The sequence below is a fragment of the Pinus tabuliformis genome, chromosome 6 (assembly GCF_031772625.1).
Source record: "Pinus tabuliformis cultivar Carrire ecotype Pingquan chromosome 6, CPIR1, whole genome shotgun sequence".
Classification (NCBI taxonomy): domain Eukaryota; kingdom Viridiplantae; phylum Streptophyta; class Pinopsida; order Pinales; family Pinaceae; genus Pinus; species Pinus tabuliformis.
Genome location: NC_142292.1, coordinates 542,528,679 through 542,600,767, shown reverse-complemented (window position 1 = coordinate 542,600,767; position 72,089 = coordinate 542,528,679). Strand labels below are relative to the sequence as shown.

The 72,089-nt window shown below is 37.0% G+C and overlaps 2 protein-coding genes and 1 pseudogene across 2 annotated transcripts; 1 reads left to right on the top strand and 2 right to left on the bottom strand.

The window, feature by feature from the left end:
* Window positions 1–10,885: 10,885 nt before the first annotated feature.
* LOC149259666 (uncharacterized) lies at window positions 10,886–12,151 on the bottom strand. The gene is made up of 3 exons (XM_089418890.1): window positions 11,820–12,151; window positions 11,575–11,714; window positions 10,886–11,230 (listed from the first exon to the last, which is right to left on the bottom strand). The coding sequence occupies exons 1-3, from the start codon at window positions 12,056–12,058 to the stop codon at window positions 11,088–11,090; spliced, it is 522 nt and encodes a 173-aa protein (XP_089275016.1). The 5' UTR covers window positions 12,059–12,151; the 3' UTR covers window positions 10,886–11,087.
* Window positions 12,152–21,342: 9,191 nt separating this feature from the next.
* LOC149259665 (putative protein phosphatase 2C 44) lies at window positions 21,343–36,286 on the bottom strand. Its single transcript, XM_089454868.1, has 5 exons — window positions 36,279–36,286; window positions 33,927–34,188; window positions 21,764–22,037; window positions 21,492–21,595; window positions 21,343–21,351 (listed from the first exon to the last, which is right to left on the bottom strand). Exons 1-5 carry the CDS (start codon window positions 36,284–36,286, stop codon window positions 21,343–21,345), a joined length of 657 nt encoding a protein of 218 aa, XP_089310994.1.
* Window positions 36,287–44,084: 7,798 nt separating this feature from the next.
* LOC149259664 (TPR repeat-containing thioredoxin TTL1-like) lies at window positions 44,085–46,582 on the top strand (annotated as a pseudogene).
* The last annotated feature ends 25,507 nt before the right edge of the window (window positions 46,583–72,089 follow it).

Here is a 72,089-nt window from a genome sequence, read left to right as displayed (position 1 = left end):
AAAATAATTTTGATCTGTAAATTGGAAACTAGAATCTCGATTAGAAATTTGCAATAGTCATAATATATTATTCGGTGAATATATCTCGATTAGAAATTTGCAATAGTCATAATATATTAATCGGTGAACCAAATATTCAGTGCACTGTACTGAACTCGAATTTTCGTATTAATTCCCAGATCGAATCGAACCAGCGAATTTTCAATTTTTTTTCGGCACCAAATTTGGTAACTATGAATTAAACTACTGTGATCGCGACACATTAACTCAATTGATCACAACTAATTAACAACGCAGAGCGACCAAGGTGTTTCTTGGACTCCAAGCATCAAAAGAGTATGATGGTAGTTGTTACGTGTGGCGTGCATGTTTGTTGGTTGGGTGTTGTCGGTTTCTGTATACTTTGAGGACATTGTCTTACACTAAGCTTCTGGGTTGTCCGATGTGCGGGGATGTGTGGGTTTGTGGCTATGGTGAGAGTGTTTTGATGTGTTTTTTGATCTTATTGCTATGGAACATCTTGTATCCGAAGATGAATAGATTTTTTTTTATGCTTTTACAAATCATTGTTTTCATCTCTCTAGTTATTATCTTATCCCTTAGGCTGGTTTTTTCTTAGTTAATGCTTCCTTTTTCATCTTTTTGGGGTGTGTCTGTATTTTCTTACTTGGTTTGTTTTCATCTCTCCAGTTATTATCTTATCCCTTAGGCTGGTTTTTTCTTAGTTAATGCTTCCTTTTTCATCTTTTTGGGGTGTGTCTGTATTTTCTTACTTGGTTTCTACTTTGGTGGATGCATATAACATGGTTGATTACCCATGTTTTTTATAGACACATCACCCTCTCGAGTTGTTGTAGTCTTTGATTCACTTTTTGATCACCACTTTACATGTTGCTATGATTTGAGCTCTTGTGGTCTTGGGTGTCCTCGGATCGGTGGTTTTTTTTATGCTCTGGGGTACATTGGGGTTGTTTGTTCTAGTTTTTACATTGTTGTGGAGGCGAAAACTTGAAGTGGTTTTGTGTTTGTTGTTGAATGAGTTGTAGCCTTTGTTGGCTTAGATGTTGTGGCTTGTGTGCTTCATGTTGTTAATCTGAGATACATCTAGTTTGTTGGTTAGACTATTTTTGCATAGACTGGTCAATGACATTGCTCACAATTACTACTAGTTAGTTGTTTGGGAGAGAAGGGAGGATTCGAATGCGGGATCCCTACGATGTCGTGGAAAGCTGGTAAAATTTCTACTCTAATTTTATTTATTTATTTATTTATTTATTTCCGGTGACCTTTGTCCATTTTCTTGTTGTTAGGAACTTTGACACCTGTCCTGAGGCTGCCATTTATGGTGGTTTTGATCTTCTAGGATCTTTCCCATTTGGGGTGACGACGTACTACATTGATTTCTCTCTCGGCTAACTATCCTGCATTTATGTGACGTGGTGGATCTACATCTACTTCCTTGTTGTGTGCCTTGGTCGTGGGCTCTATTGGGGGCAGTTGGTATTTTTCTGACAACATGATTATTCTATTGTGCGTTCCGGTGAATTTTATATTCCTTTTGCAATTTTACACCTTGATGACATTCTCTTCGGGTCTTATCTTCTCTTTTATTATGTTCTTGGCATGTTGAATGGGGTACGTGGTGGTGGCAGACGTTACCTCGTTACCTAATTTTTGGCAGTGGAGGGAAGTGTCCCATGTGGAACGTGGTTTCGATTACCTGGACACCGACATGTCGATCCATGAGGCCTTTATTAAGGCCAAGAAGATAAGTGTCTTTTGAATTTCCACTCTTGACGCCATGTTTCTAAGAAGGACAAAGGTAGGATCATAAAGTCAAATCTTGATACTAATCTATTGATTTTTGGTTATGATGTGCTATGGGATCGTGTTACCAAATTACAAAAGCTGGCACTAGTGGGACACTGGGTATTTGCGGAGATGCCTGAGAAGAATATGCAGAAGTGGGCAAGGCTAAAATGGTCTCCTATTCTGGGGTATTCACTAAAGGTTAGCTTAATATTCAACTCTTGGTACAACTTCCACTTTTTGCACTTGGACGATGCTGAGTGGATCCTCAAATCTCCATGGGTGAAGGGCCGCGGTTTTCTACAAATGCATAAATGGTATATTGGCTTTGACCCCCGATACACCAAAAAAGTATATGGTATGGGTTAAATTGTCAGGTTTGCACCTCAAATTTTGGACGTGTCGTGCTTTGGTGGATATTGGGAATTCCATTCGAAGATTTATATATATAGATCCTAGATGTGTGGGCACTCGGGATAATGAGTGGCATGGATATTGGTTGAACTACAATATTCTCGGGGACTCTCTAAAAATATTGATCTGGCTTGGGGTCTAATTCGGCTTTGACAACGACTGGATTACTGGGGCATCCCTTTCAGGTGCTTCCATTTTCATCATATGGGGCATATTCTTGATCAATTCCCTCGAAGATGGTCGTCCTATGCTGATGTTTCACAAAGTCAGGGGGACGTGGATGTTCGACTCAGAATCCATCTAATCAGTGGTTTTTTCCCATGTCCAAAGCTATGTCTTTTCCTGAAGATCCCCCTTTACATTATGAATCTTCCTTTTCCCCTAAGTTTACTACTCCTTCCACCTCTCTTATTTCTCTGTTGGACGCTCCCGCAGGGGAAGATCCTTCTTCGATCCCGGTGGTGACCCATATATCTCCTTGCCCATCGGACATGAGGCCTGACCCTTTCCCCCTATTGGTTCCTCTTTCCTTTACTGGTCCTCTTCTGGCTACTGTGCCCCCGTCGGAAGGCACCTCACTGCAGACTCTTTCTATGCAGACTCTTTCTATGCCCCCCTCCGGATTCAGATTTTCCTAATCCCCCTCTTTCGATGCCCCCTCTAGAGTCGGCCATTTCCCCTTCCCCTCCTCCCCTTGTTGCTCCGAGCGTTAGTTATTCTCCCCATAATTTTGTCAACAGCGACATTAATTTCCTCATGTTGAATCCTGCGATGGATTTGGTGGCTCTTACCATCCATAAGGGTCGAGATTAACCCATTTCCCCTTTTATCAGTCTCGGATCAGATTTAAACATCATTGTTCGCAAGAGGGGGGGAAAGGGCAGTAGACACTTTAGGGGTCGATCGACGACATTTTCTTCAAATTATGATGTTTCTGCGGGTTTGCATGATGTCCCTATTTTCTCATCTTCATACTCTTGGGCCCTTAGAGTGAATGTGACCATCGATGGGGCCTCATGATGAACATTCTCTCTCTGAACCTTTGTGGCTCGGGAGACTCCATGAAGCAGTTAGGTCTTTGACATCTGATTCAAAGTATCCGACCTTTCATCTTTCTCATACAATAGACCCTCGCAGACTCGGCTCATGTTGTCTCTTACTTTCTCTTTATTTTCCCTGATTGGCACATTGTGGTTGTGAGCTCTGTTGGTATGTCTGGTGGCCTAGTTGCTATGTGGGATCCCAGGTGGACTAAATTACGGGCCTACAAACTCTTTGTTGGAATTCTTCTGTCTGGTCACATTCGTGGGATTCATACTCACATACATTTCCTCAATTTATATGCTCCTTGTAGAGATAGAGTTATTATTTGGAACAGAATGGAGACATGTGACATCCTTAATGTTTGTACTCTTATTATGGATGGAGATTACAACGCCACATTATAGGTGCAAGAATGATGGGGCTCACACTATCGAAGGGATCCTTAGCTGATCGTTTGGATACTATTTTTGCAGATCATCACTTGGTAGATATCTGTCCATTTCCTCTTTCCCTTACCTAGAATAATCACACGGTAGGTAAGGAAAAATAATGGGAAGCGACTAGATCGTTTCCTGGTACATGAGACCCTGGTGGAAGTACTAGGCAAATTGAAATCTTGGGTGCATAGATACAATGGAAGAGTCTAGGACTAATGGACATATCACTGGAGCTATAAATTCTACTTTCCTAGCTCTTATTATGAAATATTCTACTCCTTTGACTTTCTGAGACTTCAAGCTGATCTCACTTTGCAACATTACATACAAGTTGATCTCTAAGGTGATCGTGAGATGTATTACACAATCCGTCTCTTCCCACATCGCCAGGGAACAATTTGGTATTCTGGATAACCATCTTATTCATGATGGAATTGCAACAACACAAGAATGCATACATTCTATACACACCAAAAACATGGATGTTATTGTTATGAAAGTGGACTTGTAGAAGGCCTACGATTGTGTGGATTGGTCCTTCATATGCCTCATATTATTCAAGATCGGATTACATGCGCACAATGTTGAATGGATTATGGCGTGTATATCCACTGTCAATTATGTCATATTGATCAATGAATATCCTTCAAGCTTTTTCAAGGCGGGCATAGGATTGAGACAGGGATGTTCTCTTTCCCCTTTACTCTTCATTCTTGTTATGGATGGTCTTAGCTTGAAGATTAGGGAGGCATAATCTCTCGCGCTTTTCAGGGGTCTTTGTTTATCTCATAGTGTGATCATTACTCATTTATTCTTTGTAGATGATATCCTTACCTTTGGCATGGTTTCTAGATCTCAATGGTGTGATCTTCACTATATCTTCTTACATTATGGGGCAACCTCTAAATTGGTTGCACATGGCAGTGAATCTATTCTTCTCTTTGCTAATGGTGACAGATGCAATATAGAGTTTATTGTAGGAATATTTGGAGTTAGGTTTGCTCCACTAGTTGACGACTTCTCCTATCTGGGATTTAGACTAAAGCCTAATAACTACAAGAATTCAAACTGGAACTAAATACTAGACAAATTTAGAAAGAGATTGAATTCATGGACACACAGGTGGCTTTCTATGGGGGGGAGATACATTCTCATTCAAGTTGTTCTCCAACAGATTTTAGTGTTTTGGGCACATTTATTTTCTCTGTCATCTGCCATCATATCCAAGATTAGAGCTATATTATCTCGTTTCCTCTGGTCTGGAACGGGCGCAAATTCAAAATACCATCTATGTAAATGGGAGATGTTGACCAAGCCGAAGGTTTTTAGAGGATGGGGTCTATTGGATGCAAAGGTTTTCGGACGAGCTTTACTGATCAAATCACTTTGGAGAGCTTTGACTGGGGATCGGATCTGGCAGGACATAATCAAATACAAATATCTTAAATGAAGGGACATCAGTGCATGGTACAAAGATATCAATCTTATCAGGGTAAAGGGGTCACTTATATGGTTGAGCTTCATCAAAGTGATGCACTAGTTCTGGATGAGGTTAAAATGGGCGTTTGGAAATGGAAACAAAATTTTAATTGGGATAGATTGTATGGTGGGAGTCAATCTCGATACCCTTCTTAGGGAGCACGCAGTGGAGATCCTACACTCCAGGGGTTACTTCTATTTGGATCAGGTTATTCTACAGTGGCAAGGGGGATGCCCAATCTGGAAAGAGGCATTCGATATTGGTTTGGTCGGTCAACGTGATGAGGACTAGAATGTATTTATCCAGAACCTTTGAATGGCATGCCTTTGTTTTTCTGAACAGGGTGACCATATTACCTGGAGAAAATGCCCACATAAATATTCTGTGGTGGTGGCAGATTCATATCAATACTACTTGTCCCATATTTATAATTTGACTGCCCCATCTTAGTTCTGGAAGTTATGGAAATGGAGTGTTCCTATTAAGATCGTCTTGTTTGTTTGGTTGGTGTGGAAAGACGAAATCTTGACATGGGACAATCTACACAAGTGAGGGCATATTGGTCCTGAGTGGTGTACTTTTTGCAAGAAATATTTGGCATCTAGTCTACATATTTTCATCCTATGCCCAACTACTAGACTGATATGGTTACGGTTATTACATGCATATAACATTATAGATAGGCATGTCCTTACTATTGAACATTGCCTCATTATTTGGACATCGAGGGGGGGACAATACAAGGAGCTTCCTATATTCTTGTTGTGGGAGGTATGGAAAGCGCGGAACCTCTGCATCTTTGAGGGGGTGCCGATTAACATTAATAGAATCTGCCTCAATATCATCACCTGGATGAGAACATTGTCTGACACTATTGATTCCATCAAAGCTTTACACTCTCGTCACTATTCTCTCTCCATACAATTCCCAACTAGATGTTTTGGTGACGCGGCTCAGCATGGCCTTTGCGAATGTGGCGCCTAGCTCAGATTATGTAATAGGACTCAATTCAAACTCTCCTAGAATGATGACCCAGGTACCAACTCCATAGCAGAGACATTAGCACTTTGGGGTTTGTTATGGTTCACTAAAAGGCATCAGATCTTCATATTTATAGTGACTCGAGATCCCTCATTGAGGGTATATTGGGGAACACTGACTATGCTCCCCCTCTCTTATTTGGTTGGTTTGATCACATTAAACTGCTTATGCACATGCTCTCGAGCATCTCTCTTCAACATATATATCATGAAGCTAATATGGTGGCAGACGCCCTCTCTAAAGATGGATTGAATGGTGATTTTGGGGTTATGAGATAGAGGTTCATTTTAGATAATACCACTGGGGAGGAGGGTATGGTCTCCCTTCCATAGTAGTAGAATTTTTCAGTATTTCTTTTCTCTATCTTCCTATGGTAGTTTTTGGCTTAATGTTTTATGTATTTTTCGTGAGATGAACATATGGTTTTTTTTAGAGCCTTTCTCTCGATAGATTTTTTTGATAAATATATGCTCATGAACATTAGCAAAATGTATTGGCTATATGTACTGAACCTTTTGATTAACATAAATCCATTTTTTTTTTCGTCTGAAAGAAAAACCACCGTGAGAAATCAACATTTAGAACATGTCTCAATTGTAGGGATTAGATAATTCAAATTCCAAAATTTCGAGGCAAACTTATGATATGGAAATTGAAACCATTTGATTCGATGTTAATGAATCGAGTTCTTCCTCCATTGCAATACAAGGAAGGAGAAGAGGGACAACAAGGGAGCTCTGTCAAATCCAAGATTATCCTCAATTGCGGAAACCAAACCAAATTATACTTTCAACCTAAATAATATACTTTCAAATTATACTTTATAACAAAATTCAAAATATTCCTTATAATCATATTAAAAAAATACCAATATTATTGATAAGTCTTTAATAAATTGAACCTAAAGATCATATATGGTTTAATTAAGTTGATAGAGATATATATTTCAAAATAGAAACTGAAATAGAATTTCTAAAATTTTGATTTAATTATAAACAATTATTAAGTGGATGGTAAACATTTAATCTTCATAAAATATTTTAGAATATTTTTAGTAGTTATGTTTTTTTGGACATCAATAAAACATGGTATTGACTCATGGTATTGTAAGAAAGCTATCATAGATTAAAAATATCTATGATAAAGTGGGTTTAAATTTTCATAGCTAAAAATTTGTTATGTATTTTTTAAAATATCTATGTTTAACTTATACATAATTCTTTTTAAAATTATCATTAATTTATGGCATTTATAATGATTGTGTTTGATGTAAGATTGTTAATTCTCCATAAATTTTCATTAACTTAAAATGAAATAATAATAATAATATTTTAAAATATGTCTATTTAGGAATAGAGTTTCCACTTTTTTTAATTTAAAATTATAAATAATTATTAAATCAATAGTAGACATTCAACTTTAATATTCTGAAATATTCATAATAATATACACAAATTAAAAGTTGAAATTTATCTCCAAAGTAATTGTACTTTTTTTTTACTCTTTTACTTAAATTGATTAATTAAAAAAATGTTATATGAAGTGGACATTCAATTTTAATATTCTGAAATATTCATAATAATATACACAAATTAAAAGTTGAAATTTATCTGATTGTACTTTTATTACTTTTTTAATTAAATTGATTAATTAAAAAAATGTTATATGAGCCAATGTTATATGAAGTGAGTTACAATTTATGTGATATTGATAAGTCGTTATATTGTAACAAAGATTATTTACAACTTAAAATTCGTAGTAAAGTGAAGTAAATTAAAATTCGTAGTAAAGTGAAGTGAATTACAATTTATACGATATTGATAAATTATTATATTATAACAAAATTTATTTACAAATTAAAAATCTCTTTTGTAAAATAAATCGGTTAAAAATCTGGTTCTATTTTCAAATATCTATATATATATATATATATTAGAGATACTTGTGTTACCCGGCTACTGTTTAAATCCCATCTTTTTAACTCAACTGCAGTTTAACCTCGTACAGTTTTTTGGAAATGCCCGGCTATGTAAAGTGAAGCGAGCATTCTAGATTAATGCTATTACACAAGATACTGCCCGGTTGCACTCCAAACCTCCTGCAGTTTCTTTTTCCGAACCTGGTTGCAGTTTAAATCTCGTTGTTTCTTGCACTTTAAACCTCTCACAGTTTATTCTTTAAGAGGCCCACCAACGGTGACCGAACAGGACATTAGACTCTCGTAGTCCGAACTTCTTGTCGGGAAGATACATCCTGGTCGATAAGTAGGTAAAAAAATTAGTAAATCTAACTGTCCGAATTATTGTAAATTTAATGGTAAATCCAACTGTCCGAATTATTGTAAATTTAATGGTAAATCCAACTGTCCGAATATAGTCAAGTGGATAAAAACAGTGAACAAAAAAAATCTAACTATTACATCATTCAATATACAAACTGTGTGATTTGAAAAGTGACCAATGAGAGAGCCTTTGTCAATATACAAACTGTGTGATTTGAAAAGTGACCAATGAGAGAGCCTTTGTTAACCCTTTTCTTTTTTAAAAGTAAGGTTAACCCTAAAATTATTTTGGAATATTCTAAAATTATTGAAATATTTTATGCAAAATGCTGAACATTGTTTTTTAGATATTTTTTTTAACTTTTTATTTATTTATTTATTTTATTTTATTTTACTTCTATTTTTTAGATTTTTTAATTTTTTCTTATTTTTACTTTTTTATTTTTATTTCTATTTATTTTCTTTTCTTTTTCTTTTTTAATTTTTTTCTTATTTTTACTTTTTTATTTTTATTTCTATTTATTTTCTTTTTCTTTTTCTTTTTTAATTTTTTTCTTATTTTTACTTTTTTATTTTTATTTCTATTTATTTTCTTTTCTTTTTCTTTTTTAAATTTTTTCTTATTTTTACTTTTTTATTTTTATTTCTATTTATTTTCTTTTTCTTTTTCTTTTTTAAATTTTTTCTTATTTTTACTTTTTTATTTTTATTTCTATTTATTTTCTTTTCTTTTTCTTTTTTCAAAAATATTATTTTCTTTTTTTCCTTATTTTTACTTTTTTATTTTTATTTCTATTTATTTTCTTTTTCTTTTTCTTTTTTAATTTTTTTCTTATTTTTACTCTTTTCTATTTATTTTCTTTTCTTTTTCTTTTTTCAAAAATATTATTTTCTTTTCTTTTTCTTTTTTCAAAAATATGGCTAACCAAAATTTTTTTCAAAAATATTATTTTCTTTTCTTTTTCTTTTTTCAAAAATACTATTTATTTTCTTTTCTTTTTCTTTTTTCAAAAATATTATTTTCTTTTCTTTTTCTTTTTTCAAAAATATGGCTAACCAAAAAATTGAGGCTTTATTTTTACTTTTTTCTATTTATTTTCTTTTCTTTTTCTTTTTTCAAAAATATTATTTTCTTTTCCTTTTCTTTTTTCAAAAATATGGCTAACCAAAAAATTGAAATGTTTTCCTTGTAATTTTTTTAGATTTTTTAACTCTTTTCTTACTCTTTTTACTTCTTTTTTCTATTTTTACCTTCTTTTTAAGACTTTGAAATGTTTTCCTTGTAATTTTTTTAGATTTTTTAACTCTTTTCTTACTCTTTTTACTTCTTTTTTCTATTTTTACCTTCTTTTTAAGACTTTTAAATTCTTTTTTTTAGATTTTTTACTATTTTTTACCTTCTTTTTAAGACTTTTAAATTCTTTTTTTTTAGATTTTTTACTATTTTTAATTTTTTTAAAGGCTTTTAAACTCTTTTCTTTATTTCTATTTTTAAACTCTTTTTTTAAAAGAGTTGGCCATTTGCCCACCGCAAACAAACAAGATACTCCCCGGTGGCATTTTATTCCGTCCATGAAGGGTTCCATTTGGTCACCGCTCACTTAGTGCGGTGTGAACTGGTTGAAGTTTAAACCACTGCTTAGTTGCACTTTAAACTTTAAAGCTTTTTCTTTAAATATATACATGCTGTTGTCTTCTTCTTATTTTTGTATGTTTTTGATGGTGTAGTAAAAAAAAATATCAAATCACATTAAGATAAATAGAATTTGAGTTATATAAAATTGAATTTTCAAAAATACAGTAAAGAGAAACTCGCCGACTAATTATGCAGATAAATACAATTTAGAGGTTGAAAATATAATCACATTAAGATAAATAGAATTTGAGTTGTATAAAATTGAATTTTCAAGAATACAGTAAAGAGAAACTCGCCGACTAATTATGCACATAAATACAATTTAGAGGTTGAAAATATAATAATCTTTTTTTTGGGTGGATCAATTAAAAAAACAGGTCACCTCAAGCTAGGAAGATAAATCGATTTTAAAAATTAAAAATAAAAATAATTACTTTACCAAAAACTCAATCCATGGAGCCTACGGCATACATATATTCATTTAAAAAAACACAACCATATTCCCGGACTAAACTAATGTATACTTCGATTGCAATCGTTGTATCTACTAATTGGCGGTCCGCTGTTAGCATGCAAATCATTACACTTTCTCTTTAAAATCGCCCTTCCAAATGGAATGGAAAAAGTATTTTCCATTATGAAAGTGCGCCAAATTTCTCCGAATATGAAATATACAATACGATAGGAGAGTTATCTTATTTGTCTACACCTACGCCTACACAAACAAAACAGAGAAAAAAATGTTTCCCCTATCTAACTATAGCCAAATTAGACATCGGTTTTCTCCAACCAAACATGAACTGCCCAGACTGAAACTGTAATTAGTGATCTTATTTGTCGGCGCCTACTCAAACAAGACTGAACTGTAATTAGTGATCTTATTTGTCGGCGCCTACTCAAACAAAACAGCGAACAGTATTGCAATTCATTCCTCCCTTCCTCCATCTATGGAACAGTTCCTCCAACTCCACCTGGCGTAGAAAGATTGTGACCAGGGAAAGCATTGTGCTGAGTAGCATGCCTGCCCTTCTCCTTCTCTTTCACCTCGGAGCCCTGTGACTGATCGTATTCTCGCCGAACCTCTACGTCTACATACAGTAAAGCACCCGCGCACGTCGTCAGATAATGCAGATTTCAATTCAAGAACAAGAAAAGAAAAATGCAGATTTCAAATCAAGAACATGAAAATAAAATGCAGATTTCAAATCAAGAACATGAAAATAAAATGCAGATTTCAAATCAAGAACCAGAAAAGAAAATAATGTAGATTTCAAATCAAGAACCAGAAAAGAAAATAATCCAGATTTCAATTCAAGGACAAGAAAAGAAAATAATGCAGATTTAAAATCAAGAACAAGAAAAGAAAATGCAGATTTCAAATCAAGAACAAAATGCAGATTTCAATTCAAGAATAAGTAAAGATCTTCCTTACGGGTGTCGACATGGGGTTCGACCTCATCTCCCTCGGAAAAGGTTTGGCCAAACTTGACATGCTCACTGTATCTTTGCCCGAAACCTTCATCCGAAGACCGTGTCGAATATCCGTCCCCAAAAGAATCCGCCATGTCATCCCTGAAAAAAAAATCGACATTAATCCATAGAAACCCCAAAATCGAAGAAAAAGCGTCGGCCGGAATCTCAAAACCCTAACCAAATCAATCAAAGAAAATCACATACCCGTGACTCTGGCTGGTTTTCGCCCCAGCCTCGACATCCGGTTTCTTCTGAGCATCCATGGCCGAGTCCGCTTCAGACTGCTCCTCCTGTCTTGCGTGGACTGAACGAACTATGCTGTAGGACGCAGGGGCGCGCGTATGAGCACTAATCAAAGCGACTCGTTCTGCTAAGCGGCCGCAGGGTATGGAAGCGTTAATATGCGATTTCACTGCCAAAACTCGCAGCCCTAAAGCTTGCATGACTAACTGAGAATATCCAGTGCGGGTGACATCTATATGTGAATTCTCACAGTGTATTCTTATCAGAAAAGAACAAGGTTGAGATATAAATCGTGCTGCTTGGGCTGTTCTCGCACGCCATCCGTTCAAGTTTCAGAGGCTATGAGCAGATCTGGCAAATCAGATATGATACGTGTCGGCCTATGGACAAATAAGGTGACACGTTTCGACTGGCGTGGGATATCTGGCACTCGAATGCCCTCATTGTCGGCGCCAGCGCCAGGGGAAATCGACCGGAACGGGACCTTTTTAACGTTTCACAGGACTCTTTTTATTTATTTTATCCATTTTAATATTTTATTTTATTGCAGACCTATCGGACAACAACATGTTAATAACATTAATGTTTAATATATATATATATATTTTTTCAGACCTATCGGACAACAACGTGTTAATAATATTTTTTTTTTCAGACCTATCGGACAACAACATGTTAATAACATTAATGTTTAATATTATATTTTATTTTATTTCAGACCTATCGGACAACAACATGTTAATAACATTAATGTTCATTGAATTTAAAAACTTAGTTTTAAATTACACTTTGATTATATTAACATAGATGATTCAATTACACTTTGAGAATTATACGGTGGAGAAATATTACTTTATTTTTGGTTGGGGAAGGTGTAAAAGTAAGTTGTTATAAAATGAAAATATAGAAATTTATGGATTTTAGATAGATAGTGATCGCGTGTTTTGTTAAGGGACTTTTTGATGTGAAGTTATTGGTTTAATTCCTCGTAAGATTGATTGGAGTGATATATTGGAATATGCTCAGCATATGCTTAGTCTTAATGTTTATCAATAGTTGTAGTGTATTAAAGAGTTTGTTAAGTTGCATTGACTTTTAATAAATTTAAAAAATTAGATTCGTGCCATTTGGATTTATCTAGCCCCAATGGGCACCTCAGGAATAAGAGATATTGAACGATGTTTTTATACCAGGGAGACCCCTCATATTTGGCGTAGATTTTATGCTCTGATGTTTTGATCCCACTCTGATGATCCTCTGGTCTACCTTCCTCTATGATCAGGTTTATCCCTAAAGCTTGGCAATTGGATTCGAATAAAACCTTGGCCAACCCCTGACCTTTTATGAGCTTGGTAGGCTTTATTTCTAGCTCATATTCTTGTATCTTAGCTATCCACCTACCCCTTTTTCCTTTGCTATCTCCTTGCACCAAGATGTCCTTCACTGTTGTCGTTGGGACAAACGTTGTGATTTCTGATTGCAGCGCATACATACGAAACTCCTTCAAAGCCTTGACTAGTGCATAGGCTTGTTTCTCCAATATGTTATATTTCAGCTCAGCATCCCTTAGGACTTGGTTGAAGAAAGCGATAGGTTGTTTGTAACCATCTTTATTTTCTGTAGTAGCATTGCGACAATAGTATGTCGAGAGGCGAAACAAAAGATGTAGAAAGACACTGAATAGTCGGGGCTGACCAGTACCAGGGCTTCAGCTAAATCTTCTTTAATTCTAATGAAAGAATTTTTGGGGGCAGGGCACCATCTGACTTCATTTTCCTTCTTGAGCATGTTCGTAATAGCCTTGACAATTTTTGCGTAGTTGGGTATGAACCTCCTCAAGAAATTTATTCTCCCCAGAAAGGCTTGAACCTATTTCTTATTCCCAGGCATAGGAATATGGATGATAGCTTTGACTCACTTAGGATCGATCTTTACTCCTTCCTGTGCTACTATGTGTCCAAGTAGCTCCCCCTCACTCAGGGTGAACTGGGATTTCTTAGGATTTAGAGAGAGACCATACCACCTGCATTTTTCAATGGTGAGCTATTCACTTGGCTACAAATCCAACTTATCACAACAAGACCAAGCACATTGATGTAAGGTGTCATTTTTTGAGACATGTGATCGATGGTGAAAAAGTAGCTCTCAAGAAGGTCCATACATGGGAGAATTGTGCAGACATATTCATGAAGCCAGTTACAGTAGAGAAGCTGCATGGTGTTTAGCTTCTCTTGGCTTGCAGAAGAGATGATGAATGGGCATGGGAAAGGGATTAGGAAAATTTGTTGTCAAGGTGGAGTTTGTTGGAATTTGACAACTAATTGTAAATATGAGTAAAATAGTATTTACTGCCAAGTTGGTTTTATAACGAAAACTGTTATGTAACAGAAGAGCCTCCTATAAAATGATGAATGCCTGAACTGTTGTAATGAGGAGAATTATTATTGGTTTAATAGAAAATCCAATCCCTTGCCCCGTGGATGTTTCCTTGACACCTTGTCAAGGTTTTACCACGTAAAAATGTTGTGTTCACTTGTTTGTATTCATTTTCCATTCAGTTTCATTTCTTTCTTGTTTTATTAACTGCTCAAACCTACAGGTTGGAATAAAAGGGATCATTACTCCTTGATGTTTGATATTGGTAATAATATCATAATTGTTATTTTAAGAATAGCAAGTTGTATTACATCTATGCAAATAAATATAGAGTAATTTAGATGTTCTACATTTTTTTCCTTTTTTGGCATATTTTCTTAAAAGTTTTGATTGAAATCTCACAAAAAAGTGTTGGAATGGTAGAGTTGAGTAGTTAAATGTGTATAGATTGAGTGCCATAGGGTTTCTCGAGGCTTTGAATCCATGTATGCATTCAAAAGTGTATTTCAAGTAACGAAAAATGAAAATCGATTAAGTGCCATAGGGTTTCTCAAGGCTTTGAATCCATGTATGCATTCAAAAGTGTATTTCAAGTAACAAAAAATGAAAATCTCACTTAGAAATAGAAGAAAAAACATAGAACAATTAGACTTCGCCAACAAATATTTCTCCATGTGAGTAACGTAAATTTTGTTGATTTTACTAATTGAATCTAGTGTTATTATAGCTTTCTTTTTTTAGGAGTTACTCAATTTATCATAATGTTAAATCATAAACCTATAATAATTCCAACATAACAAGAAATTAACAAGAAATTAAAGAACATCATTCTGAAATAAAGTATCAAGTTCTATCCATAATCTTGTTTTAAAAGGACTCTAGGTGAAACATGTTACATTACTTAATGATAAAGTAATTTGGGTGGAGAGCAAGGGGCCAAAAGTGATTAGGGTGGAGGGGAAGGGATCAAAAGTGGTTAGTGTGGTTACATTGAATTGTTCCAAGATATGAGAAGTGTTTGTTTTGGATGATTCATGAATAAAAGGATCAATTAACATAATAAGCATACATGTGTGGGGGTCAGGGTGGGTAGCGTAAGAGATATTCATTCATTCTCGGATGAAATCTAGGTTCACAACAACTATGGTGGACATGTTAACTTGAAGTTTAGAAGCTAGTGGTAGCCTCTTCTTTAACTTATGCTTTAAGGTACTCTTATATTTTTCTATTCTATTTTTCTGCAATAACCATCATGTATTGATTGTGGATTAAGGTACATCGGAAGGCTCAACCACAAAATCAATTATTGACTTTGTAATTGGGTTGACCAATGAGCCAAATCTACAACCAAGATGAGATTAAGTTGACTTTGTAGTTTTGTTCTTTGATAGCCCAAATCAATAATTAGAAGAAAAATGAGATTTCCAAAATGAAAAACCTTTAGATTGAAGATTTTGAACATGCATTCAATGTGTATTTCTATACTATTATTTTAGAAGTAGTATCATTTTATATTGATTTGACTAGAAAATGGTACTCATCCATGATGGATATCCATGATATTAAATGATGTAACTCAAAAAAACACCAAAAACCCACCCTTGGCATTTACCCACAACATTGAATAATGTAACTCAAAGAGGCACAAAAAAACCTATAAGTAATGGGATTCACCTTCAAAAAAGACAAATTCTTCTCTATCATGTAGAGGTAAAAATTGTTCTTTTTACAGTTAATAAATAATTGAGTTTTTATCATATTTATTTGTTCTCTTCTTTGTTGTGATATCTAGCCTCCCTCCTCTCACCATCCAGATTAGTGATTAGAGTGGGTTACGACTCGATGGAAATTGGGGTTTGGACGAAATGGAGTCACTAGATGAAACCATTGTGAGGACACAAACTTGGCTGGTCCACTGCGCAACAAAAGAGAGAGATACAGAACACTAACATGAAAAAAAAAATATGGCTGGCTAAAGCCTAAGAGGGCTTCTCTTTTACTTATCGCCCCTCACTTGCATATTCTTCATTTTAAATTTGTCTGCGAGGGCTTGGGATTTGCTCACCGGTCTCGCACTAGTGGCCACGTCTAGTCTTTCAATTGTCTGGTCTTTCAACAACCCAACACCATTGCTATGTATAGAAGACCCCTTAGTGGATAGCTGGACCCTTAGGGTTGAAGATGCTTTGTAATACTTGTGGTGACAGGTTCAAATCTAGCACACTCGTCCGAGAATACGGGCACAATTTATAGAATGGTGATTTATGTTACCACGAAACATATCGTGATATCTTTCTTATATGTCTTGTTATCTCTCTTTTTTTTGTTATCTAACCTCCCTTCTCTCACCATTCAGATCACATATAGAGTTTTGTTATAATATTTTGAATAAACTCTTTGGTGGATGAGTGTTGCTAGTACAAGTTTTGCCATCCTTAGCATTCTAGATGAGTGTTGTTTGTACAATTTTTGTCCTCTTTAGCATTGTTGCATTGTTGTTTGTACAAATTTTGCCATTCTTAGTAGTGTAGATTGTTATGTCAGGGCCACTGTATTAATACTTAAACACATGTAATTTTCACCATTTAGGCATTCAAATGAAAAAATGATGATAAACATTTTAAATGAAAAAATATGACAAATATTCCATTGTGTAAAAGGAATATACTAAAGTCCTAGAATTTTTTTGATAGATGATGTATTTTTCATACCATTTTGATAAACAATACCCATCTTTTTCGTAGTTTTTGATGTGTTACGTTGAGACAACAAAAAATCAATTTATTTATGATAAATTAAGTTATTAATATTGAGATTTATTTTTCAAAATTATTTGGTAAATTCATTTTAATAAGTCAAATAAATTTTAAATTATTTTTATAACATAAATACTTTTTGGTTAATGGAACAAGGTTATAAGTCATATTTACACTGGAAAATGAAGGATCAACTAGTATGGCCACCATGTACAACTTAACAAATGTGTCAATTTATGTGGAGTTTGGAAAGAGTATGTAAAAAAAATTATGCATTCTTTTTAATAACCAATTCAATTATCTCAAAAAGGCATCTACTTACATCAAGATCAACTAATATCCTTGCAATTGATTTGTATCTTTTATAGAAGAAGCTATTATCTATGAGAATAGTTTTTCCTAGCTAGTTGTCAATCATGCACAAAGCCTAAATAGTCCAGAATTCTAGGGGATCCCTAAAAGTTGTATTGACACTAGGGTGCCTAACATGGTCTCATCCCTACATCAAAATGAGGGTGGCATGGTTTTATAAACAAGTAAGTCATATCCATAAACCAAACTTCTTTTAATATAGAAATTGTATCTTCTTCCTTGCGAAAGACAACTGTTGCAACCTCTTACTAATAGGCGATTGCTAATGTATAGACTAAACCCAAACACAAGTTCGACTTTATCTATCTCAAAAGGTAGTCCACCTATACCCTCTTACCAATAAAATTCTTCACCAAAGTGCATCATGAAAGGTCAAGGATTTGGTTGATTGCAATACATTTCCCCACAATTAAGAACATGTCCCTTTCTCAACTTCCAATGACCTTACACCATTTATGATTGCTTTTATTGACACCCTCTCAATGTTGATCTCCTTGCAATTGAATGAAGTCAACCCTTAAATCAATGAACCCAAAACCTTCTTTAAAGGCCAAGAGAATGACCTTTTTCTTCTCCACTTATTCAACGTCACTTGTTGTCATTAGGTCTAGAGGGTTCAAGCATGAAGGAAGGTGTTTAATGTTTTCCTAAATATTCTCACAAACTCACTTCGAGGTAGAATACCCATAGTTGTGGCTTATTTAAGAGGGCCTTTATACTTGTCCAACACTTAGCAAGATCATACATTTGTACCACCAATCTTATCACTACTCATACTATTTAACCAACTCAAAAGACATTTATCTTCCTATTGTTTCAAATATGCAGAAATGTATTGTGATCGTTGCAAAGATCATTTTAATACATTATTTGTGGACAATATTCAAAAATTCTTTTATTACTTATTCACAAACTAATTTAGAAATTTCTTTATCTTTAAATAACATATCATTTACTTTATTTCAACATTTCCTTTTATCACCTGGAAAATAATATATTACTCTACTTTATTTCCACATTTCCTTTTACCACTTAAAAATATGTTAAAAAAATTATATAATATAAACTTATAATTCTAAACCCTTTTTTTTTAAATTTAAAATGTAGTTGACATTTCAAATAAAGTAATTAACCTATCAAATAAAGTAGGTAATTACGCCGTAAGGCGTTCCTCTGGGAAAGACTCCCCTCTGCTACTCTGTACCTTCCTGCGCCATTGATTTCGTTGTTAGACGATGAAATTAATATTCACTGTTTGATTCAAAGTGTTATCCCTGGCCGCGCATGGCATCTGGCATCTGGCCGCGACGCAAGAAAAGAGCGTTTACACGTAATTGGCTGAGGTATGTGGCTCCCTTGAAATGCTTTACGGGGAGACTTGGTCCACTCAACGGCCTTTGCATCACAATTGATCCCATCCCATTTCAGAGTAATCAACCGATCCATATTTCCATTAATTCCTCTAATTTCTCTGCCCATTTCTGGGTTTTATATAAAGAGTCTTTCGATTTACTTTCGTCCATAGGCGGGTTTCATATATGTCATCTTACTTTCATTGAGCTCCTATCAGAAAACTATCAGGTATTTATTGTTTTTTAGAGTGCTAGATTTATGGATCTGCCTGTGTTTTTGAATTTTGTTGATCCATCTATTTTTCTTATATTAATTTCATCACGTCAATTTGAAATGTTTTAAAACTGTTATCATTTCTGCTTACAGTTGCCAAACCTTTTCACTTCCTAAATGGTTAGTTCAGTAGTTCAACGCTTCGTTGATAATAATACAATTCATCTACACAAACTTATATGATTCAATGCATGCACATTGATGTATAAGGGTCAGGGCTCCCATAAATTCCGGCTATCACATTTATAGTTTTGCACCCAACCTGTCTGACTTTATCACTTATTTTTGTTAACGCTATATGAGTGCCCATAATGTCTGAGAAATACATGAATTCTGTGAGATACATATAGCTAAACATCACCTTCGCCCTCGTTTCACTGAAAATCTAAAACATTTTATATCGTTGCTATTTTTTTGGCCGTTGATGCAGCCATTTTAATTTTTAGCATGCCCATTTGAATGATTTTATATGATTACTATCTGCTTTTATATGAGTATTGTCTGCTTTTTTTTGGGTCATTGATGCAACCATTTTAATTTTTAGGGTGCCTAGTTAAAACGTTTTATATGATTACTATCTGCTTTTACAGTTCATGCGCCCATTTTAAATTTTGGATGGTCCCCAGTGACCATAATGTCTGAGAAAGGCATCGAATTTTCTCATTGTAATAATATAGCTATAAGACAGCTAGGAGGGAGGAGTGCAATTGTTTTAGGGTTTTGTGCTATGTCAGAATTTGCTTATACAATTTTTATTTGGCGATGCTGGTTTGAAGTTTAAATGAATAATACTTCGGAATTTCAAAACTCTTATGGTCACCGGTTTCACATGGTAAAACATAGTACCCAATCCTTTAATCCTTTGGCTGATAATTTATTGTAATCATTCGATATGATTTGCATCGAAAATTTAATAGTTAAAGCATTCTCTAAGACTCTATGGCGAAAATTCGATAGTATATATCTAAAAAAACAAAAAAGTGATAGATCATTGGAATGCACGTCGAGTGTGCGTTATCGAAAAAACTTGGGACTCACTTTTTTACAAAAAAACTGTAATTATTACGTCGTAAGGCATTCTTCTGGGAAGGACTCTCCTCGAGTGCCACTCTGTACCTTCCTGCGCCATTGATTTCGTTGTTAGACGATGGAATTAATATTTACCGTTTGATTCGAAGTGTTCGATTCATTATCCCTAGCCGCGCATGGCATCTGGCATCTGGCTGCGGCACAAGAAAAGAGCGTTTACACGTAATTGGCTGAGGTACGTGGCTCCCTTGGAATGCTTTACGGGGAGACTTGGTCCACTCAACGGCCTTCGCATCACAATTGATCCCATCCCATTTCAGAGTAATCAACCGATCCATATTTCCATTAATTCCTCTAATTTCTCTGCCCATTTCTGGGTTTTATATAAAGAGTCTTTCGATTTACTTTCGTCCATAGGCGGGTTTCATATATCTCATCTTACTTTCATTGAGCTCCTCCTCTCATCATCGAATCCATCGGTGGGGTGGAGTTGTTGCTACACTAGTGAATAATATGAAGGCTACAATAACCCAACAATGACCAGAAAACTATCAGGTATTTATTGTTTTTTTAGAGTGCTAGATTTATGGATCTGCCTGTGTTTTTGAATTTTGTTGATCCATCTCTTTTTCTTATATTAATTCATCTATCCATCTCTGTACTGAAAAATACAACGAGAGGCTCATGGAAGCCAACGCTGGAACAAAAAACTGTACTTGAATCTATTCACAAAAGCGGCATTCATTCACCAACGTTGGAAGAGATATGGAGGATTACCAAACATGTGCAGCAGTATGGCAAAGTTGAAAATAAAAGTTCTGTCTGCAAGTATTTGATTCTGATTTGGAAGCATTGCCAACACAGCAGGAATCATTAGGCATTCAAAGGCTGATTATGTCTGAAATACGCAAATTGCAAATTTGTTTTGTGAAGGTCTTGGAGAAAGGGGATAGCTATGAGGTTCAATACACACATTTTATCAATTTGCTTGACTTATCATTCTGCTTCCACATACTGTCTGTTTTAGCATTCTATTCGATTAGAAGAGAATTCTTGCCCATGTATACATTGCTAATTTGTAATAATATAATGCATCTTTGATTCAACTGGTGGGAATGTTAAGCCAACCACCTTACCTCCATTCTCGCTACAATTTTCCGCATTCCTATAGCATGAGTTAAGGGGTGACACTACGTGCAATTCCAGGGACTGGGCAGATAAATTCCCCTCGGTTCTAGCACCTAGGGAAAGGAAATCCTCTCTTTGCAATGCAGTTACTTGGGGCATCTTTTTTTAAGAACTTCAAAAAAGAACCTCTCTGGTATTCAGATGAACTATTCGAGTAAAATTAATGACAATACAGTAATCAAAAAATTTCCTAGATGCTTTCTCCCATGAGATGAATTTGCGAAAAAAAAATATGCATGTAACAGTAACTATGCAAATAAGTAAATGATTGGAAAAAATGCCTTGCCTTCCACAATCCATCACTAGCCAAAATGAGAAATTTTGTGGTTGCATCTATGGTCGTGTCTCTCACATCTGGTTCTGAACTTAAATGAACTCGAGGTACATCTCCTAATATATCAAAAAAAAAACGCCATTAAGTATACAGTTTCTCCTGTGACCATTCAAATGTTACTCTTGAGCTAGACCATTAAGATAGAATTATAAAGTTACAAATCAAAAAATTATTTAAGTATGTTCTCATTAAAATTAATCTCTGCACAGCATTTGTAGTGGTACCTGGTAGGAGTGTCACAAATCCACCCTTCTCGATGTTTTGGCGTTCAATACTTGGCTCATGATCAATAGTCAGCTCAATAGCAATGTCATTTTTACATATAATAGCCCTGGAATCCCCTGTATTTGCTACAAAGAGTTTTTTCCCATCAAATAAAATAGCAGTGACTGCTGTGGAGCCACCGAGCCCTAAATCAGCTGCCTTTGCTAAAATTTTCCCATCAGTTCGGTTGTATGCATTCTTGATGGCACTTTCTGGGTTTGTCCAGAACTTCTGCTCCATTATTATCAGAGATACTTGTCAGCATTAAAATACTTAATTAGCATTTTACACCATACGAAACTTTGAAAATAGCAAGTGACAACCAATACAACGAATGGTAGATCAGTTGTAAAATCATTTTACTGGATGTGCATCAGAGTCAGAAATCTCATCTAATATACAATTTTTTTCTAAAGAGTCATTTGAGAACCATCATATTTATATAAATGAAGGAAATTATCAAAAATGATAACGATTTGTCACAAACGCAATTTTTGCAATAAGGAAGCACTATTTCTTTATGCCATGACGTAATGCTACTATTGGACGTTTTTTCTTTGGATAGGTGCAAGAGACAAATGAACATATAAGTATAGGAAATATATGAACAGTTTAAGCTATTTGAAAAATAGTGGATTTACGCATGAAACATATTCAACTAGAAATATGATGGGGAAAAACAAGAAATTCATTATATGTGAGAAGTAAAATGTTGGAGAATCTTCACCTTTGAGGTTTGAGAAATGGACATGGCAATATATCACAACTAGAAAAATCTTGTTCATTGATGCAGATCATTGTTACAATTAACAATATATATCATATGCCAAAGATAAAACACAGGAAATTAACCCATGAAGTCAATGCAAGTAGAAACACCATAATAGAACCAATAGAGGAGAAAACGAAATTCTTTCACAAGTTACAATCAAGTTAGGAAATTGAGATAAACATATGCAATTTGGAAAATGGAAAGAAACTTTGAACCTGCTCCAATTTAATGTATAATTTTAATTTTTGATTGACTAGCGATTGCAAAACAATACATGTCACAATACAATCAACTATAAAATTTAAATAGATGTTGAATTTAAATAGATGTTGTTAAATTCACAGAGACCTTCCAAGTATTCCCTATGATTCATAGATGCTAAACCAGGTAGACCATCAGCATTGATTACAAGTATTCCCCATGATTCATAGATGGTAAACCTGGTAGACCATCATCATTGATTACAAGTATTCCCCATGATTCATAGATGGTAAACCAGGTAGACCATCAGCATTGATTACAGTGCATAACCCCAAAGGAATTGTAAGAGTTGAACTTGTGACATCCCATTTCTGAGAAGTTCAATGTCTAACTCCAAGGCCAATCAAGCCAACCCCAAGGCTCAAAAATAAGATAATAAAAAATATATGCATTTGGTAACGAGGTGTGATACCTATCATCCAGCTCAGAAAGGATATAGGTTGGTAACAATTGAAATAAACTTACAAATTAGCTAATTTAGAGAGTTTCATTGTGGGCAAAATCAAGAATCTCATTCTCGATTACGATTTAAGTTGGGAATCAAACCTTACTCAACTAATGAAAGGACTAAAATTTTCTAAACCCCTTTCCAGCACTAATTTAAATATGTAGACTATAGATTGGTACTACCCAGGCACTCCCTAGGTGACATTATCAAGCAGCGCATCAGTAGCTACAGAGTGATTGATACAGATGTGGATGCTTCTTCTCCCTCCTATACTTTTTACATCTATACCTAATGACAAGTAATGGGCACTTCCACAGTATGTTGTAACTGGTGTACTTTTGAGCCCCGTCGACCTCTCTTTTGGTCACCCACTGCCATTAATAAAACTAGTCTTATCTTATCTTCTGCCGTCTGTTAATAGGAAATGGTACTGTAATATAAAAACAATACTAAATAGCCAGGACTAACTCTCACCAATTTAAATCATCATCTAGGTGAGCACTTAGTGTCTATTCTTTCTTCGCCATTGATTTCGTTGTTGGACGATGGAATTAATATTCACCGTTTGATTCGAAGTGTTTGATTCATTATCCCTGGCCACGCATCGCATCTGGCATCTGGTCGTGCATCGCATCTGTCATCTGGCAAGTATGCACTGCACTCCGAATCCTCCTGCGCTCTCTGTTCATTAAGCAAAATCCTCATGCGCTCTCTGTTCATTAAGCAAAACGAGAAACTTCCAGGATGTGGATATCATGCCAGGGGGATCCATGAGCATCGTGAGAGAAAGCCCTACTGCTGCCATTGTCAAATTCAAGGTCGGAAGTATCGAGCCGGCCCATCACCATACCTTTGGGCATGATCTTATTGTTGTCAAATTCAAGGCTGGAAGTATCAAGCCAGCCCATCACCATACCTTTGGGTATGATCTTCTTGTTGTGTCTGGGTGATCCCGTTTGATAAGTCAGTTTTCACATGGGGTAAGTGGTATCTCAGAATAAACAGGAAGCAAGCAAGCGACATAGCATTGGAAATATGGTAGAAGAAGATATGGCCAGGTCCAAACCCCCGCATATCCTCAAAAGCTAGATTTCTCCATCGTTCTTACAAATTTAGTAGGTTTATTTTAGTGTAAGGAGCCTCAAGGCACTTGAGATATTAACTACCCGTTGTTCGTCGGTTCGATTCCCAAACAAAATACAAACCCTCCGCCGCTGAATTTCTGAGGGTTTCAGCGACAAATTATCATGCAGGCGCCCTGTCAAAGGTACAACTTTTTTACAGCTCGTTTGAGATCCAGTTTTGGGGTTCTGTTCTTTTGTTGTTGGGCTGAAATTGGGTTTACTCAGTGTTAGGTTATTCAATTGTGTGGGCACATTATCGGTTTTGTTAATTGAGTGATGCAAATACTATATAATTTTTGTAGAAATTATAATTTTTTTTTTTCCTGGTGGTTCACGGCGTCCAGCACATTGTCTGTGAATTTTCAAGGTTTTTGCAAATTTCATTATTATTTAAATTCAGGGTTTTGCTGTAATTGTGGTTCAATTTTGGCTGTAATTGATCTAGTGTTTATGTAAAATTGCAAGAGAGTAGGGTACAAGTCTAATCACTGCTCCTGGAGGTGATAACAGTTTCTTTTGTCTCCATTTCAGGTACATTCATTCTTGTTGTTAGTACCTTATCTGCATATTCTATGCACAATTGCATTGAGTTGAGGTTATTTAGTTATTGGACATGAATTCCTACACTTAATTTTATGATGGCCGTGTTCTTTTTTGTTTGTTTGTTTAAATTATATTTATTTATTGCATATGCACTGGGAGGTATGAGCATAACAAGATCCACTAGGCACCGGTAGGTGTGACTGCATTAGTTTTTAGTAGCAGGAACAAGAATCTAGCTGTATCTTAGCCTGGACAATCACGGTCGCCCTCCGGGCATAAGATCCAAACTGTAGCCGCGTGGGTTAATGGCCATCTTATGTTTAGTACTATTTGTTGCATGACCCTTTGGTGGTATTTGGTGTTAATTACCTCCATTATTTCCCCCTGAGATTTGTAATCCTATTTTATCGCTGTTTAAAATGATTTGCTTCACGACCCGGCCTAGACTCGTTCACATCAATTTTTGTCATTTTATGAATTTTGTGGCTATTGATTAGCCAATACTAAATTTTTAGTGTTTCTGACTAGCCCATAGAGTAATGCTACCTCGAGGTTTGTACCCGTTGAAAGTTGTCGCGTTCCTTGTATTGAATCTCCAAACTCTTTGGAATGGAAAGCTCTACCTTTTAACCCGCACATTAAAATTGCTACTGCTTTTAACAAGATAGAACTTCTTGTAACCTGTGGAGAGGCCATATACTCTTTTCTGTTACACGAACCTTTCATACACCTTTGTGTCAATTACCTTTGTTTTTGCCCCAAGATATTCATCATCCGTTTATAAATTGTTTGAAGTGATTGGCCCCGCTAGTCGGGGAAAATTATTTACAACAATATTCACCATTTTATTTAATAATTTTGTGAGTGTTGATTAGTTAGCCTTGATTGTTTAGTTTTCTAGCTATCCAGAAGAATAACACCACCTTCTCCCTCATGAAAGGTCCCTGTTTCTAGCATTGAATTTCCAATGGCTGTATTCAAGATGAGAGTAATGGAATTAAAGGTGCCATAAAGATGACGTTGATTTGTTACTTTGAATTATAGAAATCTATTGGGGTGTTTTTGGGCTTCCCTTATTTTTGTCCATCATAACTAGGTAGAGATCATTGTATAAAATTTCTTTACTTTCTTGTTTAACAACAATGTAACAGTGGTTGGGTTGGGATAATTTGATTAACATCTCTGATCATTATGCTCTGTTTCTTTTGACTTTAATGAAGCAGGTTATGACACAGTGCTTGCACAAATAAATGGTGGTCGGGCTGAGAGGCCATCGGATTTACCATCAGAGATGGTTTTAAAAAGAAAATGGTACCATGTTGAACCAGAGGCTGGTTATAACTCATCTGCACGGAAAGATGCAGACAGCAATGATGAAGATGATGATGACTTTGAGAAGCACATATCAGAGGAATATTATCGGACCATACTTGGGGAACATACACAAAAGTTCAACAAAGCCAATAAGTTGAAAGCAGCAGCAGCTGCTGCTGCCCGCATAGGTCCCTCCACTGCAAAGCGTACATCAAACAGGAAAAGTCGGAAATTAAGTCATGGCTCTCAGATGGTTCTAAAAGATGAGAGGACTCCACATGGATTAGACATTCCTGCTTTGGCAGGTCCTCACATAGATGATGCAGTCCACAATATGGGGAATTACAACCATCATGACATTGCTCCAGAACATGGTCCTCATACAACAACATCTGGTTTATTGGAGATAGCAGAGGGAGTTACTTTTGAAATTTCGCCAGTTTATGACAAATTAGCACCACTTCTTAACTTGCCAAACTTTACAGATGTTCGAATAGAGGAGAGTTTTTTGAAGGGTAGGCTAGATTTGAGATCTTTGTCTGCCATGATGGCTGCTGATAAAAGGATTAGACATCAGAACTGTGCTGGAATGGGAGAACCTTCCACAAAGTATGAGACTCTTCAGGGCAGGTTGAAAGCACTATCATCATCATGTGACTCAAGCCAAAAGTTCTGTCTGCAATTATTTGATTATGATTTGGAGGCATTGCCAACACAGCAGGAATCATTAGGCATTCAAAGGCTGATTATGTCTGAAATAGAAAAATTGCAAATTTGTTATGTGAAGGTCTTGGAGAAAGGGGATAGCTATGAGGTTCAATACACACATTTTTCAATTTGCTTGACTTATCATTCTGCTTCCACATACTGTCTGTTTTAGCATTCTATTCGATTAGAAGAGAATTCATGCCCATGTATACATTGCTAATTTGTAATACTATAATGCATCTTTGCATATTCTGTGTCACTAAGAATTAGTGCTTCGATTTGGGCCCCGGGAGGTTGGTGTCCCTTCCTAATTGCAACAATTTTGGTCATGCTTGTGGGTTGGAACATGCATGTTTTTCTTATATCACCCTTCACTCTGTTTTTTGCTATCTTTGAAGGAGTTTATCTATCATTTGTATTGAATAAGGCGCCACAGGGTGGTTGGTGTCCCTTCATCATTGCAACAATTTTTCTGACCATAATGTTCTCTTGGAAATAAGGAAGGTAGAAAAAGTATAAATATTTAGCACAGAGAAAACTCAGCATAGAAGGTTTGAATGGACTGGTTGTCGGGGTGAATTCACTTGTACCAGGAATTCATTCTTTTGCAGTGACCTTATTTCTGACTTACCACCGATTATTGAGCATTATGTAAAGAATGTGGGGTCTCGGCATGAAGTTCTTGTCATTGTCACCATAAGAATGGTTCCAGTCAAGACAATACTTTTGTTGGAGAGATTTATGGTTGGAAAACTAGAGCCAAAAGGTGTCAATACTTTTGTTGGATAGATTTATGGTTGGAAAACTAGAGCCAAAAGGTGTATATAAATGTGTAGCCCAATCTGGTTACAAAGATGCCCAAACATTGAAGGATCTGAATTTATCAACCAGGTTTTTGAAAGCGTAAAAGACTATCTCAAGCTTAGAGGAACTCATTCCTCCTCACATGACATAAGTTATGCAAGCAAAAATACAGTGGAAGAAAGTAAATACTCTTAGATGAGGAATTGTAGTAGATTGAATTGGCAAAGAATACAAGGTTTGTGTATGTTCTAGGAAAAACCACATTGAAGACTAATAAGAGCACTGGGCCTTTTGAAGGATTAATGATTGACAAGCTCTACATGTTTCTCCAAAACAATTGCAGGTTGACTTTGTCTCCCTACAATATACCACTGGTGCATTTACTTCAAGTCAGAATGGTGCAAGAAATTTAGAGTTCGTTCACACAAAACTGTTAGAAGACAATGAAATTATAAGCTTTTACTCATAATAAAGCTTTTAGGGCCTTAAAGTTCCTAATCACTCAAAAATAAGATATAATTTTGTACTATTGTTACTATTTTAATAGATTTATAAGATTTCAAAATGCAAATTTCTGTTGAGATCAGAATAAATACGCATTGAGTTTTTTACCATTTCCGCAATAAATCATGAATCATGTAGAGTGAACTGGTACATACATGTTTAATGTTTTGTGACTAGCGGAATGGAAAAAAATGATAACAGCTCATTACTTTTCAGTTTCAATCCTTCTTTTACAGTAAGGCTCTTATCTTTTGATGAAATGCAGAGGCTGGTAAATTAAAATTTTCAAGAAATCCCGGGTAGAGTTTGTTAAGAGGGAATTTTAAATTTTAATAGTAACTCCTTTTTATCCTTTGTCCTCGGAAATTTGTACTGTTGCCACTTTAGCAGCCATTGTAGCCAGTCAAGCATTGATTACAGCAACATTCTCAATCATAAGATAGTCCATGGCTCTTAGTTGCTTCCCTCGAGTGAATATTGTGCATACCTCACAAAATTACGAGGGTTAGATCTATTCACCTGAAGTTAACTATGTTCTCATGGTTATCTGCCTTGCAATTGTCATAGGATTCCATACAATCCTGAATATTGAATAGTGAAATATGACAGAATGAAATTAGATGTCCAAATAATAATAAATATGACTTGGAACTCAATCCTTGAAAATATTTTTTCCTCTCGTTGGCCCATTATCAGCTCAGCATTGGCATGTTTGTGGCGGTTTACAGTGATGATGGCTCCTCTTCTGACTCTCACTCTGACCTCGTTATTGCTCTTCCTCAAACTTCCCAAGTCCTAGCTACTTCCACAAAACATTTTCTGGTGCAACACTACTACTGGAATGCTTTCCTCTAACTTACTTCATTGTCTAGGGTTAACGCCTTTGGATTTGCCCCCCTTTTTGAGTCCACTCGGACCCCTTTCCATCTTATTCTCTACTTTTCCTTTCTTTCCTTAACATAGATTTTAGACTGTTTCAGAGATGCTCTAGGCAGTCAATTGTTGTTCTTCCCAGTCCTGTTGACCTGTTTTGGTCATTTGAGCTCATTACAGATTTTAGGCTTTTCAGAGATGCTCTATGCACCTCCTTATTGCTGTTCTCAATCGTTCTTCTACCTCTTCCCAATCGGTAGGTTTAATCTAGTTTGACATAACTAAACTTGTTGTCAATGTGTTTTTCCTTCTGGAGAAACTGTGATCTCGATTGTAACTTCAGAATATTTGATCTATATTCTTTGATGTTTTAAAAGTATTTATGTTAATAATTACGTATCATTTCCATAGAAGATTTTATTTTCCCAACAGGCATTGATTCAACTGGTGAGGTCGACGGAATGTTAAGCCAACCACCTTACCTCCATTCTCGCTACAGTTTTCTGCATTCCTATAGCATAAGTTAAGGGGTGACACTACGTGCAATTCCAGGGACTAGGCAGATAAATGCCCCTCGGATCTGGCACCTAGGGACAGGAAATCCTCTCTTTGCAATGCAATTACTTGGGGCATCTTTCTTTAATCACTTCAAAAAAGAACCTCTCTGGTATTCAGATGAACTATTCGAGTAAAATTAATGACAATACAGTAATCAAAAAATTTCCTAGATGCTTTCTCCCATGAGATGAGTTTGCGAAAAAAAAAATATGCATCTAACAGTAACTATGCAAATAAGTAAATGATTGGAAAAACTGCCTTGCCTTCCACAATCCATCACTAGCCAAAATGAGAAATTTTGTGGTTGCATCTATGGTCGTGTCTCTCACATCTGGTTCTGAACTTAAATGAGCTCGAGGTACATCTCCTAATATATAAAAAAAAACGCCATTAAGTATACAGTTTCTCCCTCTGACCATTCAAATGTTACTCTTGAGCTAGACCATTAAGATAGAATTAGAAAGTTACAAATCAAAAAATTATTTAAGTATGTTCTCATTAAAATTAATCTCTGCACAACATTCGTAGTGGTACCTGGCAGGAGTGTCACAAATCCACCCTTATCGATGTTTTGGCGTTCAATACTTGGCTCATGATCAACAGTCAGCTCAATAACAATGCCGTTTTTACATATAACAGCCCTGGAATCCCCTGTATTTGCTACAAAGAGTTTTTTCCCATCAACTAAAATAGCAGCGACTGCTGTGGAGCCATCGGGCCCTAAATCAGCTGCCTTTGCTAAAAAATTCCCATCAGTCCGGTTGTATGCGTTCTTAGTGGCACTTTCTGGGTTTGTCGAAACTTTGAAAATAGCAAGTGACAACCAATACAACAAATGGCAGATCAACTGTAAAAGCATTTTACTGGATGTGCATTAGAGTCAGAAATCTCATCTAATATACAATTTTTTTCTAAAGAGTCATTTGAGAACCATCATATTTATATAAATGAAGGAAATTATAAAAAATGATAACGATTTGTCACAAACGCAATTTTTGCAATAAGGAAGCACTATTGCTTTATGCCATGACGTAACGCTACTACTGGACGTTTTTTCTTTGGATAGGTGCAAGAGACACATGAACATATAAGTATAGGAAATATATGAACAGTTTAAAGCTATTTGAAAAATAGTGGATTTACACATGAAACATATTCAACTAGAAATATGATGGAGAAAAACAAGAAATTCATTATATGTGAGAAGTAAAATGTTGGAGAATCTTCGCCTTTGAGGTTTGAGAAATGGACATGGCGATATATCACAACTAGAAAAATCTTGTTCATTGATGCAGATCATTGTTACAATTAACAATATATATCATATGCCAAAAGATAAAACACAGGAAATTAACCCATGAAGTCAATGCAAGTAGAAACACCATAATAGAACCAATAGAGGAGAAAACGAAATTGTTTCACAAGTTACAATCAAGTTAGGAAATTGAGATAAACATATGCAATTTGGAAAATGGAAAGAAACTTTGAACCTACTCCAATTTAATGTATAATTTTAATTTTTGATTGACTAGCAATTGCAAAACAATACAAGTCACAATACAATCAACTATAAAATTTAAATAGATGTTGTTAAATTCACAGAGACCTTTCAAGTATTCCCTATGATTCATAGATGCTAAACCAGGTAGACCATCAGCATTGATTACAAGTATTCCCCATGATTCATTGATGGTAAACCAGGTAAACCGTCGGCATTGATTACAAGTATTCCCCATGATTCATAGATGGTAAACCAGGTAGACCATCAGCATTGATTGCAGTGCATAACCCCAAAGGAATCGTAAGAGTTGAACTTGTGACATCCCATTTCTGAGAAGTTCAATGTCTAACTCCAAGGCCAATCAAGCCAACCCCAAGGCTCAAAAATAAGATAATAAAAAATATATGCATTTGGTAATGAGGCGTGATACCTATCATCCAGCTCAGAAAGGATATAGGTTGGTAACAATTGAAATAGACTTACAAATTAGCTAATTTAGAGAGTTTCATTGTGGGCAAAATCAAGAATCTCATTCTAGATTACGATTTAAGTTGGGAATCAAACCCTACTCAACTAATGAAAGGACTGAAATTTTCTAAACCCCTTTCCAGCACTAATTTAAATATGTAGACTATAGATTGGTACTACCCAGGCACTCCCTAGCTGACATTATCAAGCAGCGCATCGGTAGCTACAGAGTGATTGATATAGATGTGGATGCTTCTTCTCCCTCTACTTTTTACATCTATACCTAATGACAAGTAATGGGCACTTCCACAGTATGTTGTAATTGGTGTACTTTTGAGCCCCGTCGACCTCTCTTTCGGTCACCCACTGCCATTAATAAAACAATTCTTATCTTATCTTCTGTCGTCTGTTAATAGGAAATGGTACTGTAATATAAAAACAATACTAAATAGCCAGGACTAACTCTCACCAATTTAGATCCTCATCTAGGTGAGCACTTAGTGTCTATACTTTCTTTTCTATATTTGAGGCCAATGTACATCGAGAAATTACACTGTACAATACAAGTATTCAAGAGACATCTGCTATCAATTCCATCTGAGCAAAGACAATCTCAGTTACATACCATGAACCACGTAATCCAAATGTACATCAAGAAATTAAATTGTACAAAACAACTATTCGAGCGACACCTCCCATCAGTTCCATTTTAGCGAAAGCAATCTCGGTTATTTACCCTAAACCGCAAAATTTTGACGACATGGTTCATGGTATACAACTGAGATTGGTGTTTGCTGAAATGGAATTAATGGAAGGTGTCACTTGAATAATTGTTTTGTACGGTGTAATTTTTTGAGGTACAATGGCCTCAATAGCCATTGGGTTCTAGGCTTATTCTACATTACATCTTTAATATCGGAAGTAGGATCCAATTTGACCCATATTTAATATCGAAAGCAGGATCCAATTTTACCTAGATCTATATACATAATAATAATAGTGGATTGAGTACCATCAAAATTGTGTAATAAAATAAATTTTGTTATTTTAATTTTTTATTAGTTTTGTTTAACAAATTTGATTTTATTTTATTTGGTATAGAGAGTAAATGTTTGAAATTGTTGGTGTATAATTAGCCCATGCCATACATTTAAATAATGAACATTGCATGCAGTTTTGTTAATAGTGTTTTTGTAATTCACTGTTAAAAAATTAGAATTAACCATATGTAGTGGTAGTAGGCAAGACCTTTTTTCGCACCATTTATGACTGAATTTTTTCAAATTTTATGAAGAAAATTGATATTTAAAAGTCTCTTTCAAGAGGTTCTAGGGAATTTGTATTTGGAAAATATTATATCCATGGTTTATAAATTACTCACAAAAAGTTGATTCAAAGTAAAATTCCAATTTCTATTGTGATGGGTTAGAAATGGTTTTAACTATTGACTTTTGTATTTTAATTTTCCCCTAGCTTTTAAATACATTTCAAACTCTTTAATTGGCTTCATGGATTGTGAATGCTTAGAATTATTGACCTAAATTTATGTATTATTAATGTCTTTTGCAAAACAACCCTTCACAACCACCATAGATAAAATAGACCCTAAAATCTTTGAACCCCGCACAATATTTGAAATTTTTGAATCAGTAATATTATTAAATAAACTAATATCATTTTTTTTTGAGAAATTTAAATTTTATAAATTCTCAATATTACTTGCAGTTATTCTTAGCTGTAAAAATTTTACACATTTAGGAACGAAAGGCACACTCATCATAAGTTTTACTTCATGAATTGGAAGGTTAGTTTACCAAAAGAAAAATATAGTATTTTCTTGGGAATTTCACGAGAGTAACAAGGTGCTCTACAACCCAGTATTACATAGATGTTGTTACATATATATATGGCAATATCTAAAAAATAAATAAAATAGCATAGATCCATCTTAAACCCAGATCTCTCAAATACCAAGAGAGATCAAATAATAATAAAAATTTACACCTCAAGAAATTTGATCCCTCTCAGTACTTGATGAACCCAAATTTGATGAATCTACACTAGTTTTAATAAAACCCTTTAAAAAAATGTTTAAAAAATGTATTAAAACATCATCATTAACAAAATTGAATAAAGTTGATCAGTTCAAAAATTTACGAAAAAAGTTGAAATGCAATACAAAATCTTGCAAAAAGGCCAAGAAAATTTGAGATGACCATCCAAGGCACGAGCACTTCATACCTACCTCATTTAAAATGTTGTCAAAAAGATTTGATTGCAAGTAACATGGGACGCCATGTCCCAAATGTTCGTCAAAGATAGCAAAAAGCCCCAAATCATGATCTTCTACATGCCTATACTCTGCGACATGGTAGTCCTCCATATCATGCCTTGTTTTACCCTTCACTAAATGAAATCCATGAATTACTTTATTGTTTGGTAACTTGCAACGTCCTTTTCTTGTATCAGATGAGGATGGAGTGAAGCCAACTGCCGTATTGTTGCCACTTTAGCAGCCATTGTAGCCAGTCAAGCATTGATTACAGCAACATTCTCAATCATAAGATAGTCCATGGCTCTTAGTTGCTTCCCTCGAGTGAATATTGTTCATACCTCACAAAATTACGAGGGTTAGATCTATTCACCTAAATTTAACTATGTTCTCATGGTTATTTGCCTTGCAATTGTCGTAGGATTCCGGGATGGAACACAATTTGGCAATGCATATGGTAAGAATATACGAATTTATATCTGACAACCGAATTTGGTATTTTTTATCAATTCTTTTGAGTTTCCAAGGATAATTTTAGGTGTTTGGTGGTGCAGGGGTTGGGGTCATGTTCATTACAACGTGCGTAGTAACCTTGGTCATGCTTGTGGTTGGAACATGCATGTTTTTCTTATAATACCCTTCACTCTGTCTTTTGCTATCTTTGAAGGCGTTTATCTATCATCTATATTGAAAAAGGTGCCATAGGGAGGTTGGTGTCCCTTCCTAATTGCAACAATTTTGGTCATGCTTGTGGTTTGGAACATGCATGTTTTTCTTATACTACCCTTCACTCTGTTTTTTGCTATCTTTGAAGGAGTTTATCTATCATTTGTATTGAATAAGGTGCCACAGGGTGGTTGGTGTCCCTTCGTCATTGCAACAATTTTTCTGACCATAATGTTCTCTTGGAAATAAGGAAGGTAGAAAAAGTATAAATATTTAGCACACAGAAAACTCAGCATAGAAGGTTTGAATGGATTGATTGTTGGGATTAATTCACTTGTATCACGAATTCATTTCTTTTGCAGTGACCTTATTTCTGAATTACCACCGATTATTGAGCATTATGTAAAGAATGTGGGGTCTCTGCATGAAGTTATTATCATTGTCACCATAAGAATGGTTCCAGTCAAGACAATACTTTTGTCGGAGAGATTTATGGTTGGAAAACTAGAGCCAAAAGGTGTATATAAATGTGTAGCCCAATATGGTTACAAAGATGCCCCAAACATTGAAGGCTCTGAATTTATCAGCCAGGTTTTTGAAAGCATAAAAGACTATCTCAATCTTAGAGGAACTCATTCCTCCTCGCATGACAGAAGTTATGCAAGCAGAAATACAGTGGAAGAAAGTAACTACTCTTAGATGAGGAATTGTAGTAGATTGAATTGGCAAAGAATACAGGGTTTGTGTATCTTCTAGGAAAAATCACATTGAAGACTAATAAGAGCGCTAGGCCTTTTGAAGGATTACTAATTGACAAGCTCTATAGGTTTCTCCAAAACAATTGCAGGTTGACTCTGTCTCCCTACAATATACCACCTGTGCATTTACTTCAAGTCAGAATGGTGCAAGAAATTTAGAGTTCGTTCACACAAAACTGTTAGAAGACAATGAAATTATAAGCTTTTACTCATAATAAAACTTTTAGGGCTGTAAAGTTCCTGATCACTCAAAAATAAGATATAATTTTGTACTATTGTTACTATTTTAATAGATTTATAAGATTTCAAAATGCAAAGTTCTGTTGAGATCAGAAGAAATAAGCATTGATTTTTTTACCATTTCTGCAATAAATCATGAATCATGTAGAGTGAACTGGTACATACATGTTTAATGTTTTGTGACTGGTGGAATAGAAAAAAATGATAACAGCTCATTACTTTTCAGTTTCAATCCTTATTTTACAGTAAGGCTCTTATCTTTTGATGAAATGCAGAGGCTGGTAAATTAAAATTTTCAAGAAATCCCAGGTAGAGTTTGTTAAGCGGGAATTTTAAATTTTAATAGTAACTCCTTTTTATCCTTTGTCCTCGGAAATTTGTACACTCTCGAGTTGTTTGGGGCTAAGTACCAGTTCATGTGTTACAGGCCCAAGCCACCAAACAACACTATTACGATGTTGGTCCCTTCAAATTCTGAATCTAAGAAGCCCCATAGGAGCAACAAAATGAAAATGATACCTAGAAAATCACTCTTCTTGCCTAAGCCACCAAAAGGCACCAATCCTAGTAAGGCTTAAGGAGGACCAACGATAATTATAAGGATCCCATGCTTCCACTATACTGTCTATTGCTTTATGATCCAATATGTTTCTCATCCTACCTTTCCATTTTGTTTTGAATGTGGAGTCTTTACAGCCTAAGCCCCTGTAGCAATATTCAAAATGTGGCTAGAGTTGCTTTACAATATCTGTAGATGACGGTATGCAAAATTGTTTTATTATTATTGTTTTTATTTAATGTTTCATTATGCATACTAAATCTTTTTTTCATATAAAACCAAATTTTAAATGTTTACTCATTTACAAATACTACAACAGATACCCCTTTTTTGGATTGATGTTTATGAGTAGTAGGCCAAAACTTGCCAAACACTTCAATTTCTTTTCCAAAATTTCAAAGATGCCCATTTGAAAAACCTTAACATAATGTACAAAAACACATTCACATAAACAACAACTACTACATGGATAATGGATATCCTCTACCTGACATTAACTATAACTCATTATCATCCACCCATGCTTTCAAGAATGTCCATTCACATGTTGCTATTCTTCCACAAACTACTATTACTTACAAAATATCCCTATTCAAAACACACATAACTAATAGTTTCAAGTGTAACTCAATATCATCCACGCTTGCTTTCAACAATGTCCATTCACATGTCACTATTCTTCTACACACTATTATTTACAAAATATCCATATTCAGCATACACATAACTAACAATTTCAATTGCAACTCATTATCATCCACCCTTGCTTTCAACAATGCCCATTCGCATGTCGCTATTCTTTCACACTCTATGCCTTACAGCGTTTCCTTTGCAACATCAGGTACAAATGCTAGTTTTAAATTATATAATTTAAAATTTAAAATGTAATTAACCTATCAAATAAAACCCTAAACATAGAAAACGTAACAGAGTTGAGTTAGAATAAGACATTTACCTAATACTCCTTGGGTTAAATGGCTTCGGTGCCACCCTCGTCCCCACTTTAAATATCTCGCGAGTCGGTCCAAAGAGTCAATAACCAAAGAGGTAAGCATGAAAAGCAAATTAAGGGCGGACTGAATTTTGTTTTCTTTATTTAAATATCTTGCAAGTCGGTCCAAAGAGTCGATAACCAAAGAGGTAATGCATGAAAAGCAAAGTAAGGGCGGGCTGAATTTTGTTTTCTTTATTTAATATTATATTTAAAAGTTCGTAAGCGTTCCAAGTCGCTGTCTTCACGTGGCAGTGCGAAGATTCCTGGGAGCGTTTTGCACGCATCGACCGCGATCGTCATACTTCTACTTCTTTTTCACGGATTAGTCATTTAATTTTTTTTGAGTTTATTTTGGATTTTTGGTTGGAATTTGGTAAAAAGATTGTGGCTCAATTTTGATTAGTATTATTTAAATTAGTTTTTTTAATTAATCAAATTTAACGCAATCGAAAACTTCAAGGTACTCTGTATAGTATTAGCCAGAGCGATCTGTACCGTCGATTTTATTCTCGCATTCTTTAAATCTCAGGGCCAGGGACAAGTGAAACTTAGTTCATACGATCACCAGATCGATCCGCTCTCTGCGTGAGTGAAGTTCTGTAGGTTTTTAGCGTTTGTATTCTCTATTTTGTTGATTCTTTTCTTTTCTTTATTCTTATAGTATTAGCCAGAGCGATTTGTACCGTCGATTTTATTCTCGCATTCTTTAAATCTCAGGGCCAGGGACAAGTGAAACTTAGTTCATACGATCACCAGATCGATCCGCTCTCTGCGTGAGTGAAGTTCTGTAGGTTTTTAGCGTTTGTATTCTGTATTTTGTTGATTCTTTTCTTTTCTTTATTCTTATTTTTCATGAAAGGCAGGTCGGTTTTATAGAATTTTTTCTGTATTTACATGAAGCCGAGGATACGAACGCTGGAATGTGGATCTCACAGGGATTCTTGCGGTGTCATTTGACATATGGCTTACAAGGCGTGAAGATTGTGCTGTGGTTTTATTTATCGAGATTAAAGGCTAAGTTCTGGTCTTTGTGTAATGTATACGGTTTGGTAATGTCAGGCACAGGATTCGAACTGTTGCTCGAGTGAAGCAGATATTTTAGATCCAGCCGTTTGTTGTTTGTAATTATGACCTCAAGCAGCCATGTGAGGGTTTGGGTGTAAGATTTCAAACCCTGTGTAAGATTTCTATCACTTATATGACTTTGCCTTTGCGGGTGCGCTTGCAGGCGGGTCAAACTATTAATAATAATTTAATTTCCTGCCCGGGAGAGCCGTGCAGGGCTGTTTTGGCCCGCGGTGCCTCTGGCCTCGGTGTTGTCTTGCGGATGGATGTATGAGTTTTAATAATCTGTATGGTTTCTCCTTTTGCAATAAGATGCAAAAACAGTCAACTTACCCATGGGCATTAAATTGGAGTGGTAGGATATTTTAATTTTTAGGAGTCAATTTGTAATTATAGGTTTTTATTTTTATTTTTATTTTTTTATCTTTTTTTGTTTGGAATTAAATGTATATTTATAAGAATTATAGTAATTATTAGGGTGTAGGATTTTTTAACTTTCTTTGGGTTAATGTGTAGTTATTGATTTTCATATATGTGTGTTTTTTCATATATATTTATAAGAATTATAAAATTAAAAATTTGAGTTATGTAATTTGTAAAGTTTTTGTAATTAAAAATACATTTTAAATAATCACAAACTACACATTTATTTATAATTATATTAACAAATTTCATTATGTCAATACTTATGTCTTTATATAAGTATTTTTTAATATTTTCTTATTTTATTTTAAAAAAATTAAAAATACAGTTTAATAGTTTCTTATCTTTATTCTCATATATAATTGTTATTAAGAAATGATATTTTTAATATGTAATTATTATTAAAATTAGCATAGTCATATAAATTAAATGGTTTGTTTAACAATAGAGATTCACCCCACTTTATCATGATGAAAAAACCATAACTCTTTTCATATGACACATTTTTTAATTTTTATTGATGCATTCTTTTTATTCTTTTTAAGCAAAGTTGCTCTCACATTTTCCAAGTACAATGTAATTGCAAGATGAGACAATCATAGAATTTTGAGTTAATTTCGTTGCACACATTAGTCAAAATTGGACAACCACTCTATTTAAAAAATTATTATTCATTTTTTAATTGTAATGAGAATTTGATAGTAAGTAAAATTTTGTTTTGGATCACAAGTTGTAGATTAGGTGATTACATTGAAATTTCATCCGAGGTTAGAAATAACTATAACCTCATCAAGGCTATCATATATCATATATCATATATACTTGACTACTAACCTACCTACTAAATAACTTGCAGATTAGTTTTCATAACGATGGACAAGTTCATTGCATTCAGTTAGTTTCAAATATCAGTGTCGTTGATTTAGTATCGGTTTCATTTTTTGTGGGAAGTTGTTGAGAACAATGGGGAAGAGTGGTTGCATGCAAAGAAGAGAAACAGAAGGCCCTGAGATTTTAGAGGTCATCGCAGAACTCTGGGAATAGTTCCAAAAGGCTGGTTGGGAGCAATTTTGTTTCAGTTGTGATGGGTATCACAATGGTGTGGCACATGCATTTGCTGAAAGTTTTAATGGTGAAAATGTCATAATCGTTGAGATTTGATTCTCAGTCATGGAGCAGAGTGTTTCAAAGGAAAATGGTATACCAATTGAATGGGAACATTGTTTCAAGAGAAGAACCCTTGTTGGCATTGATGTTCCTTTATTCCTTAAGGATGAACACAAAAATGAGTAGTGGTAGTAGGGTGTACAGAGAGCTTGGTTAAAAAAGGAGTGGCATGAAATGATGATCATCGTTCCTAAATATTTCACTTATGAGGGGCATTACCATAGACTTGGTATGTTCCATTTCCTATTCTTAGCACACCTCTCTGGTCAAATTTGTATCATTGTGCCCCTTCTTCTTGTTAAATAGTCTAAAAAAGATGTTATCCAAGATCGCAGGGGTTGAAGGGGAAGGAGGGTATGTCAGGGTCTTAGGAGAAAGTCTTGAATTATGAGCAACAGGGGGATGAGACCTGGAGGAGGAAGTGACAAAGGCTGGTGAGATGGTAGCAGAGGTAGGGGGAGTTTTCTCTCTCTATACTTTTCCGAAAATTAATTTTTCAGGGTTAGGAACAAATGGGGCTTTCTGTTGTGAGGTGTCTAAGCGAGTATGGGGCTTTCTAAAAGTCAGGGTGATGAATGATAATGAGGGTGGTGTGGAGTCACCAAGGTGATGTGAATGTAATCAGAACAAACGTTTCCTACATACACGAAGGGTGCTCAATTTATCATATCCTAGGGGAAAAATCCTTCAATACGTTCCCCCACAACGGTGCTAGAAGATGTTGTCACTCCCAGAGATAACCTTGGATTTCTTACAGGACCAGTGTCTGGGTACATCTAAATCGGTGTGCCTCAAATGATTCTCAAGCAGGAGGAGACACCGACTGTATTCTATACATAGATATCAGAGAGTTGGTTCTTTCATTCAAAAATACAAGCTGTATGTTTCAATATTTCCACACACACATAGTTCCCAGAAATATAATAGAAATAGTGGGGGCTAATCACTTCAAAGACTTATAGTTTAATCAGCTTTATAAGATAAATGACAGAAGACAAAGAAAAGGGACAACTCAGGATATAGAGCTCAGAGTACCAAGAATTCTATATATAAAATATAGAGCCTGAAACCATAAGATTTACTATAACTATTTGAGTGACAGGAATATGTAATGGACAAAGAAGAAATGAATGATATGCTTCACACAATACAATTTCGGAAATATAATTTCAACCCCTCACATAGGCATATGCATTAACACTTTAACACAGATGAATCTGTGGACAAATATGAAATATCAGAGTATATATTATCACATGAATTCAAAGAGGAAAACATACAAGATGAATGAAATAGAGTAACAAACTGTAATACATCAAAGGAGGAATCACCACTACTCCTGTAGTGTTTTGCAAGATCTATGTGACTAAGTGATACAATTTTCACAAAAATATATGACTTTATTCCAGATTTCAGAACCCTTTTTCAGTGCTGCGACCCATTATTTATAAGAAGAGGGGGTGCTTTCAATCATGGTTTCATACATAAAATCTTAGGCCAAGTTTTCAGTTGTCAAGTCAGCTTGCTCTCTCGGCCAGGGGAGGTTCTGTATCCAAAAAACATTAAGAACAATAATAATGGCCTCACAGAGGAAGGCACATCACAAAATCACAGAATAGGTGAGACATTAATGCAAAATCCCAGCGCCCCATCCCTGTAATCACTTTTGTTTCATGGTTGCATTTAGTTCACGACATATGCTCCTGCGTTGCTCAACTAACTCTTGTCATTTCGTCTTTAAGACCTTCAATGCCGACCTTGAGAATGGGTTATGAAGAGCCATTTCTGGGGGGTTCCCGTACTTGGTTTTAAATGATCCCTCTCCTAATTTACTGCTACAGCCGCCTCCAGGACCGACTCTGTCACATTGGTCTTAAATGTTCTACCAAATCCTTTGACGCTTTTCTTTACCTAGTCTCAAAGGCTTGATCTCCTATATCTTCCTCTACGACTGCTTTTAGCACCGACCTCGTCGATTTCTGCCATAAAAACCTTATGAGCACAGTCGGCGCCCTGATCCAGCCTGAGGGTGCATTCTCGGTTTAATGATAGAAGTCTTAAGGGGCATGAACATTCACCTCTTCATATAGGCGAAAGGGCACATGCTTATGCCTCTGGGATGGGTGAAAGGGCACCTTTGGATTTCTCCCTTATCCTCTCTTTATTATATCCCCTTTATTGAAATTCCTTATATGACTGGGGCTGGAACCAAAGGCCCATGTGTTTGGCACCAAAGTTCTCAATAACTGCGTGAGGGCCTTTTTCTTTATATTGCAGAAGTCCATCATTGACCGATTTCTCGAGCCCGAGCTCTTTCTAAATCACGGCTCATAACTTATCACATCCGAGGGAGGAGTCCCGCATATCGCAATCGCACTGCACCATTGTCTTAAGCCTTTACCCCTTAACTGCTGTGATCGTTTATCTGCAGGGTGATGTCATTACTGCCACATGTCATCCTGTGAGTGGTGACATGTGGCACCCTGAAACGGCCCCATAGGACCCCTGAAAACGCCAAAAATGAGTGACACGTGTCCACCCGCCACGTCAACATCTGTAGTACCATGTCATTGCTAACGTCAGCTGCCATGTCAGGTTCGAGAACCAATCACATGTTGCCACATGGCCCCCTTGGAGGAGAGAGAAAAAGGTCTGCCCAACCCTATTTTTTCATGCTTTTCCTTTTGCATTTGGTTTTCTAAGCCCCCCGACAATGCACCACTTTATCGAAAGATCAACAACTTACCGATATTTTAGGTTAAAATCCCACCGATACGCCGATTGTCGTTATCACAGGACTGTGGGACTGCGATATCGGCCTTCGGTGCCGAGAACCACCAATATCATTAAGCGTAGACCATGGGACTCTACCGATAGTCGATCGCCGATGCCACGTGGAGGAGAGAGAAAGTGGCAGCCCAGTCCTTGTTTTGTCGTGCTTTTCCTTTGTAAATGGTTTTCCTGGCCCCTCGGTGATGTTACACAAAAAATCACAAATCAGCCCCCGCAAGGTCTTTGAAGTTTTAGATTACAGGATTGCTGTGATTCGGGATGCGGGATGCGGGATTGTGCCACATGGAGGAGAGAGAAGGGGGGTCGCCCACCCACGATGGTGCGACAATATATCGCAAATCGTCCCCCCGCATGTTTTGGAGTACGCCTTAATTGATGGACTGCTGGATCTTTGGGATGTGGGATGCGACATCGGCGGTCTGGACTGTAATATGTTGATATCCTTAGCTATGTGCCCCAAGGATCCTACAGATGGCCAATTGCGATAAATTCTATACCTGGATCCGCCGACTGCCAATTTGTGATATCGACGATCGACAGATCACTGTTTCTCGTTCCTTCAATGCTCAATACCCGTCTAAACATCGATATGCGATATGCGATGAGCCTCCTGGATCCCGATTGCAATTTTTTCTCCATACTTAGCCATTTTCCTCAATCAGTTGGGATTTTCAGGGGCAATCTTCTACATGCACTAACTTTTGATCCGAGAACCCTTTTTTGGACTTCTATATACCACCGGAAATATTTTTCCTAGTATTATGCAATGGAGAGGATCTCATTAAGCTCTGATAACTTCCGTGGCTTAGGAAATGGCTTAAACTTCACCATTCTCATGCATCCTGGACCACTGATCATTTGCAAAGCAGTGAGTGAGTAGTAAATGCCAACACCTACAATAATTCATGGTGACATTAAGCGTAAGAATATTATGTTGGATGGTGGCTTCTCTGATAGAATTGTTGATTTTGGCCTTGCCAGGTTGAAGGCAAGGGATTTGGAAAAATAGAAGGAGGATCTTGAGGGGCAGAAAGTTGAAGGAAAGAGGATGAACTGACATTCGTCAATGCGATTGCCAGAGATGATAAGGTGGTGAGGAAAGATTCATGGCGACATTAAGCGTAGAAATATTCTACAGGATGGTGGCTTCTCTACAAGAATTGTCGATTTTGGCCTCGCCACACTGAAGGCAAGGGATATGGAACTGAAGAAAGACGATCTCGAGGTGCAGAAATCGGAAGGAAAGAGGTATGAACCAACGTCGATCGATGTGATTGTCGAAGATGATAAATGGTGAGGGAAGAAATAGAGACCTTTATCACTGGGGATTTTGGTTTCTCATTTTCTGATGGAGATCTGGGGTGTCTAATGAATATGCAGTCGCCAAAGACTTATGGATAAGTTCGGTATCATCGGGGAAGAATCCAGTCTTTTTTTTAGCAATGCTTCGCTTGAGGATTTGAATGATGAGACAAACATGGTGTCGATCCCAAGTGAGCAACAATGACTACCCTCCTTCTCTAAAGAGTGATTATTCTTCTAATTCTTCTGGAGAGTTGAGTACTAGCAATGGAAACACCCTTCCCAATGGGAATAATGTTCCCTCTAGGAAAATCTTTTGTGGCCATGTAAGGGTTCCAAGCAGTGCAAAAGAGCTTCTAAAGGCATAACACGTAACAACATGCCATGTTCTGGGGTCAGGGAATGGTAAAAATGGGCATGGAATCATAATCAAGGGAAATGGGAAGTTTGAGGAGACTAAAAATATCCAAGATGTTGTTGAAAATATGATTTTGAAATGCTCTCTCTCAAGTGCAAATGTAAGGGATGTGAAGAATGCTAGAAATGAACAATAAAAGAAAGGGAACTTCGCTAAGGCACTCTTGTTGTATGATAGGGAGATTTCCTTGTCTCTTGGACATGCCTTGTATCACAACAATAAATGTACCACACTAACAAGACTTGGTCATTTATCTGAGGTAGTCCAGGAATGCCAGGAGGCAATTAGGCTTGATAATTCTTATATTTATGCACATCAAAGACTTGCATCTCTTTACCTTAGGTAAATGTATTTATCCATGAATCTCTATTATGTTAACAATCTTTTATTGATGTTTCCACATTAGATTCTAAATTCACTGGCCTTTTCCCTCTGGGACAGTCTATGTAGGCTAGGGGAGATAGAAAATTCTAGAACACATTTCAAACTTTATGGGCAACAGTGAGATTGGAGTGATGTAGAGAAAGCTCAAATAGTGGAAATGCATCTCCTAAGTGTGCAAAAGCTCAAAAGATTGGAAACTGGTAAACTGTATTGAAAGAAAGTAATGCAACTATTATGGCGGGGTTGATTTGGCATGACAAGTTTGTAAAACCTCTGGAATTCCTTTCCTCTTGAATTTCTATGAGCAATGCTCTAGCTCATTCTAGTTGTACTAAAATTTTATTCTTACATTCCTTATAAAGAATTTTTCTCATTAATTTGATTCTAATTTTATGCACCACTCATGGTTCTTTGCGTCCAAGGTAGATGCACTACTAAAACTCCAAAGATTAGATGAGGCAACTACAATTCTGATGATTGCACCCAAGACAAAAAATAATACGTCCACCATATATTCTTGGATTACGGGAAATGCACATTTGCTCCTTGTCCAAACACAGGTGGATATGGCATTAGGAAGGTAAATTATTGAAAAAAAGTTGTTGGATTGACCTTTTTCTGAGTGTAGTTTTGTTAGAGTGAATTTTCAGGAGAAAAATTTGTGATAAAGGTTTTGTGGGAAAATATTCTTCCACGTAACCTTTTTTGCAACAATTTGTAGATAAATAACTAAATTCCTCTGGGAAACATCATATAACTAAGATTGATTTTTCCCTTACACAATTGATCCTCAAACACAATGCAACATTTATTTCCAACATTTATTCATTGATTCTTCTCCTAAGGATTGATAATATCATACCAATAAGGAATTATTGTAGTGCACAAAATTGGATTTTAAAATATAACTAAGATCAAATTTGTGCTAGAGGAATGATCAAGGGGGAATGTGATTGCATGTTTGAGATTGTCGTTGCTAGTGTGGAAAAAGCATCTTGTATGGATCTATATAATCATGAGGTAAATACATTTCTTAGAAAGGCTCGTGCAATGGCTTATGCTCACTCAAGTGGAAATGATCTCTTTAAATCTGGAAAGTATTTTGAAGCATGCACAACATATGGGGAAGGAATTGAACATGATCCCATGAATGTAGTTTTAATATGAAATCGAGCAGCCTATAGATCCAAGCTCGGCCAATGGGAAAAGGAATTTGAGGATTGTAATGTTTCTCTAAGCATTCAAACCAGCTACATTAAAACCCTTCTCAAACGGGCAGACTCCAATGCTAAGGTATGCTAAATTCAGTCTCCTTGATTATGGTGATCCAAATTTGTTCTTTGATAGGATTGATCATTTTTACCTTTGGATTCATGCATCTACACTCTAGAGCCAAATATGTTTATTTTCATATTTTTTTTACACTAATGATCACAACTTTTTGAATACTAACAACTTGAACAATGGGAGGAAGCTTCAAATTATTATGAAGCATTACACTTGAGTACAAGATCCAATAAGAGATGCAAGAAGATATCTCCATTTGTTGATAAAATTTGCAAAATACATCCATATATAAATTTTCTTAAGGTATCATAGCTCAATATCCCTATTAAAGATATGAAATTTTGTTGAACTTATCTTGTTTCTACCTTGTTGATGACTTAATTTGGCTTTGTACATTTGATGTGTTTTATGAATGTGAAGGTGGATGTCAAAGAGAATCTATTTTTGGAAAAATCAGAGAGTGTGAGTATTGAGGCCACATTCAAAATTTACAACAATGCTCTCAAGGTCAAAGAAATTGTTGGGCCGCTCCAACAAGTGTTGGAGCACTCAATGAAAAATTATAGCCTTTAGGCAGTTATCTATAGATTCATGCATTTAGTTGAACATATTTTCATAAAGAAATAAAGTGGATCACCTCCATAGCTTTTTCACATTCTTTAGGCATGTGCTTCTCTCTGAGATAGGCTCTGGTATTCCATTGTATTTCATCTCTGCCCCTGTAACAAGTCTATTTTTCACTCTTTCCATTTTTATTTTTTGGTTCCTAGGGTAATTAGAACACAAAGCATCACAAAATTGTATCAGACAACAACAAAATGCAATGCAAAACCATATTCCATGGGATTGTTGGTATTTAGCAAGTCATGGCAGAAATGAACTTTGTGGAGAGTCAGAAGACTTGTATTTCACTTGTAAAGTTGGTGCAGTTGAATTGGGCACTAGGACATAATGTTTTGTATAACGATGAATTTTGCAGCTCAAAATGATTGGATTTGCACCTACATCTACCTGAGATGGTGGTGGCCTAGTTTATATACTTATTAAAGCATTCATTGGTTTGTGTATATATTAAGGATGGAATATATTATAGGATATTCATATGTCTAACTTAGGTCCAGGATTCCAGTCATACTATATGATTAGTGATACAAAAATGAAAAACATTGTTACTTGAATTATTTTTCCCTACTGGAATGCTTGTTTCTTCAAATTCCATTATAATTTTAGTTTCAAATTCAATTCTTCAGAAAGTATAGATTTTTTTTTTTCAAATTCAATTTTTTTTGTGAAAGCTTTGAAGTATTAAACAAATTGTGTCTTGAATTTAAACGTTTTGTTTGGTAAAGTCGGTGAATATTTTACAGAAATTATTAAAATTGAACCGTTTTGGAAAGTTTTTAATTCTAGAGGGTTAATGGAAATTTGTTTGAGGAAAAGGTGCAATTTTGATTAAAAATTTTGTAGTTTTGGACACTAGAAATGGATGGGATTTTCAGTTCTCATAATTTGGAGTTCACTTCAAAGATTTGTATGCCACTTTCTAATGCTTCTAAGTGGCTTTAGATATTTGTCATCTATATATTCTTATTGAGAGGCAATTTTGCTCCACTCATAGAAACGATTAATGGTGCTTGCATTAGAGTGAGTGGTGAGATGATCTTCCCAACTCTTATATTCCTTCGATGTACCTTTTCACCCCTAGGGGCAATTTCTAGTTATATAATTAGTGATAAAAGTTAATAAAAATCATCAATTAGTAGTTAAAATTAATACACATAGTAAATCAGTTATATAACTAGTAAAGTTAACATCAATCAATAATTAGAATCAATACACACCATTAATATGTTTGATTTACTATATTTCACTAATCGTCTAAATCTATTGATAACAAGAAATAATCTCGGCCTGAATTGTATAAGGCTTCTTATTTCCACTTAAGGTGGATGAGGATCTGTTGAATTTTTTATTTTATTTTTTTAATTGAGGGCCTAGATTGATTCTCAAGGAAATATGCTCAACATATGCTTAGTCGTAATGCTTATCAACGGTTGTAGTGTATTAAAGAATTTGTTAGGTTGCATTGAATTTTAATAAATTTAAAAATTTAGATTCATGCCACGTGGCTCATGCCCACCAATTTCCTAGGGATTTGAGATTATTCCAATTCTAATAAGTCCTTCCATGATAAGTTCCTCATTATTATTTATAACATTCATTTATATATAAGAAAATTTTATTTAGAAAAATGGTCCATTACTTTTAATAAATTTAAAAAATTAGATTTGTGCCATGTGGCTCCCCACCCACCAATTTCCTAGGGATTTGAGATTATTCCAATTCTAATAAGTTCCTCCATGATAAGTTCCTACTTATAACATTCATTTATAATTCTTTTTTTCTTAAGTTAAAGTTGACCCATAATCTTTTTATACATGGTTAATCAGGTAAATGTGTACATTAGTAAGGCATTCTTCGTGTTGCAATAATTTTTTTGGTTATATTTATGAAACCTTGGCTATATCAACTACATTAATATTTTTTTATGTAATTGTATTAATCTTCTTTATACAATTTAATTATCAATCCACAATACTAAATAATCTTAGCGTGAAATGTATAACTTTATTCCTACGACATAATTAAGATATTGAATGTTACACAAAGTGATGGCCCTCAGTATTGCAACAAGAATACTGCAACTCCCAAGGGCCTCAACTTTAATTGTCAACCCGAGGTTTGTACAAATTTAAGAGGGGAAACATTTACTTATATTTTTTATTTTCCCACTTCTATCAAAACAGTTAGATAAGATCTAGTTACTGTGAGACTGTACTAACTGTTTCCGTATTGCAGGAAATGAAAGGAAATACGAAAATCTATGTTATCTGCATGAAAAAAAAGAACCAAACCATCTTATATATGAGGAAATAATATATTATTTTATACGGAGAAAGCAAACTCACAACTGAAATAAAGCATGTAAACAATAAACCTTAATTTTGCAGGAAGAAAAATTCTACAACAAATTAGGTCAAAGAATCTTCTTAGTTTGTTGGCTTTTAAATTTCATCTCCAGGGGTCTAGGGATGTTATAACACATCAAAGAATATTAACCATGAGTTGGATGAAATTTTAGATGAGTTTCGGCTACAAAATCATAAACTACTACAGGAGTCCCTATTTTGCTACAGGAGATAGTCCAGTAAGCATGAAAATGCGCTAAGGATGCAGTTTGAAGGGAAAATGAACTAAGGGGAGGCTAAGCAATGATCAAGCATGCATGTCCATGTCCTCATTTCAATGATAGAAGGATTTATTCAAAGAATATGTGATTTTATACCCTTGTGATATGTGCCAAATCTTCTCAACATCTTGCATCATAAGCATGGTAGGCACATAAAGCACGATAAATATTTCTAACCTTCCTAAGAACTCATTTAAGCTAAGAAAACATTATCAAGTGCAAAATAAAAGGTCTAATACATCCTTTATGTTCCCAGGAAAGGTTAGATGGGCCTTCTGTTTTACCTAATTGGGAGGCACATCACAAAAAAAATAAAATTAATAAAGATATTAAATATTTTTTTCCACAAGAAAAAGAATGGTAATTTCTATTAATTAAAATAAAAATTACATTTTGTAGATACACTTAGTGTGTATGCATATATTGATTAGGCTAGTACATGTCGAGAAACAAAGAGGGAGATGAAAAGAGGCAATAAGGGTCATACATATACAAGGAACCTCAGAAAATAAATTGGGAATAACAAAAAAATTAAGAATAGAATTAAGGCTGACTGGTGCATATCTTTTCTCTTTTTCCTTCCCACCTATGCATTGTTTGCCAACCTTCAAGATTTGGAACAACTAGGACCAAGGCTAATTATTCTCCCACATGTGGGACGTCTTTTTCTGAGTTAAAAATATCTGAAACATGAGATGTTTTGGAGCCCCCATATCCATCCATTGTCAATGAGTCAACAAGTTCCTTTTCATCTTGTTGTATATTGCCAGAGGTCGACAGTGCCGTAGTGTCCCCATCTTGGTCAACTCCCTGCAAGTTATATCATTGGTTTCTTCTTGTTCTTGTTGACATTCTTTTTTATCATATTATTTTCCCTCATAAGGATGATGCTTTGTAAACTACCAACCTTTTGATTTGTTTGTTTTCCTCTTCTTCTTTCTAGGATTCTTCCTTTCCTGTGGGAAAGCCTGCTATAAATGGCATGTCTGAAAATGCACACGACATCTAAATGCCATATTTTCATAGTCTATGACTTGTGACCAAAATAAGTTTTTGTGTTTCAGATTTATATGATCTGGAAGACCTTTGCTGAGGTCAATCTCCACACATATTCTAGCATAGGTGAAAACACCATTTTTTGTTCTCTCCATATCCAAATTTTTAAATTTGCCTAGTGTGTTTCCTATGTCTTCTAAAACTTTATGGTGCCAGAATGTGAGTGGGAGATTTGGGATCCTAACACAAACTAGCATAATAGAGACCAACATAGAGTTTGCATCAAACTCGGGAAACCACGATATAAGGAATAAACTGGATTTACCCCAAAACTAGCGTCCTGCATTTAATGCATAAGTCCAAATCATTCTATGTTTCAAACTGTATTATGAAAAAATATTTTGAACATAAAAGAAATTCTAATTATGAAGTCCAAGTGGAGACAATACATTGTATGAGAGCTTCAGGTTTGGGCTAGTGACCATTGAACCTGCATATGATTGCTTTGGACTGTAAAACAAAGAACAAAGAATTTACCTTTGGAAGGTTTACTTCCATGGAAGGAGCTTTTTCTATTTGTTCAACAATATATGCATCTGGAATACTTTGAATCTATTTTGTTGAGGTCAAAACCTTCCTTTTGGTGGCATCTTTATATGATAAAGGGATCCCAATAGAAAATTTAGCACCAGGTGCATCTCAACGAAGTCTTATATTCAGAATGATGGTTGGGTTTTTATAGATGTTATAGTCTTGAAGCGGGGATGTGTCAGCTAAGACCTTCCCTTCTATGGTAGAAAATATGTTAACCCATAATAGTTTTGTTTCCCCACAAAAATCTCTTAATCACAGTTTGGAAAGCAGGACTCTCTTTGTCCCCTATCAGAGGAGAAAAATTCTTAGATCTAGCTAGTTTTTTAGGTTTTGTTTGGAAAGAGAGGGTTTCAGAAAACATGGGTAGAGCACAGGGGATCCCCTATTCTAGTACTAGCATAAATTGTTTGGCCTCACGTGTATACATATCACAGAGAACCTGTTAATATGTACTACTAAGAAAAACTAGACCATAAGAAAAGGGGTTTTTCACCGTGGTACCTATTATTCTCTTTACCCTCATCCATAACAACACAGATTAACCTTTGTTGAAGCATTCAATGATATATCTAGAGGCATAGTTGAGGCATTGAACTAGCCACAATATGACCACAAAGCAAGGGAAATTCCTTATTTTGGCTCTACATGTTCCGTTTCCCACAAACTCCACACAAATATGTTGCAGATAAAACTCCCCCTAGACAAAACCGGCCATACTCCTCGTAATGTACACGATAATACACATTGAAACTAGGAACAAAGATGGAGCCAACGATCAGGGAAGCCACATACATGGAAAAAACTTCAGTGTAACGCCTCCTCCCACACGTACCTACTTTTACAAGCTCTCCAGGGTAAACATGACTTGAGTGTTACTATGATATGACACAAACTCCAAGTTCTAGTTATGGAAGTGGGGCCTACTAACCGAAAACATACTGCCATTCCTTAGGGACCATAAATCACCCAAGTATCTGACAACCACCCCTGGTGATCAATACTTGATCTGAAACTTCTTTTTCTCAGGCTTGACACTCCAACCACACCCATGACACATTGTGCATGTGATTATGAGGCTCCAATTGCAGCCATAAGCCCTCTTGCATGTGGTTATGACCGAAATATTCCACTTTTAAGAATGTGGTTATGAGATCAATGCCAATTTTTCAGGGTTGGCCTACAAGCCACTGCCCAGAACCACCCATAACTTTCAAGAATTAGGTTTAAGATGATGAGAAGTCTAAACAATTGATACTAGGACTAGCTCTTGCCCAAAACATGCCTAATACATGATTGTTGGCATTATGATTCAGGTGTTGTACTTGATGGCAAACGCCTTCAGGTGGTAAATCAAGAAGGACGCAGGAAATTTTGTTTAGCAAGCGCGTCCCCGCAGGTATTGCATTCAGAACCCGCGTCTAGGGACGCCGGCCAGCCGTTCAGAAGGTGCGTCCGCCCAGTGCACACATTTCAAGGTAGAGAAAAACTCGTGGGGGCTTCTTGTGTGGTATCTAGCCGACGGTTGTGTGTTTCTCTGGTGTCGGCTCGTGGTATTGTTCCACGCTTTGGGGAGAAGCTTGCCTATATAAAGCAAAGGAGTTCATTTGGATTAGGTATCATCTTGGTTGATCATCTCTTGGTGTGATCTAGTCCATATCTTTAAGGGTAAATCTTCTAATGGACTACGATCTATATGGCGCATGATCAGATCTGTGGATCTGAGTGTTTGGGTTGGTTCTGAAGTCCTCTTATCTTCTATATCTAAAGGGACGCAGATTCAGTGAAGGGAAAGTGCGCCGGGACGCAGTACAGTAAAGGATCAGGTGCGTCTCTGAAGCGAAGGACGCGGCGCGACTGTGGTATTGGGTGCGTCTCTGAAGCAAAAGACGCGGCGCGATAGTGTTGATGTGTGCGTCGGTCGCAGACAAGCAAAAGAAACAGTGCGTCTGCACGCAGAACAGCATAAGGTATACTGCGTCCAGTCGCAGGCCACAGAAAGAAAATATGCGTCCCTGTCTCAAGATGATCTGTTAACTGTATATTTCTGTTCATAAGGTGTTCTGGGTTGTTTCTGTAATTACTGATCTGATATCTGTAGTAGACTGTATCTGTTGTATACTTGTTGATCATTTTGAAAAGAAGTAGGGGGTTGTAGCTCCCTTCCAGGAGAAGTCTGGAAAACAAGAAGGAGTTGTAGCTCTTTGCAGGTTGCAGCCTGCGTGCTGGTAAAGGACTGCACCAGTACAAAATCATTGTAAAAAGAATTTCTTGAAAGAAGATAGAGACATTATTGCAGCAGGTGGTTTTTCTCCCGCATTGGGTTTCCACCTTACATCTTGTGTTCTTTGGTGTGACTGTCTATTTTCTTTATTCATGCTCATTGTTTTATGATACTGATATGCAAGAATATTTCAAAAGATCAAATAAGGAAGATTTGGTAAATTGCTAGATAATACTGATTCCCCCCCCCTCAGTATTATTTCCAACAATTGGTATCAGAGCAGGTCCTTCAGAACAGCTTGATCGCTTGAAGGTAGATCGTTCATCATGAGCAACTACGAGAGAGAAGCATCAATCAGGCCACCCGTCTTCGATGGAACAAACTTCAATTATTGGAAGGTAAGAGTTACTGCATATCTTCAATCTCTTGGTACAGAAGTTTGGAACATTGTAGAATCAGGCTATGCCTTTCCTTCAGTTACTCCTACAGATCCAGCTGAGAAAAAGCAGTATGAAACAAATGCAAAAGCAGTCAGCACTCTATTAGGAAGTATATCTCAAACAGAGTTCATGAAGGTCATGCACTTCAAATCAGCAAAAGAGATATGGGACAAAATGATCACTAGCTATGAAGGAGATGAACAGGTAAAAGAAGCTAAACTTCAAACTCTCAGGATTCAATATGAGACTCTCAAGATGTATAATGATGAAAGTGTGGCTAATTATTTTCTTCGAGTAGATGAGATTGTTAATTGTATGAAAAATTTGGGTGAAGAGATAAAAGAGACTATAGTAGTTCAAAAGATTCTAAGATCTTTATCTCCCAAGTTTGAATCTAAAGTATCTGCAGTAGAAGAAAAGGAAAACCTCCGTGTTCTCACTATGTCTCAGCTGCATGGAATTCTAACTGCTTATGAAATGAGAAAGGGAGGTCCATCAGATAGAAGGGAAGCTGCTTTTAAAGCATCAGGCAAAGAAGATCACTATGAAGCATGTCATGTTCCAGAAGAAGAGGAAGAAGAATCAAACTTTGTCAGAAATCTTCAAAGGGGTTCCGGAAGGTTCAGAGGTAAGCTACCTTTCAAATGTTTTGCTTGTGGAAGAGTAGGTCATTATGCTGCAAAATGCTCTTATAAGGATAAAGGAAAGGAACCAGTTAGATGGAACAAGAAACAGGGTACAAATAAGAAAAGCTACTACACCCATGAAGATAGCGATGGCTTATCAAACAGTGATGAAGATGAACAAGGTAACAAATATAGATTGTTAATGGCATTTGAAGATGACAATTATGAGGATGCTATAGATGTGGATAACCTTTATGATGAAATTACTAGACTCAAGAGATGTATAGAAGAAAAGAACATGATTATTGATACTCTACAATTTCAGATTGATGAAAAGGAAAAACATCTTGAAAAATTAGAAGGTGAAATTGTTGGTCTTAGAAAAGAAATTGAGAAAACAAAAACTATTAATCTCAAGTTTGTCAAAGGATCTGAAACGTTGAATGAGATTATCAGTGTGCAGCGATCTCCTCTAAATAAGACAGGTCTGGGCTACAATGGAGAAACTTCTCAAGCTTCCACTTCAAAAAGTTATCTTGATGCCGCAAGAAGAAATGAGCAAGAACACAAGGAAGATCATCAGGTAAAGCAGGGACAAACTTCAAACTATCAGGGGCAATCCAGCTTAAGGGTGAACAAAAGCCACAACCAGCCACAGGTAAAACCTTCTCAATTTGGTTCAAGAATAGATGAAAATAGAAATTACAATCAGTCAGCTGGTAGATTCAATAATCGCAGAAACTTCTTCAATGGACAATGCTTTTCTTGCCATAACTTTGGTCACAAAGCAGCCCAATGTGTTGCGTATAAAACAATCATGACTAGGGAAGCTCAAAAACAAAGAAGCATGACAGGGAATACAAAAAGGACCTATAACAATTTTTCAGCTCTTGAAAATGAAGTTGAATGCTCTATTTGCAATAATTTTGGACATGAAGATGTTGAATGCAGAAGCAGGTTTCCGGAAAGAAAGGTACAAGAACAAAAAAGGGAACAAACCTCAGGCACCAAAACATGGAAAATAAAGGAACCTCAAACAGAAATATGTGGGATAGCATTCTATGCAGAAGGACAAGAAAATCTATGGTACATTGACAGTGGATGTTCAAAGCACATGACAGGTGATAAAGAAAAACTTGAATCTTATTCTAATTTAGAAAAGGGAAAGAAAGTCTCTTTTGGAAATGATACTCCTGCAACTATAAAAGGAAAAGGTATTGCTCCTTTAAAAGAAGATGTTAAGGCTGGAAATGTTTTGTTTGTTGATGGACTAAAGCATAATCTTCTAAGTGTAAGCCAGATGTGTGATCAAAGAACCGAGGTTATATTCAGATCAAATGGATGTCTTGTTCGTGATCTTGATACAGGTAAAACAGTTCTCAAAGGAAAAAGAACTTCAAATAATCTATACATTTTTGATGAAGAACAACAACAATGCTATTTAAGCAAGGATGAAGAGCACTGGTTATGGCATCGAAGATTGGGACATCTAAGTTTCTCACAAATAAGGAAAGCTTGCAAATATCAGGCAGTTCGCGATCTTCCAGATATCAAAATTCCTGACAACACCATGTGCAGATCATGTCAGTTTGGAAAACAGACTAGAACTAACTTTCCAGAGAAAGAAGGATCAGCCAGTATGCCTCTGGAGCTAGTACATACAGATGTATGTGGACCATTCAGAAAAAGAACACCTAGAGGAGAGGAATACTTGATATTATTTATTGACGATTTCTCCAGGTTTGTTTGGTTGGGACTTATGAAGCACAAAGATGAAGCTTTCGAAAAATTCAAATCCTTCAAAGCCTTGGCTGAAAATGAATCAGGTCACAAGATTAAGTGCCTCAGATCCGACAGAGGTGGAGAATTTACTTCAAATGAATTTTTCGATTTCTGTGATGAACATGGAATAAGGAGAGAATTTTCTACAGCTAGAACTCCTCAGCAAAATGGAGTAGTGGAAAGAATGAACAGAACAGTCCAGCAAATGGCTCGTGCTATGCTTGATGAATCAGGAACTCCTGCAACCTTCTGGGGTGAAGCTGCACATGCGGCAGTTATTATTCTCAACAAGACAAATGTTCGAGTGAACAGCACTCAAACTCCTCATGAGCTCTGGAGTGGTAAAACTCCTTCAGTAAAGCACTTCAAAATCTTTGGGAGCAAATGCTATATCAAAAATACTGAGGAGCAGCTTGGCAAACTTGATCCTAGAGCAGATGAAGGAATTCTTCTTGGCTACTCTCCACATAGCAAAGCATACAAATGCTACAATAAAAGACTTGGCAGAATTGTTGAAAGCATTGATGTAGTGGTTGATGAGAAAGGATACATTCCTAGGCAAATACATCGTGAAGACATTGAAGAAGATGAAAGCTACCCTCAAAGACAGAATGATGAAGAAGAAGAACCGCAAGAACAATTTCAAGACGGACCTCACGAAGAAGCAGAAGAAAGAACAAGAATAGAAGAAAAGACTCCATCCAGATATGTTCAAAAGAACCATCCAGAATCTCAGATCATGGGACAAAAGGAAGCAGGTATACAAACTAGAAGAACAGTTGCAGAAGCTTCAAGTTATTTGGCATTACTCTCCTCTACTGAACCACAAAATGTGAAAGAAGCATGCAAAGATGAATGTTGGGTGAAAGCAATGGATGAAGAACTTGAGCAAATCGAAAAGAACAATACTTGGGAGCTGGTTCCTAGACCAAAGGATAAGAATGTTATCGGAACAAAATGGGTGTTCAAAAATAAATTGAATGAAAATGGAGAAGTAATTAGAAACAAAGCCAGACTTGTTTGTAAAGGGTATGCACAGCAAGAAGGAATAGACTTTGAAGAAACTTTTGCTCCTGTTGCAAGACTTGAGGCCATCCGAATGTTTCTTGCTCTCTCAAGTTGTCAGAACTTCAAAGTATTTCAAATGGATGTGAAATCAGCTTTTCTGAATGGAGACTTGGATGAAGAAGTGTACATTGAACAGCCAGATGGTTTCATTCTTGGAAACGATCCAAATCTTGTATGCCGATTAAAAAAGGCTCTCTATGGTCTCAAACAAGCTCCAAGGGCTTGGTACTACCGGTTGGACAAATATCTTCATCAACAAGGTTTCTCAAAAGGTTCAGCAGATAGCAATCTTTATATAAAAGTTGAAAATGACAAATTACTAATACTTGTTGTGTATGTAGATGACATTATTTTTGGCAGTAATGAAGAAGCTATGAGTCAAAGCTTTGCCTCAGTCATGCAGAAAGAATTTGAGATGTCCTTGCTAGGAGAACTGACATACTTTCTTGGTTTGCAAATCCAACAAAAGAAAGGAGGAATCCTTTTATCTCAAACCAAGTATCTCAAGCAAATTTTGAAGAAATATGGCATGGAAGATGCAAAACCAGTATGTACACCCATGGTCACAGGATGTAGTCTCAGTGCAAATGACGAATCTGCAGCAGTTCATCAACCAACCTACAGATCTATGATTGGAAGTCTACTATATTTGACAGGTACCCGACCAGACATCATGCATGCAGTTGGAATAGTTGGAAGGTTTCAGGCAAATCCAAAGGAGACTCATCTTCAAGCAGTAAAGAGAATCTTCAAATATCTTCAAGGGACTCAAAATTATGGCCTATGGTATCCTAGAGATCCAGATCTCACTCTTCATGCTTATACAGATGCAGATTGGGCCGGAAGCGTGGATGACAGGAAAAGCACAAGTGGTGGTGCATTCTTTATGGGTTCTAGACTGGTATCTTGGTTCAGCAAGAAACAGAGTTCAATTGCCTTGTCTACAGCTGAAGCGGAATATGTTGCGGCTGCATCTTGTTGCACCCAACTTCTTTGGATGATGCAGACTTTGCAGGATTATCAAATCACTTGTACACCTCCTATTCCTATCTTATGTGACAACACAAGTGCAATCAGCATCTCAAAGAATCCGGTTATGCATTCAAAAACCAAGCACATACCAATCAAGTACCATTTTCTCCGGGAACAAGTACTTGAACAGAAGGTCAAGTTGGAGTATGTTCCTTCTAAGGAACAAGTTGCTGATATTTTCACCAAACCGTTGCCCAGGGACACTTTTGAATACCTCAGGCAAAAGCTGGGGGTTGTTGATGCATCATCTCACTGTTGACCATCTTCCTATTGATGGTATAGGCTCAGGGGGAGCACATAATGCATTGTTGGCATTATGGAGAAGGAGATCTTGGAAATAGCTGCAATATGTCTCTGTCTTCTTCATGATGGATTTCTGGTTACAATTTTGGAGAAGCATGAGCATAGGGGGAGCATACCCTTTGCTCTTGATGTCAAAGGGGGAGAATGATGAAGCTGAAAGTTTATGTGGTTGCCATCAAGTCCAAAGGGGGAGTTTGTTGGCATTATGATTCAGGTGTTGTACTTGATGGCAAACGCCTTCAGGTGGTAAATCAAGAAGGACGCAGGAAATTTTGTTTAGCAAGCGCGTCCCCGCAGGTATTGCATTCAGAACCCGCGTCTAGGGACGCCGGCCAGCCGTTCAGAAGGTGCGTCCGCCCAGTGCACACATTTCAAGGTAGAGAAAAACTCGTGGGGGCTTCTTGTGTGGTATCTAGCCGACGGTTGCGTGTTTCTCTGGTGTCGGCTCGTGGTATTGTTCCACGCTTTGGGGAGAAGCTTGCCTATATAAAGCAAAGGAGTTCATTTGGATTAGGTATCATCTTGGTTGATCATCTCTTGGTGTGATCTAGTCCATATCTTTAAGGGTAAATCTTCTAATGGACTACGATCTATATGGCGCATGATCAGATCTGTGGATCTGAGTGTTTGGGTTGGTTCTGAAGTCCTCTTATCTTCTATATCTAAAGGGACGCAGATTCAGTGAAGGGAAAGTGCGCCGGGACGCAGTACAGTAAAGGATCAGGTGCGTCTCTGAAGCGAAGGATGCGGCGCGACTGTGGTATTGGGTGCGTCTCTGAAGCAAAAGACGCGGCGCGATAGTGTTGATGTGTGCGTCGGTCGCAGACAAGCAAAAGAAACAGTGCGTCTGCACGCAGAACAGCATAAGGTATACTGCGTCCAGTCGCAGGCCACAGAAAGAAAATATGCGTCCCTGTCTCAAGATGATCTGTTAACTGTATATTTCTGTTCATAAGGTGTTCTGGGTTGTTTCTGTAATTACTGATCTGATATCTGTAGTAGACTGTATCTGTTGTATACTTGTTGATCATTTTGAAAAGAAGTAGGGGGTTGTAGCTCCCTTCCAGGAGAAGTCTGGAAAACAAGAAGGAGTTGTAGCTCTTTGCAGGTTGCAGCCTGCGTGCTGGTAAAGGACTGCACCAGTACAAAATCATTGTAAAAAGAATTTCTTGAAAGAAGATAGAGACATTATTGCAGCAGGTGGTTTTTCTCCCGCATTGGGTTTCCACCTTACATCTTGTGTTCTTTGGTGTGACTGTCTATTTTCTTTATTCATGCTCATTGTTTTATGATACTGATATGCAAGAATATTTCAAAAGATCAAATAAGGAAGATTTGGTAAATTGCTAGATAATACTGATTCCCCCCCCCTCAGTATTATTTCCAACAATGATATACATTTCATCTAACATATGATAAAGGTAGAAGCTATAGTCATGAATGCATATTTGATCATAAACTTTTAAACTTCATTAGAAAATCATCAAGAAAGTTCAATTCCCTCTCAAGTAGCCGTAACAACACTTGTTAGGCCATGCATTCATCAACCATTCAATAACTTATGGAATCATGAACAAGATCCATATTAATAGCACATCATATAATCATACATATAGCCATCATATAACCATAATGGAAGCCATGACAAATCAACCATAAGATCAACATAATAAATAGTAGATATGCTCATTGATCACAATAGGAAAATAACTCATATTAACATAGGCAAAAGCCAACCAAGTAAGGGACTTCCACGTGCCACTCAACCATAGATTAGGTTGAACCAAATCTCTCTTTAAGCCAATCACCCCCATGCCATATTCCAAAATGAAATGTGGGATCTCATGTGATAAACCAAGACATAACCAAATAGGGTAGCCAAAGGTTAAACCACCTCCACCCTCAAGCTATCGTGATCTCATCTAAACCGGTCTCGAAATCACAAAACCAAAACAAGCTTGGATGCCTCAGAATTCCTTCACCATACCAAGAGGAACTTTTTATCTTCACTCACATGTTGAGGGCTTCTCAAAGAAAACCATCTCCACCCCCAACCCTTGGGATTTTCCTAAGACCACCTCCACTGGATCCAAAATATTTTGGAAATCCAAATCTTAACCAAGAATGGATCCCATCACACCATGGCTATCTAGGAAATGGAAAGGCAAGGATGAAGCTACTCTCAATCTAGGAAAAACCCATGCCAATGATAACAAATGAACCAAACAATCAAATGCATGTACCATGCATTCACATCCCAACAACGAAATTACACATGCAACATATTACTTGCAAAATATTCTTGTTTCAGTTGTTGATGCATATTTCTCCTTGCTCTCCCTTGCTTTCCTTTTCTTTCCATTTGCTTTATTTTTCTTGTCCTTTTCTTTCCTCTTAGATCTCTCTATCTCTTTCTGAAATTGGTCCGAAGCTAAAACTGACAAAAAATTGTGAATTGTTACTCTGATGCCTTTATCATTGATGTCTCATTTTTCTTTCATGACATACATCCTCAACATATTCTCCAGAATCCTATTAACCCTCTATATATTTCCATCTTTCTATGGATGATAAGCTCTACTAAAAGCTAACTTTTTCCCCGAGCCTACAAACAACTCCTTCCAAAAGTTGGAAGTGAACTTGAAATCTCTATATGATATGATCTTCTTTGGAACACCATGAAATCTCACTATCTTTTTGATGAAGATCTGGGCTACCTCACTAGTTGAATTAGTAGACTTTACTGCAATGAAGTGAGTTACCTTGCTCAACCTGTCAACCACAGCCATGATGGAATTATGCAACTTCGTTATCCTCGGAAAATGTATAATGAAGTCCATGGAAATGACCTCACATTTCCATTATGGAATCATAATAGGTTGCAATAAACGAGATGTGTGCTTACACTCATCTTCCACCTGTTGATATTTTGAACACTTTGCAACAAACTTGACCACCTGTTTCTTCAAATTCAGCCAATGATAGAACTTCTTAACACGTGTCAAATTCTTTTTGTATCACGGATGGCCTGAATATGGCTTGCCATGAAACTCCCTCACGATGAGCTTCTTCAACTCACTGCTATCTGGCACATAAATCATGTTCCTGAATCTGACCAAGCCATCTGTCCTGAAGTGATACTCCTCATCTCTACAACCCTCACCTTGTTGTTGTAACCTCTTCTTTAGTTGTTGGTACTTCTCATCATGCTTCCTGACATGTAAGATCTACTCATGTAAATTTGTCCCATAAGAGCTCACAATTGAAATATGATTCACCTACAATCTCCTACTGAGAGCATATGCAACTCTTTTCTCCTTACCCTTGATGTACATGATCTCAAAATCAATCTCACTAAGAGTAGCCAACCATATTTCTTGCCTTACATTCAGATTGGGTTGGTTAAACAAGTACCTCAGTCCACTATGATCACTCATCAAGATGAACCTCTTGCCAAGGGGATAATGCCTCCACATATTCAATGCATGAATGATCGATGCCAACTCAAGATCATGAGTCACATAGTTATGCTTGTGCTCATTCAACTTCCTTGACTCATATCATACTTCTTTCCCTTCCTGCATCAAGACTCCACCAAGTCCTTTCTTGCAAGAATTTGTACATTCTACAAATTTCTTATCGGGATCTGCGATCCTAAAGGTTGGAGAATTTGTAAGAAAATGCTTCAATTTCTCAAAACTAATTGCACACTCCTCTGCCCATTCAAACTTATTTCCTTTTATTTGTAAAGATGTAATAGGATAACCAATTCTTTAGAAGTTTCTGATGAACCACCTGTAATAAACTACTAGTACCATGAATGATTTGATCTCATCCACATTCCTAGGAGTTGGACACTCCATGATAGCTTTAATATTTTTCAAATCCACTGTTATCCCCTCCTTAGAAACAAGTCCCAAGTACCGAATCTAAGACTGAAAGAAACTGCACTTGTTGAGCTTGGCATACAACAGATGCTCTCTCAACAATCTCAACATTACTGCCAGGTGCTTTGAATGCTCGTCCTCATTATTGGAGTATATCAATATATCATCAATAAACACTATCACAAAATTATCCAGGTAAGGGAACAACACATTTTTCATCAAACACATGAAAGTAGCTAGAGCGTCGTGAGACCAAAAGGAACCACCACAGATTCATAGTGCCCATACCTTGTACAAAATGAAATCTTGTAGACGTCTTCTTCCTTGATGCGCACCTAATGATATCATGATCTCACATCAATCTTTGAAAACATTGTTTCTCCCTTCAGTTGATAAAAAAAATCATCAATCCGCAACAATGGATACATGTTCTTGATCGTCACCTTATTCAACTACCTGTAATCAATGCACAATCTGAGAGTACCATCTTTCTTCTTTACAAACAACACTAGTGCACCCTAAGGTGACACACTTGGCCTTATGTATCCCTTATTGAGCATTTCCTTAAGCTACAACTTTAATTCCACCAACTTTGGAGTACTCATCCAGTAAGGTGCCATAGATGTTGGTGTTGATCATGGTACTAGCTCAATAAATATATCCACTTCCCTATGAGGTGGTAACTCTGGAATATCTACAGGAAACACATCCTTGAACTACCACAAAAAAGGATACCGATTCAGGATTTCATCATCCTCATCCTCCTTCCTTTTGTCACTGGAAACATGAACTGCAAACAATACACACCTTTCCTGTACTTGTGTTTAACTTGCATAACTATAACCATTCTTACTAATGTAGTATTCTTCTTACCCTACAAGAATCTCTTTTCTCCATTATCATCCAGGTACTCAATAGCATTGTCATAGAAATCTACCTTGGTCCTATGAATGAACAACCAATCCATGCCCAAAATCATACTATACAAACCCAAAGGAAGCACATTTAGATGCATTGATGTAGGCATGTCATTAACCTCAAATGCACAAGACTTCACCTAATGATGAACTATTCTCTTGGCCCCTGTAGCCAACTGTACCAAGCAAGATCTACATGCATTTGTTTATTCAAACTACATTTATCCACCAACTCAGGACTAATATAGTTATAATTAGATCTGAGATCAATCAAAATGGAAAAAATTTGATCACAAATCTTACCTTCCATCTCAATAATGGATTCCCGATGATATTCCTACCTATTATCAAGTGCTGCATAAATCAAAGGAATGCTCTAACCAAAATCCCCAATTGTCTGCGCCTCTTTAGTGCCATAGATTTGAGGCTTGCCACCTAGGTATAATGGATAATCCTTCTTGCGATGGTCTTTACCACAAATCCAACACTGCAATGGTTCCCTATCGTTACCTTTATTCTGTTCCTCTTTACGATGAGACCCATGTCATTTCTCAGCTACATTAAACTTCTTATAAGGTTCCACATTTTCTTTCTCACCTGCATCTTGAGATATTCCTTACTTCTTAGGCCATTTTCCTTTAGTCTTCTCATTCCGTTTCCAGTCACGCTTGAACTCAGTCTTGCGCTTTGACTGTTGATAACAATGCTTCAGCTTCCTCTAATGATTGAGGCTCATCAAACTCAATATGGTCTTTGAATGTTATTAGAAACCCATTGATGAACCTTTGAATCTTCACTTTTTCATCCTTGAGATAAGGCACATACCTCAACAACTCCAAAAATTTGGTTGTATATTCTTCATCTATCATGGAACCCATCCTGAGCTCATAGAATTCCTTAGCATTTCCATCATAATACCTCTTAGATAGGTACTTTCTTCTTAAGAGTCTTTCAAACTCATCTCATCTCATCTTTTATTCTCTAATTCTTTTGACATTCTTAATATATTCCCACCATATATCTACTTTTCCTTTGAGGCTGGAGGTGGTTATCTTAGCTTTCATGTTCTCTAAGTAGTCATGCAATCTAAAGAACTTAATCATCCCAAGCAGTCAGGATTTTACATCTTCTGATTTCTTCACCTGTCCATCAAAAGTAGGAGGCTTGGCTTTCTTGAAATCTACTAACAAGTACTCACTCCTCCTTTGGTGTTGGTGGCAATGTCGATCATGTCTCCTAGAAGAAGAACTAGAATAAAACCCATACATACCAACCCTCTTGTCAAACGTATCCAAGAATTTTCCACTCTTCACTATATCCTCCCTGTCCAACCTGTATCTCGTCTGTGACCTGCTACCATATGCCCCATTAGTCTTCTCCTCTTGTTTATCTTTGTGGTTGATCCCCATTTGTCCCTGCTTCTGCAATTATAAAAGGCTTTGAAGAATCACTGCATTGACTTCGACTTGCTTTTCTTGATCCCTTGCAAGTCTTTCCTATGCCCCAATCAACCTGTTATTAGTTTCTTTACAACTTCTAATCTTTTCCCTCAAACTCCTTAATTTATCTACTATATCAAGACAATACTCTTCTCCTTTTTTCTCAACTAACTTTTCCCATTCCATGGAATTCACATAAGGCGAGTAAGGGGAATCATGTGAAGTGTAGTCCACCATTCTTCTCTTCATCTCTAATCTTCTATTTCCTACAAATATGCCATGTTAGATAAAAAATAGAAAACATAATCAAAATCATACCTCAATGTATCTCAGGGGAGGCTATCACATCTGCACAAGTCAATCTAGATTAGCATGATACAATATCACAAGTATACAGGCTCATACACGAATACCATATCCATAAACATAACAATGCATGCATAGTAAACACATAGATAACTGACATGCATGCATAACAATCACATGTACCCATGTGTCATATTCCAAGCATGAATGTGGGATCTCATAGGATAAACCAAGACATAACTAAACAGGGAATCCAAAGGTTAAACCAACTCCAGCCTCAAGTTATCGTGATCTCACCTAAACCAGTCTCGAGATCACAAAACTAAAACAAGCTTGGATGGCTCAGAATTCCTTCACCATACCTAGATGAATTTTCTTGTCTCCACCCAACTATTGAGGGCTTCCTGAGAAAACAATTTACAACCCCAACCATTGGGATTGTCCTGAGAACACCTCCACCGGATCCATAATATTCTAGCATTCCAAATCTCAACCAAGAATTAATCCCATCACACCATGGCTATTTAGGAAATGGAAAGACAAGGCTAAAAATTTTATCAATCCAGGAAGAACCGATGCCAATGACAACAAATGAACCAAATAATCAAATGCATGTACCATGCATTCACATCCCAGCAAGGAAATTAGAGATGCAACTTGTTACCTGTAAATTCTTCCTGTTGTAGCTATTGATCCAAATTTATCCTTTTCTTTCCTCTTGGAGCTCTCTCTCTCTTTCTAAAATTGATCCGAAGCCAAAACTGACAAAAAGTTGTGAATTGTTTCTCTGATGCCTTTTTATCATTGATGTCTCATTTATTTTTTCCTTCCTCCATTTTCTCTCTAATTTCTGTTGCATGCATGATCCAGATTTAAACAGGAACACAAAAAATTACAGAGATAACCATAAACACAGAGATGCAGTGGAAATAATACTTCATTTCATTAATGTAAAATACTGAAATATGCTTACAAACAGAAATGGAAATAAACTAGCTAGGGCGATGGTAGCTTGTCTCTTAGAAGAGATGTGGTGGCTACATGCCTCTGAACTGTGTTACAATGAGGCTCGAAGGCTTATTTATTGTTGAGAAACAATGGAAAACCCTAAACATCCAAAAACCTAACCCTAGAAGATGAAACGCCAAACTGTGGGCCCCGTTTGGGTAAATTGGTAGATCAAGTTCTTGGGGTCGTAACTTTGGCATACAATATCCATTTGACACGCACAATATCTCGTTAAAAAGATCTATCCGAGAACTACAACTTTGGGAAGAGCGAAATCGGTCCATGGACCCATTTTGCTCCCAATTTTCCCAAAAAACGTCGTTTAGGACCTCAAAACGGCACCAGAAGTTTAGGAGCCGAAAAACTGCTAAAAATAGTAAACTGCGCTACAATTAAGGAAACTGAAAAAGCTGAAAGAAACAATGGCGGGGGTCTAAGTGGACTTGGCAGGTGGCCACCAATATCCACCTGGATCATTCCTCCCCCCTTAGGAAGCAATGGTCCCCATTGCGTTGAGTTCCTCCATGAGATGAGGAAACTTCTGCTGAACTTGGTCCCTGGTGAGCCACTTGCCTTGGTGAAGGAGTTGGCCTGCTTTGACAACTCAATACATTTGGATATTATGCTGGCGAGTTTTCTTGATCTGTGTGTCCATGATCCTATCAGTTGTAGCTTGTTCCTTGCAATCTGGATTTAACTCTATGGGCGTGAGTTGTTCTGCAATGTTGGATGTGTCTAGTAATGGTGGAAAGTGTGGTTGAAGGTAGTCCACATTGAACACTGGGTGCATGCCAAGGAATGGGGGAATGTTGAGCTCAAATGAATTGTCTCCCACAACCTTGGCAATGGTGTAAAGACCATATCAGAGTGGTTTGAGTTTCCGATAGGTTCCAGTAAGGCGTTCCTTTTGCAAATGAAACCAGACTTTGTCGCCCACTTGAAACTTGTGTGGCACCCGATGTTGGTCATGTCGTTGCTTGTACTTGGCATTTGATTTCTCCAGAATGTCATGGACCTGCTGGCGAATATGTTGGATGTGCTCAATGAAACTCTTTTCCTTATCTGTTTCGGACTGGACATGAGCCGAATCTGCGTGAGTAGCTGCAAATGGAATGGCCACATCAATGGGACATAGTGGCTGGAATCCCAAGCCCACCTAAAAAGGGTTGTGGCCAGTCGAGCTATGGAGAGCCCGGTTGTAGCTATGTTGAACATAGGGGAGGCTCTTGTCCCATGTGCGTGGATGTTTTGAGTTGTACATGCGTAGAATGTGTACGATCATCTTGTTGACAACCTCTGTTTGGCCATCAGTTTGAGGATGGAAGGCTGTGGACTTAGTGAGTTTGGTGTCTAGCGTCGACTAGAGACTGGACCAAAATGTACCGAGGAACCTGCTATCTTGATCTGAGATTATAGACTGTGGGATCACAAGTGTACCCACACTCGTTCAAAGAAGAGTTTAGCAGTGGCTTTTGTTGTGATATTCTCCTTGCAGGCCGCCATAATGGCCATCTTCAAGAACCTGTCGACGACCACAAAAACACAATTGTTTCCATGCTTAGTGGAAGGAAGGCCTGACATGTAATCCATGGAGATGGATTCCCAAGGTCGACTAGGGGTAGGCAGCGGGGTATAGAGGCCTTGCTTCTTGATGGTCGGTTTGGCAATGGCACAGGCAGTGCATGATCTGATGTACTTCCTGACATCCTGTCTAAGATTCGGCCAATAGAAATACTTTTGTAGCACTGCCACGTTTTCTCAACCCCGAAATGCCCAGCAACCTAACTGTAATGTGCTTCCCAAATCATCTTGGCATGCTCACTTGAAGGAACACAAAGGTGACCCAGGTGGCATAACAGGGCATCCTGGAGGTGAAAATCTGGAACATGTTGACCCTCCAAGAGTGTCTGGTAGGTGTGGTTGAATTTTGGGTCGCTTTTGTAGAGAAGTGGCCAATCAGAAGTCTCGTGCCCACAAGAATTGAGCACGATGGTTAACACCATGATCGGTGGTCGACTGAGGCAATCTGCAACCTTATTGGTGCTACCCTTCTTATACTTGATATTCAAATGGAACTGTTGCAGGTATGTGGACCACTTCTGATGGCGATCATTTTGTAATTTCCCTTGGGTCTGTATGAACTGCAGGGGTTGGTGGTCTGTGTGGATGACCGTTTTCTTCCCCAAAATGTAATGCTTCCATTGTCGGTAGGCTTGCATAATGGAATACATCTCTTTGTCATAAGTGGGATACTTCCGGACTGTGTTTTAAAGTGTCTCACTGTGATATGCCACTAGATGCCCGTGTTGAGTAAGGACTTCCCCAATAACATAGTCAAAGGCATCTGTCTTGACCTCAAATGGTTGTTGCAAGTCTGGTAATGTGAGCACTGGTGCCGAGCAGAGGCGACCTTTCAACTCTGTGAATGCCTTCTATTGAGATTCAGACCAAAAGAATTTTTCTTTCGCTCCTCCCTTGGTGACTTGACTCAAGGGCCAAGTGATATGAGAAAATCCCAACACGAACCTGCGATAGAAGTTGGCAAGACCTAGAAAGCTATGGAGATCTGTCAGAGTGGTTGGAGATGGCCAATCCCGAATGACTTGGATCTTGGTTGGATCCACATGCACCCCCTGTTCATCAATAATGTATCCCAGATACTGAACCTGGGTCATGCCAAAAGTGAATTTATCCAAATTGGCACATAACTTGTGTTGCCTGTTCGGAGAACCTGTCGGATGTGGTGGAGGTGCTCTTCCCAACTCTGGCTGAAGATCAGGATGTAATCCAAGTGTACCACTACAAATGAGTTGGTGAATGGCTGCAATATGTCATCCATTAGCCTCATGAAGGTTGCAGGAGCATTCGTCAATCCGAAAGGCATAACCAACCATTCGAAAAGGCCCTCCTTGGCTTTGAAGGCAGTCTTCCACACATCGGAGGGTTCGATTGGTACCTGGTGATATCCTGACTTCAAATCGATCTTGCTGAAATATTTTGACCCCTTCAGTTGGTTTAGGAGGTCATCAATCTGTGGGATCAGGTACCTATTACGGACAGTGATCTTGTTTAGCACCCGATAGTCAATACAGAGTCTCCAAGTCCCATCCTTCTTCTGTACCAACACAATCGGGCTCCATAGGGCGATGAACTTGGATGGATGTGACCTTTCTGCAGTAGCTCCTGAATCTACCTCTTGATTTCATCATTCTCTAGAATAGAGCGCTGATAGATTGGTCCATTGGGAAGTGGTGCACCTGGGGTCAGATCGATGGAGTGCTTGACTTGACAGTGTAGAGGAACCCCTGCGGGGGAGGTGAAGATGTCCTCATACTCCTCTACAACCTTGTCCATCTATAGTTGTCATGCGGAGGGGTCCTGTCTGGAGGTCGTGGCCACTGTCTTCTTCTTTCCTTGAGGGAATATCATCAGGAAAAATATTTTCCAGTTTTGGAAATGAGCTTACTGCATTGTTTTGTAGTAGTCGAAGAGATGGCGGTAGGCAGTGCTACCTCCGGTATCCTATAAAACTTATTTCCCAAAGTAACAATAATAGCATGGGGCCTTGATTCATACACAACATGTCGCTTCCACAAGTATGGTTGTCCTAATAATACATCACAAACTTCAAGGGGAGCAATGTCACACAATACCTCATCCGTGAAGGGCTTGATGTTGTATGGAAGACAACACTGCTCGCTCACGCGAAGATCCCATCCTTGGTGAAGCCACCCGATGGTGTACGGTTGTGGATATGCTGTGGTCAGTAAGTCTAGCCACTTCACGACCTCTGCCGAAATGAGGTTCTTTTGGCTCCCGTTGTCGACAATGAACTATAGCAAGGAGCCCTTTACCCGCATCTGGGAGTGGAAGAGACGCTCCTCCTCCTCTGGATCTTCGAGTCCCTCCTTCTGGATCTTCGTGGTGGCAACGGTGGCGTTGGGCTCTGCATTGATAATCTACTTCCCTTTGTCATTCCCCTTGTCGGGTTCTGACTCAGAGTCAGAACATACATCTGATTCTGAAACCTTTAGCTCGACCACCAGTGACTGCTTGGCCCAACACTCACTTGTGTTGTGAGTGGAGATCTTATGGAACTCACACCACTTTCCCGTGTCATTTTTCAGCTTTGCGGCGCTGTTCTTTGCTTGCAGCTTTGGCGGGTTGTCTTGGGTAGCCTCGCCTTTGCTTTGTCCTTTGTTCTGCGTTTTGGGGGCACCTTTCCCTTGCTTTGGATTCGCAGATCCAAAGTCTCGCTTCTTCTGTTTAAACTTTTTCTCGACCTTGACGGCATATCGGTATGTCGTGCCGAGCGAGGAGATGTTCAAAAATTCTATTTCTTCCTAGATGTACTTGTGCAGGTAGCCGCGGTATTTGAGTATCAAATGCTGCTTCGAATCCTTGATACCCAACTTTGTGCGAAGGGTATGGAAAATACTAGTAAACTCCAGCACATCTTGGTCCCTTCCCTGCCATAACATGGTCCACTTTATGTATTGATCCTCATGGCTTCCGACAGGGTAGTACTACTCCTTGATGGCATCCTGAAATGAATTCTAAGTGGGTGCAGCTGAAAATAGTGAGCCTATACTTTCATCCTTCTGCTCGCAGTAGGTTTCCCACTAGTCCTTGACGTGGGGGGCTGCTTTGAGAAGAGTAAAAATAATCTTTTCGCGACTGGAAAAGTCATGAACAAAAAAATAACCCTCTAACAGATTTAACCATTTATCGACGGCATCTGCATCTATCTGACCCTTGAATATGGGTATTTCAAAATTAACTTGTACCTTAAACGGTTTGGCATTTCCAGAGTAGCTGTTGGAAGTCGATCCGTCACCCCTGGGTAGCCGCTGAAGGATCTGGGCAAAGTTTTCCATCATCGCGTTCCTTTGTCACTCAAGGGCTTCTTTGAGAAAGATTTTGATAGGATCTCCATCCCCCTCGTCTTTCTTTTCATCCGCCATGGGAGGCCGTTGGGATTTGCGAGGTTGGTCTTGCAAAGGTTCGACCAGTTCAAGCCCTAACTCCTTATATCCTGACCTCGTTTGGGGCATGCATAGAAAAACAGAGAAAAATCAGATCGCTCTGATACCACTGATCCGAATTTAAACAAGAATGCAACAAATTACAGAGATAACCATAAACACGGAGATGCAGTGGAAATAATACTTCATTTCATTAATGTAAAATATTGAAATATGCTTACAAACAGAAATGGAAATAAACCAGCTAGGGAGATGGTAGCTTATCTCTGAGAAGAGATGTGGTGGCTACATGCCTTTGAACTGTGTTACAATGAGGCTTGAAGGCCTATCTATTGTTGAGAAACAATGGAAAACCCTAAACATCCAGAAACCTAACCCTAGAAGATGAAACACCAAACTGTGGGCCTCGGTTGGGTAAATTGGTACATCAACTTCACGGGGTCGTAGCTTTGGCATACGATCTCTGTTTGAGGCGCAAAATATCTCGTTAGAAAGATCTATCTGATAAATACAACTTTGGGAAGAGAAACATCGGTCCATGGACCCATGTTGCTCCTAGTTTTCCCAAAAAACGTCTTTTAGGGCCTCAAAACGGCTTCGGAAGTTTAGGACCTGAAAAATGGCTAAAAATAGTAAACTATGCTATAATTAAGGAAACTGAAAAAGCTGAAAGAAACAATGGTGGGGATCCAAGTGGACTTGGCGGGTGGCCACCAATATCCACCTGGATCAATGCATATTTGTGTCACTTCACCTTCCTTTTCTCCTATTTTCTGTTGTTTCCTTAATTAAATGCCATTTATTGCCTCTTTACCTTTGCCAATTTCCTTAGCCATTAATAAACCACAAGAGATCCCTACTATAATGTTTTCCCACCATTTAGCTTGGAATATGTGTCCCATGACCTTGGTCTTATTTTATTTACATGGAAAATCAACTTGAGGCTGTTACATTCAGACTTGTAAAAAACGAAAAGTGAAAACCCTAGTTTCACTCATCATCGCTCTTCCTATTCCTAAAATATTAAATGTTAGTTAAAAACGATTAAGTATTTAATAAGAGTTAATTGATCAACTCTTTTGAATAGATTTTTCAAGAACATTTACATTTAATTGCAAATTAATCAACGAAGCTTTTGTTTTATAAATTTATTTTAATTTTTTAAGAAAAAATTGAATATGTAACAAAAGATAATTTCAAAATATTTAGTCTAACTAATAGACGAT

Coding starts and splice junctions, on each gene's coding strand:
- LOC149259666 (XM_089418890.1), bottom strand. CDS start 12,058: ATGCAAGCTTTAGGGCTGCGAGTTTTGGCAGTGAAATCGCATATTAAC. Junction 11,715..11,819: donor AAAACCAGCCAGAGTCACGG/GTATGTGATTTT, acceptor TTTTTTTTTCAG/GGATGACATGGCGGATTCTT. Junction 11,231..11,574: donor CGAACCCCATGTCGACACCC/GTAAGGAAGATC, acceptor TACTGTATGTAG/ACGTAGAGGTTCGGCGAGAA.
- LOC149259665 (XM_089454868.1), bottom strand. Junction 22,038..33,926: donor TTGACAACATTTTAAATGAG/GTAGGTATGAAG, acceptor ATAATAATGGAG/CAGAAGTTCTGGACAAACCC. Junction 21,596..21,763: donor ATTTGTGACACTCCTACCAG/GTACCACTACAA, acceptor TTGATATATTAG/GAGATGTACCTCGAGTTCAT.